At 39.4% G+C, this 61,495-nt stretch overlaps 1 protein-coding gene across 1 annotated transcript; it reads right to left on the bottom strand.

The window, feature by feature from the left end:
• Window positions 1-17,679: 17,679 nt before the first annotated feature.
• LOC113323490 (CDK5RAP3-like protein) lies at window positions 17,680-22,160 on the bottom strand. The gene is made up of 10 exons (XM_026571809.1): window positions 21,980-22,160; window positions 21,718-21,852; window positions 20,748-20,842; window positions 20,491-20,585; window positions 20,246-20,381; window positions 19,981-20,130; window positions 19,251-19,817; window positions 18,699-18,907; window positions 18,361-18,493; window positions 17,680-18,031 (listed from the first exon to the last, which is right to left on the bottom strand). Exons 1-10 carry the CDS (start codon window positions 22,038-22,040, stop codon window positions 17,900-17,902), a joined length of 1,713 nt encoding a protein of 570 aa, XP_026427594.1. The 5' UTR covers window positions 22,041-22,160; the 3' UTR covers window positions 17,680-17,899.
• Window positions 22,161-61,495: the final 39,335 nt, after the last annotated feature.

The raw sequence follows: 61,495 nt of genomic DNA, 5'->3' as shown, positions 1-61,495 counted from the left end.
GCGCGTGTACCAAGCACAAGTCCGTGTCTACTTGAAATTATTTTTTGCAAGTTTTAACTTGATAAATAATTTATTTAAGAGTTTTATTATGGAAAAAAATTCCTTTTTGTGTTTAATTGTTTTACAAGAAACAAAACTCGTTTATAAGAAAAAAAAACCTAACCTAACTTGCAAGTTAATTTTCCTAGCAGGTGCGTCTGTATCTTGGAAGAGTTCCAAACAGACATGTATAGCTCGCTCAACTATGGAGTCGGAGTTATTGCGTTAGATAAAGCAGAGAGGAGGCGAATGGCTAAGAAACTTTTTAGAATATATTCTCTCTGGCATAGGCATGTGCCAGCTATATCTATACATGTTTCGACCCATGCCCATGCGCGTGTACCAAGCACCAAGTCCGTGTCTACTTGAAATTATTTTTTGCAAGTTTTTAACTTGATAAATAATTTATTAAGAGTTTTATTTATGGAAAAAATTCCTTTTTGTGTTTAATTGTTTTACAAGAAACAAAACTCGTTTTATAAGAAAAAACCTAAACCTAACTTGATTTGCAAGTTAATTTTCCTAGCAGGTGCGTCTGTATCTTGGAAGAGTTCCAAACAGACATGTATAGCTCGCTCAACTATGGAGTCGGAGTTTATTGCGTTAGATAAAGCAGGAGAGGAGGCCGAATGGCTAAGAAACTTTTAGAATATATTCCTCTCTGGCATAGGCCTGTGCCAGCTATATCTATACATCTTTCGACCTATGCCCATGCGCGTGTACCAAGCACCAAGTCCGTGTCTACTTGAAATTATTTTTTGAAAGTTTTTAACTTGATAAATAATTTATTTAAGAGTTTTATTTATGGAAAAAATTCCTTTTTTGTGTTTAATTGTTGTTTTACAAGAAACAAAACTCGTTTTATAAGAAAAAACCTAAACCTAACTTGATTTGAAAGTTAATTTTCCTAGCAAGTGCGTCTGTATCTTGGAAGAGTTCCAAACAGACATGTATAGCTCGCTCAACTATGGAGTCGGAGTTTATTGCGTTAGATAAATCAGGAGAGGAGGACGAATGGCTAAGAAACTTTCTAGAATATATTCCTCTCTGGCATAGGCCTGTGCCAGCTATATCTATACATGTTTCGACCTATGCCCATGCGCGTGTACCAAGCACCAAGTCCGTGTCTACTTGAAATTATTTTTTGAAAGTTTTTAACTTGATAAATAATTTATTTAAGAGTTTTATTTATGGAAAAAATTCCTTTTTTGTGTTTAATTGTTGTTTTACAAGAAACAAAACTCGTTTTATAAGAAAAAACCTAAACCTAACTTGATTTGCAGGTTAATTTTCCTAGCAGGTGCGTCTGTATCTTGGAAGAGTTCCAAAAATACATGTATAGCTCGCTCAACTATGGAGTCGGAATTTATTGCGTTAGATAAAGCAGGAGAGGAGGCCGAATGGATAAGAAACTTTTTAGAATATATTCGTCTCTGGCATAGGCCTGTGCCAGCTATATCTATACATGTTTCGACCCATGCCCATGCGCGTGTACCAAGCACCAAGTCCGTGTCTACTTGAAATTATTTTTTGCAAGTTTTTAACTTGATAAATAATTTATTTAAGAGTTTTATTTATGGAAAAAATTCCTTTTTTGTGTTTAATTGTTTTACCTGAAACAAAACTCGTTTTATAAGAAAAAACCTAAACCTAACTTGATTTGCAAGTTAATTTTCCTAGCAGGCGCGTCTGTATCTTGGAAGAGTTCCAAACAGACATGTATAGCTCGCTCAACTATGGAATCGGAGTTTATTGTGTTAGATAAAGCAGGAGAGGAGGCCGAATGGCTAAGAAACTTTTTAGAATATATTCCTCTCTGGCATAGGCCTGTCCCAGCTATATCTATACATGTTTCGACCCATGCCCATGCGCGTGATAAATAATTTATTTAAGAGTTTTATTTATGGAAAAAATTCCTTTTTTGTGTTTAATTGTTTTACAAGAAACAAAACTCGTTTTATAAGAAAAAACCTAAACCTAACTTGATTTGCAAGTTAATTTTCCTAGCAGGTGCTTCTGTATCTTGGAAGAGTTCCAAACAGACATGTATAGCTCGCTCAACTATGGAGTCGGAGTTTATTGCGTTAGGTAAAGCAGGAGAGGAGGCCGAATGGCTAAGAAACTTTTTAGAATATATTCCTCTCCGGCATAGGCCTGTGCCAGCTATATTTATACATGTTTCGACCCATGTCAATGCGCCTGTACCAAGCACCAAGTCCGTTTCTACTTGAAATTATTTTTTGCAAGTTTTTAACTTGATAAATAATTTATTTAAGAGTTTTATTTAGGAAAAAATTCCTTTTTTGTGTTTAATTGTTTTACAAGAAACAAAACTCGTTTTATAAGAAAAAACCTAAACCTAACTTGATTTGCAAGTTAATTTTCCTAGCAGGTGCGTCTGTATCTTGGAAGAGTTCCAAACAGACATGTATAGCTCGCTCAACTATGGAGTCGGAGTTTATTGTGTTAGATAAAGCAGGAGAGGAGGCCGAATGGCTAAGAAACTTTTTAGAATATATTCCTCTTTGGCATAGGCCTGTGCCAGCTATATCTATACATGTTTCGACCCATGCCCATGCACGTGTACCAAGCACCAAGTCCGTGTCTACTTGAAATTATTTTTTGCAAGTTTTTAACTTGATAAACAATTTATTTAAGAGTTTTATTTATGGAAAAAATTTCTGTTTTGTTTTTAATTGTTTTACAAGAAACAAAACTCGTTTTATAAGAAAAAACCTAAACCTAACTTGATTTGCAAGTTAATTTTCCTAGCAGGTGCGTCTGTATCTTGGAAGAGTTCCAAACAGACATGTATAGCTCGCTCAACTATGGAGTCGGAGTTTATTGTGTTAGATAAAGCAGTAGAGGAGGCCGAATGGCTAAGAAACTTTTTAGAATATATTCCTCTTTGGCATAGGCCTGTGCCAGCTATATCTATACATGTTTCGACCCATGCCCATGCGCGTGTACCAAGCACCAAGTCCGTGTCTACTTGAAATTATTTTTTGCAAGTTTTTAACTTGATAAAAAATTTATTTAAGAGTTTTATTTATGGAAAAAATTCCTTTTTTGTGTTTAACTATTTTACAAGAAACAAAACTCGTTTAATAAGAAAAAACCTAAACCTAACTTGATTTGCAAGTTAATTTTCCTAGCAGGTGCGTCTGTATTTTAGAACAGTTCCAAACAGACATGTATAGCTCGCTCAACTATGGAATCGGAGTTTATTGTGTTAGATAAAGCAGGAGAGGAGGCAGAATGGCTAAGAAACTTTTTAGAATATATTCCTCTCTGGCATAGGCCTGTGCCAGCTATATCTATACATGTTTGGACCCATGCCCATGCGCGTGTACCAAGCACCAAGTCCGTGTCTACTTGAAATTATTTTTTGCAAGTTTTTAACTTGATAAATAATTTATTTAAGAGTTTTATTTATTGAAAAAATTCCTTTTTTGTTTTTAATTGTTTTACAAGAAACAAAACTCGTTTTATAAGAAAAAACCTAAACCTAACTTGATTTGCAAGTTAATTTTCCTAGCAGGTGCGTCTGTATCTTGGAAGAGTTCCAAACAGACATGTATAGCTCGCTCAACTATGGAGTCGGAGTTTATTGTGTTAGATAAAGCAGGAGAGGAGGCCGAATGGCTAAGAAACTTTTTAGAATATATTCCTCTTTGGCATAGGCCTGTGCCAGCTATATCTATACATGTTTCGACCCATGCCCATGCACGTGTACCAAGCACCAAGTCCGTGTCTACTTGAAATTATTTTTTGCAAGTTTTTAACTTGATAAACAATTTATTTAAGAGTTTTATTTATGGAAAAAATTTCTGTTTTGTTTTTAATTGTTTTACAAGAAACAAAACTCGTTTTATAAGAAAAAACCTAAACCTAACTTGATTTGCAAGTTAATTTTCCTAGCAGGTGCGTCTGTATCTTGGAAGAGTTCCAAACAGACATGTATAGCTCGCTCAACTATGGAGTCGGAGTTTATTGTGTTAGATAAAGCAGGAGAGGAGGCCGAATGGCTAAGAAACTTTTTAGAATATATTCCTCTTTGGCATAGGCCTGTGCCAGCTATATCTATACATGTTTCGACCCATGCCCATGCGCGTGTACCAAGCACCAAGTCCGTGTCTACTTGAAATTATTTTTTGCAAGTTTTTAACTTGATAAAAAATTTATTTAAGAGTTTTATTTATGGAAAAAATTCCTTTTTTGTGTTTAACTATTTTACAAGAAACAAAACTCGTTTAATAAGAAAAAACCTAAACCTAACTTGATTTGCAAGTTAATTTTCCTAGCAGGTGCGTCTGTATTTTAGAACAGTTCCAAACAGACATGTATAGCTCGCTCAACTATGGAATCGGAGTTTATTGTGTTAGATAAAGCAGGAGAGGAGGCAGAATGGCTAAGAAACTTTTTAGAATATATTCCTCTCTGGCATAGGCCTGTGCCAGCTATATCTATACATGTTTGGACCCATGCCCATGCGCGTGTACCAAGCACCAAGTCCGTGTCTACTTGAAATTATTTTTTGCAAGTTTTTAACTTGATAAATAATTTATTTAAGAGTTTTATTTATGGAAAAAATTCCTTTTTTGTGTTTAATTGTTTTACAAGAAACAAAACTCGTTTTATAAGAAAAAAACTAAACCTAACTTGATTTGCAAGTTAATTTTCCTAGCAGGTGCGTCTGTATCTTGGAAGAGTTCCAAACAGACATGTGTAGCTCGCTCAACTATGGAGTCGGAGTTTATTGCGTTAGATAAAGCAATAGAGGAGGCCGAATGGCTAAGAAACTTTTTAGAATATATTCCTATCTGGCAAAGGCTTGTGCCAGCTATATCTATACATGTTTCGACCCATGCCCATGCGCGTGTACCAAGCACCAAGTCCATGTCTACTTGAAATTATTTTTTGCAAGTTTTTAACTTGATAAACAATTTATTTAAGAGTTTTATTTATGAAAAAAATTTCTGTTTTGTGTTTAATTGTTTTACAAGAAACAAAACTCGTTTTATAAGAAAAAACCTAATCCTAACTTGATTTGCAAGTTAATTTTCCTAGCAGGTGCGTCTGTATCTTGGAAGAGTTCCAAACAGACATGTATAGCTCGCTCAACTATGGAGTCGGAGTTTATTGTATTAGATAAAGCAGGAGAGGAGGCCGAATGGCTAAGAAACTTTTTAGAATATATTCCTCTTTGGCATAGGCCTGTGCCAGCTATATCTATACATGTTTCGACCCATGCCCATGCGCGTGTACCAAGCACCAAGTCCGTGTCTACTTGAAATTATTTTTTGCAATTTTTTAACTTGATAAATAATTTATTTAAGAGTTTTATTTATGGAAAAAATTCCTTTTTTGTGTTTAACTGTTTTACAAGAAACAAAACTCGTTTTATAAGAAAAAACCTAAACCTAACTTGATTTGCAAGTTAATTTTCCTAGCAGGTGCGTCTGTATCTTGGAAGAGTTCCAAACAGACATGTATAGCTCGCTCAACTATGGAGTCGGAGTTTATTGTGTTAGATAAAGCAGGAGAGGAGGCCGAATGGCTAAGAAACTTTTTAGAATATATTCCTCTTTGGCATAGGCCTGTGCCAGCTATATCTATACATGTTTCGACCCATGCCCATGCACGTGTACCAAGCACCAAGTCCGTGTCTACTTGAAATTATTTTTTGCAAGTTTTTAACTTGATAAATAATTTATTTTAGAGTTTTATTTATGGAAAAAATTCCTTTTTTGTTTTACAAGAAACAAAACTCGTTTTATAAGAAAAAACCTAAACCTAACTTGATTTGCAAGTTAATTTTCCTAGCAGGTGTGTCTGTATCTTGGAAGAGTTCCAAACAGACATGTATAGCTCGCTCAACTATGGAGTCGGAGTTTATTGCGTTAGATAAAGAAGGAGAGGAGGCCGAATGGCTAAGAAACTTTTTAGAATATACTCCTCACTGGCATAGGCCTGTGCCAGCTATATCTATACATGTTTCGACCCATGCCCATGCGCATGTACCAAGCACCAAGTCCGTGTCTACTTGAAATTATTTTTTGCAAGTTTTTAACTTGATAAATAATTTATTTAAGAGTTTTATTTATGGAAAAAATTCCTTTTTTGTGTTTAATTGTTTTACAAGAAACAAAACTCGTTTTATAAGAAAAAACCTAAACCTAACTTGATTTGCAAGTTAATTTTCCTTGCAGGTGCGTCTGTATCTTGGAAGAGTTCCAAACAGACATGTATAGCTCGCTCAACTATGGAGTCGGAGTTTATTGCCTTAGATAAAGCAGGAGAGGAGGCCGAATGGCTAAGAAACTTTTTAGAATATATTCCTCTTTGGCATAGGCCTGTGCCAGCTATATCTATACATGTTTCGACCCATGCCCATGCGCGTGTACCAAGCACCAAGTCCGTGTCTACTTGAAATTATTTTTTGCAAGTTTTTAACTTGATAAATAATTTATTTAAGAGTTTTATTTATGGAAAAAATTCCTTTTTTGTGTTTAATTGTTTTACAAGAAACAAAACTCGTTTTATAAGAAAAAAACTAAACCTAACTTGATTTGCAAGTTAATTTTCCTAGCAGGTGCGTCTGTATTTCGGAAGAGTTCCAAACAGACATGTATAGCTCGCTCAACTATGGAGTCGGAGTTTATTGCGTTAGATAAAGCAGGAGAGGAGGCCGAATGGCTAAGAAACTTTTTAGAATATATTCCTCTCTGGCATAGGCATGTGCCAGCTATATCTATACATGTTTCGACCCATGCCCATGCGCGTGTACCAAGCACCAAGTCCGTGTCTACTTGAAATTATTTTTTGCAAGTTTTTAACTTGATAAATAATTATTTAAGAGTTTTATTTATGGAAAAAATTCCTTTTTTGTGTTAATTGTTTTACAAGAAAAAAACTCGTTTTATAAGAAAAAACCTAAACCTAACTTGATTTGCAAGTTAATTTTCCTAGCAGGTGCGTCTGTATCTTGGAAGAGTTCCAAACAGACATGTATAGCTCGCTCAACTATGGAGTCGGAGTTTATTGCGTTAGATAAAGCAGGAGAGGAGGCCGAATGGCTAAGAAACTTTTTAGAATATATTCCTCTTTGGCATAGGCCTGTGCCATCTATATCTATACATGTTTCGACCCATGCCCATGCGCATGTACCAAGCACCAAGTCTGTGTCTACTTGAAATTATTTTCTGCAAGTTTTTAACTTGATAAATAATTTAATTTAGAGTTTTATTTATGGAAAAAATTCCTTTTTTGTGTTCAATTGTTTTACAAGAAACAAAACTCGTTTTATAAGAAAAAACCTAAACCTAACTTGATTTGCAAATTAATTTTCCTAGCAGGTGCGTCTGTATCTTGGAAGAGTTCCAAACAGACATGTATAGCTCGCTCAACTATGGAGTCGGAGTTTATTGCGTTAGATAAAGCAGGAGAGGAGGCCGAATGGCTAAGAAACTTTTTAGAATATATTCCTCTAGGCCTGTGCCAGCTATATATATACATGTTTCGACCCATGCCCATGCGCGTGTACCAAGCACCAAGTCCGTGTCTACTTGAAATTATTTTTTGCAAGTTTTTAACTTGATAAATAATTTATTTAAGAGTTTTATTTATGGAAAAAATTCCTTTTTTTTGTTTAATTGTTTTACAAGAAACAAAACTCGTTTTATAAGAAAAAACCTAAACCTAACTTGATTTGCAAGTTAATTTTCCTAGCAGGTGCGTCTGTATTTTGGAAGAGTTCCAAACAGACATGTATAGCTCGCTCAACTATGGAGTCGGAGTTTATTGCGTTAGATAAAGCAGGAGAGGAGGCCGAATGGCTAAGAAACTTTTTAGAATATATTCCTCTCTGGCATAGGCCTGTGCCAGCTATATCTATACATGTTTCGACGCATGCCCATGCGCATGTACCAAGCACCAAGTCCGTGTCTACTTGAAATTATTTTTTGCAAGTTTTTAACTTGATAAATAATTTAATTAAAAGTTTTATTTATGGAAAAAATTCCTTTTTTGTGTTCAATTGTTTTACAAGAAACAAAACTCATTTTATAAGAAAAAACCTAAACCTAACTTGATTTGCAAATTAATTTTCCTAGCAGGTGCGTCTGTATCTTGGAAGAGTTCCAAACAGACATGTATAGCTCGCTCAACTATGGAGTCGGAGTTTATTACGTTAGATAAAGCAGGAGAGGAGGCCGAATGGCTAAGAAACTTTTTAGAATATATTCCTCTCTGGCATAGGCCTGTGCCAGCTATATCTATACATGTTTCGACCCATGCCCATGCGCGTGTACCAAGCACCAAGTCCGTGTCTACTTGAAATTATTTTTTGCAAGTTTTTAACTTGATAAATAATTTATTTAAGAGTCTTATTTATTGAAAAAATTCATTTTTTGTGTTTAATTGTTTTACAAGAAATAAAACTCGTTTTATAAGAAAAAACCTAAACCTAACTTGATTTGCAAGTTAATTTTCCTAGCAGGTGCGTCTGTATCTTGGAAGAGTTCCAAACAGACATGTATAGCTCGCTCAACTATGGAGTCGGAGTTTATTGCGTTAGATAAAGCAGGAGAGGAGGCCGAATGGCTAAGAAACTTTTTAGAATATATTCCTCTCTGGCATAGGCCTGTGCCAGCTATATCTATACATGTTTCGACCCATGCCCATGCGCGTGTACCAAGCACCAAGTTCGTGTCTACTTGAAATTATTTTTTGCAAGTTTTTAACTTGATAAATAATTTATTTAAGAGTTTTATTTATGGAAAAAATTCCTTTTTTGTGTTTAATTGTTTTACAAGAAACAAAACTCGTTTTATAAGAAAAAACCTAAACCTAACTTGATTTGCAAGTTAATTTTCCTATAAATACAACTCGAAAATCTCTTTTCAAAACACACAAGCAGCGACCATCTCTAGGTCTACTTTTCTTCATCTTCTTGCTTTTATTTTCGTGCGGCGTTTTACTTCCATCCCCGTTGCTGAGTTTAAGAGTGGGTAACTTGTATTGTGCTAATACAAGTTATATCGGGCAGTCTTATCCTGGACACATCTTCGCACGTTGGGGTTTAGCATTACTTTAGAGTATACCCGCGAACTAATGTGTTAAGGACAACTTGTTGAACCTGTGATTCTGCCCTCATCAATTTGTTCGTGGTAGAGTTGTTTGATACGGTTCTTTATATTTATTGTTTGATACATCTGACGTTTCTTCTATTGTTGCAAGACTCCAACAATATTAACACATTAATATTCCTTGGAACAATGGGAAAGAACGACGTTGAAAGACCACAGAAGTTTAATGGAAAGGATTTCAAGAGATGGCAATCCAAGATGTTGTTTTATCTAAGCCATCATGAACTGGATTATGTACTTGTTCAACATGATGAATTGATGAATGTTGAAGCCTTAACTGAGGAGGTGATCGAGTATAACAAGCGGTGTAATTTTCAGGCGAAAAATCATATCATGAATGGTTTGGAAGATACGATGTATGATTTTTACAATGCTAAAGAAAATTTCAGTGCTTATGATTTGTGGACTGCGTTAGAAGCAAAGTATCAAGCAGAGACTGCAGGGAGCAAGAAATTTCTGGTGGCGAAGTTTATGGACTTCAAGATGACGAATGATAAGCCTGTTGATCAATTCCTCGAATTTCAACAGATTATTAATGAGATTCTTGCTGAAGGTATGGTCATTGATGAGACGTTTCAAGTATCTTCGGTAATTAAGAAGTTACCAACTTCCTGGTCTGAGTACAAGAAAAATCTAAGACATGAAACTGGCGAGATCAACATGGTTGAATTAGGGAAGAAGATTCAAGTGGAATAGTTTTTGTGCTCCAAAGATAAGAACGTGTCTTCTGCAAGGGACATGAGTAATAAATCTCATATGACTGAACATAGATCTTCCAAAGCTGGAAAAAGGTGAGAGTAACAATCGTAACTCTAAGCGTGGTCCTTCCAAGAAAGGTATGTTTCGAAAACCAGAGTCCAGCATTACTAAAATTAAGGGTGCTTGTTATGCGTGTGGAGTTACTGGCCATATGGAAGTTCACTGTAGACATTGTACGGACAAGAAGGATAATGCTAACTTGGTTGAAAAGAACAAGGATGAGTTTTCTGCTGTAGTGTCTGAAGTTAATTTGGTGACCAATGTGATGGACTGGTGGGTAGACTCTGGAGCTACCAAGCATGTTTGTGGGAACAGAGACCTGTTCATTTTCTTAGAGTGAAGGACGATGCCTTAGAAGCCTTTAAGATATATAAACGTGAAATTGAAAACCAATTGAATGCTACCATTAAAACTTTTAGGTCTGACCGTGGTGGTGAGTATCTAATTCCTATTGGAGATTTCTGTGAAGAACATGGCATAATACATGAAACTACAGCCCCTTATTCACCTCAATCCAATGGTGTAGCTGAACGTAGGAACCGTACCCTTAAGGATTGATGAATGCCATGTTGATTAGTTCAGGATTACCTTCGAATTTGTGGGGGGAGGCTATCCTCTCAGCCAATTACATCCTGAACAGAGTACCCTTTAAAGGATCAGATAAAACTCCATATGAGTCATGAAAAGGTAAACAACCATCTTATGATTACTTAAAAGTGTGGGGGTGCTTGGCAAAGGTGGACATCCCTCCTCCTAAGACAAATAAGATAGGACCCAAAACCGTTGATTGTGTTTTATAGGGTATCCTGAGCATTCTAGTGCTCATAGGTTTATGGTTGTGAGTTCTGAAATTTCTGACATAGGGTTGAATACTATCATGGAGTCTAGGGATGGTGAGTTCTTTGAGAATGTTTTTCCTATGAAACGTGATTCTCGAAAGAGATGTTTAGATGATCCCCTAGAATTTCCATCATCCAGTCAGTCATTACCTTTAGAGGAAGATGAACCAGAAATAGAACCTAGAAGAGGTAAAAGGGTTAAAACTAAGAAAACCTATCCTGGTTGCATTACATACCTAGCCGAGTCTGATCCTCAGACTTATAAAGAAGCCATGACTTGTCCTGAAGCTCCGTGGTGGAAAGAAGCTTCAATTAGTGAAATGGATTCCGTTCGAGAAAACGGTACTTTTGAACTTGTAGATTTACCTCCAGGGTCTAAGGCCATAGGTTGTAAATGGATTTTCAAGAGAAAACGTAATATAAATGGAACTATTGAAAAATACAAGGCTAGGTTGGTAGCGAAAGGCTATAAACAGATAGAAGGTATAGACTTCTTTGATACATATTCACCAGTAAGTAGAATTAGCTCCATTAGGATGTTAATTGCTATAGCTTCTGTCCATAACCTACAGATACATCAAATGGATGTAAAGAAGCGTTTTTGAATGGTGAATTAGATGAAGAAATTTATATGGAACAACCCGAAGGCTTTGTAGTTAAAGGTTGTGAGAAGAAGGTTTGTAAACTGAAGAAATCTTTGTATGGATTGAAACAAGCACCTAAACAGTGGCATGAGAATTTGATCATGTGATGATTTCTAGTGGTTTTAGAATTAATGAATCTGATAAGTGTGTTTATACTAAACTTGTCAAGGATGCCTGTGGTTGTATGCTTGTATGTTGATGATATGCTTATACTAGGTACAAACATGGATGTTATTAATACCACTAAGAAAATGTTGAATGAGAACTTTGACATGAAAGACTTAGGCCCCGCTGATGTCATATTAGGGATGAAGATAAGAAAAACTTCTAATGACTATAGTCTGAGTCAGTCTCATTATGTTGAATCCATACTTAAGAAGTATAATCAGTTTGGATGTAAACCTGTTTGCACTCCATATGATTCTTCTTGCAAACTCATGAAGAATAAGGGTGTATGTGTTAACCAACTTGAATACTCGAGAGTCATAGGACGTCTGATGTATTTGATGAATTGTACGAGACCAGACATTGCTTATGCTGTGAGTAGGTTAAGCAGGTATACTTGTAATCCAGGGCAGAAACATTGGGATGCACTTAATAGAGTGCTAAAGTACTTGAAGTACACAATGACCTTTTGTTTGAATTACGAAGGGTATCCGGCCGTCCTTGAGGGATTTTGCGATGCGAACTGGATAGCATACTCAGAGGAGTCTAAGTCTACGAGTGGATATGTATTCACTCTAGCAGGTGCGTCTGTATCTTGGAAGAGTCCAAACAGACATGTATAGCTCGCTCAACTATGGAGTCGGAGTTTATTGCGTTAGATAAAGCAGGAGAGGAGGCCGAATGGCTAAGAAACTTTTTAGAATATATTCCTCTCTGGCATAGGCCTGTGCCAGCTATATCTATACATTGTGACAACAAATCTGCAATAGGTAGAGCTAAGAATAGATTCTACAATGGAAAGTCTATACATATGCGTAGAAGACATGATTCTTTGAAATTACTAATCTCCACAGGCGTTATTTCAATAGATTGGACAAGGTCCAAGGAGAATATCGCGGACCCTTTGACGAAAGGTTTGTCCAAGGAGATAGTTATTAAAGCATCGAAGGGGATGGGGCTTAGGCTCAAATAATTAAACTTGCCATGAAGGATACTCAACCTTGCTGACTGGAGATTCCAATAACAAGGTTTCGAATAAGACAACTAATTTATGGTGGGTAAAGGTAAACATTATCAGAGAATTTTATTCTCTGTCCCTTCCCTATGGTGTTGATGTGATAGTGTGACTGCATGTGGAGGATGACTTTTAATTAAGTCTTAATGAGTTCTATAGTTTCAATTTAAGATTGAAGTGGGGTGTAGCAGTATAAACTCTTGATGGAACTCACCTATATGAATGAGGAAGTGGGTCGCTTCCAATGAGAATGGAGCCGATTCTCTAAAGCATTTTGAGAAACAGGATATGTCCAGGGACAAAATGGACAAAACGGCACAAACTTAGCAACACTTGTAAGATATCATGCATGGATGTTAATAGAATTACACCAAACGCTAGCAGTTCAAGACATAGTTCACTGTCTAGCTAGTAGTTCCGGTAACTTCTTTCTAAGCAAGGTTCAAGACCTCATGGACACCTTTGCCTAAATGGTATTTTTCGTACTCTGATTTTTCGTTTTTTACCGAGATTTCATTCATGTGATGGATTGTTGGAGAAAATGAGTTATTTAATAAATGATTTTTTGGTCTTGGTGTGGTTTGATCTCATGACCTAAGGGTCTAAGGATACTCACTCATTTTTTAGTGAATGAAATGGAACCTTTAGTCCCACATTATGGAAAACTAAAGAGGTGCTCGACTATATTACCATGTTCTCATGGATATGTTGTAAAAAAATGTGGGTGGAGCGGGTGGGGCGAAAAATACATGTTTCGACCCATGCCCATGCGCGTGTACCAAGCACCAAGTCCGTGTCTACTTGAAATAATTTTTTGCAAGTTTTTAACTTGATAAATAATTTATTTAAGAGTTTTATTTATGGAAAAAACTCCTTTTTTGTGTTTAATTGTTTTACAAGACACAAAACTCGTTTTATAAGAAAAAACCTAAACCTAACTTGATTTGCAAGTTAATTTTCCTAGCAGGTGCATCTGTATCTTGGAAGAGTTCCAAACAGACATGTATAGCTCGCTCGACTATGGAGTTGGAGTTTATTGCGTTAGATAAAGCAGGAGAGGAGACCGAATGGCTAAGAAACTTTTTAGAATATATTCCTCTCTGGCATAGGCCTGTGCCAGCTATATCTATACATTGTGACAGCAAATCTGCAATAGGTAGAGCTAAGAATAGCTTCTACAATGGAAAGTATATACATATGCGTAGAAGACATGATTCTTTGAAATTACTAATCTCCACAGGCGTTATTTCCATAGATTGGACAAGGTCCAAGGAGAATATCGCGGACCCTTTGACGAAAGGTTTGCCCAAGGAGATAGTTAGTAAAGCATCGAAGGGGATGGGGCTTAGGCTCAAATAATTAAACTTGCCATGAAGGATACTCAACCTTGCTGACTGGAGATTCCAATAACAAGGTTTCGAATGAGACAACTAATTTATGGTGGGTAAAGGTAAACACTATCAGAGAATTTTATTCTTTGCCCCTTCCCTATGGTGTTGATGTGATAGTGTGACTGCATGTGGAGGATGACTTTTAATTAAGTCTTAATGAGTTCTATAGTTTCAATTTAAGATTGAAGTGGGGTGTAGCAGTAAACACTCTTGATGGAACTCACCTATCTGAATGAGGAAGTGGGTCGCTTCCAATGAGAATGGAGCCGATTCTCTAAAGCATTTTGAGAAACAGGATATGTCCAGGGACAAAATGGAAAAAACGGCACAAACTTAGCAACACTTGGAAGATATCATGCATGGATGTTATTATAATTACACCAAACGCTAGCAGTTCAAGACATAGTTCACTGTCTAGCTAGTAATTCGGATAACTTCTTTCTAAGCAAGGTTCAAGACCTCATGGACACCTTTGCCTAAATGGTATTTTCCGTACTCTGATTTTTCGTTTTTACCTAGATTTCATTCATGTGGGGGATTGTTGGAGAAAATGAGTTATTTAATAAATAATTTTTTGGTATTGGTGTGGTTTGATCTCATGACCTAAGGGTCTAAGGATACTCACTCATTTTTTAGTGAATGAAATGGAACCTTTAGTCCCACATTATGGAAAACTAAAGAGGTGCTCGACTATATTACCATGTTCTCATGGATATGTTGTAAAAAAATGTGGGTGGAGCGGGTGGGGCAAAAAATACATGTTTCGACCCATGCCCATGCGCGTGTACCAAGCACCAAGTCCGTGTCTACTTGAAATTATTTTTTGCAAGTTTTTAACTTGATAAATAATTTATTTAAGAGTTTTATTTATGGATAAAATTCCTTTTTTGTGTTTAGTTGTTTTACAAGAAACAAAACTCGTTTTATAAGAAAAAACCTAAACCTAACTTGATTTGCAAGTTAATTTTCCTAGCAGGTGAGTCTGTATCTTGGAAGAGTTCCAAACAGACATGTATAGCTCGCTCAACTATGGAGTCGGAGTTTATTGCGTTAGATAAAGCAGGAGAGGAGGCCGAATGGCTAAGAAACTTTTTAGAATATATTCCTCTCTGGCATAGGCCTGTGTCAGCTATATCTATACATGTTTCGACCCATGCCCATGCGCGTATAACAAGCACCAAGTCCGTGTCTACTTGAAATTATTTTTTGCAAGTTTTTAACTTGATAAATAATTTATTTAAGAGTTTTATTTATGGAAAAAATTCATTTTTTGTGTTTTATTGTTTTACAAGAAACAAAACTCGTTTTATAAGAAAAAACATAAACCTAACTTGATTTGCAAGTTAATTTTCCTAGCAGGTGCGTCTGTATCTTGGAAGAGTTCCAAACAGACATGTATAGCTCGCTCAACTATGAAGTCGGAGTTTATTGCGTTAGATAAAGCAGGAGAGGAGGCCGAATGGCTAAGAAACTTTTTAGAATATATTCCTCTCTGGCATAGGCCTGTGCCAGCTATATCTATACATGTTTCGACCCATGCCCATGCGCGTGTACCAAGCACCAAGTCCGTGTCTACTTGAAATTATTTTTTGCAAGTTTTTAACTTGATAAATAATTTATTTAAGAGTTTTATTTATGGAAAAAGTTCTTTTTTTGTGTTTAATTGTTTTACAAGAAACAAAACTCGTTTTATAAGAAAAAACGTAAATCTAACTTGATTTGCAAGTTAATTTTCCTATAAATACAACTCGAAAATCTCTTTTCAAAACACACAAGCAGCGACCATCTCTAGGTCTACTTTTCTTCATCTTCTTGCTTTTATTTTCGTGCGGCGTTTTACTTCCATCCCCGTTGCTGAGTTTAAGAGTGGGTAACTTGTATTGTGCTAATACAAGTTATATCGGGCAGTCTTATCCTGGACACATCTTCGCACGTTGGGGTTTAGCATTACTTTAGAGTATACCCGCGAACTAATGTGTTAAGGACAACTTGTTGAACCTGTGATTCTGCCCTCATCAATTTGTTCGTGGTAGAGTTGTTTGATACGGTTCTTTATATTTATTGTTTGATACATCTGACGTTTCTTCTATTGTTGCAAGACTCCAACAATATTAACACATTAATATTCCTTGGAACAATGGGAAAGAACGACGTTGAAAGACCACAGAAGTTTAATGGAAAGGATTTCAAGAGATGGCAATCCAAGATGTTGTTTTATCTAAGCCATCATGAACTGGATTATGTACTTGTTCAACATGATGAATTGATGAATGTTGAAGCCTTAACTGAGGAGGTGATCGAGTATAACAAGCGGTGTAATTTTCAGGCGAAAAATCATATCATGAATGGTTTGGAAGATACGATGTATGATTTTTACAATGCTAAAGAAAATTTCAGTGCTTATGATTTGTGGACTGCGTTAGATGCAAAGTATCAAGCGGAGACTGCAGGGAGCAAGAAATTTCTGGTGGCGAAGTTTATGGACTTCAAGATGACGAATGATAAGCCTGTTGTTCATCAATTCCTCGAATTTCAACAGATTATTAATGAGATTCTTGATGAAGGTATGGTCATTGATGAGACGTTTCAAGTATCTGCGGTAATTGAGAAGTTACGAACTTCCTGGTCTGAGTACAAGAAAAAGCTAAGACATGAAATTGGCGAGATCAACATGGTTGAATTATGGAAGAAGATTCAAGTGGAAAAGTTGATGTGCACCAAAGATAATTAAACTTTCCATGAAGGATACTCAACCTTGCTGACTGGAGATTCCAATAACAAGATTTCGAATGAGACAACTAATTTATGGTGGGTAAAGTAAACACTATCAGAGAATTTTATTCTCTGTCCCTTCCCTATGGTGTTGATGTGATAGTGTGACTGCATGTGGAGGATGACTTTTAATTAAGTCTTAATGAGTTCTATAGTTTCAATTTAAGATTGAAGTGGGGTGTAGCAGTAAACACTCTTGATGGAACTCACCTATCTGAATGAGGAAGTGGGTCGCTTCCAATGAGAATGGAGCCGATTCTCTAAAGCATTTTGAGAAACAGGATATGTCCAGGGCCAAAATGGACAAAACGACACAAACTTAGCAGCACTTGGAAGATATCATGCATGGATGTTATTAGAATTACACCAAACGCTAGCAGTTCAAGACATAGTTCACTGTCTAGCTAGTAGTTCCGGTAACTTCTCTCTAAGCAAGGTTCAAGACCTCATGGACACCTTTGCCTAAATGGTATTTTCCGTACTCTGATTTTTCGTTTTTTACCGAGATTTCATTCATGTGGGAATTGTTGGAGAAAATGAGTTATTTAATAAATGATTTTTTGGTCTTGCTGTGGTTTGATCTCATGACCTAAGGGTCTAAGGATACTCACTCATTTTTTAGTGAATGAAATGGAACCTTTAGTCCCACATTGTGGAAAACTAAAGAGGTGCTCCACTATATTACCATGTTCTCATGGATATGTTGTAAAACAATGTGGGTGGAGCGGGTGAGGCGAAAGTCAATGTTAAGGGGAATGTCAAAAACTAGACTAGGCATTCCACCTAACATTGTCTATCCAAAGTCATCTATATATCGGTTTAAGACATTAGGGTTAGAGAATGATTTTAGAGAAAATGGATATGTATCCTAGGTGGATTTTGACATTTATCTCCACACACATGCCATTGGAGAAGGTCTCATAGATTATAGTGACTGAAAAATTAGATTTGCAATGAAAATGGAAATCAAGAAGACCAAAACATCAAACACGCTAGCATCATGACTAAGACACCACAAAGATTGGAGAAGTTGTATCAATTCTCTCTAGAATTTTACTCTGATGACTAGATAAACTACTTCAGATCTATCATATTAGTTCCAGTGGGCGAAGTTTTAACACTACTTTTAAGGAGTAACACTACTAGTCAACATGGTATTAATCTCTCCAATTATGTGGACAGGCCTGCCCTCGAACATAGATGAGAGTGAAGATTCACAGAGCTTCTTCAGCTCCCTTGTTTTCGCCAGTGCTGCTTCCTGCAAATGAAAATAGTGTTTTCAAGTGTTATGTTGTTTTCAAGGATAAACTAGTTGGTAAAATCACATATAATTCGCGAGAACTATGTTCGAAGCCTAAATACAACATTAAGGAAACAACCAATATTCTGATCAAGAAATGTTCAATACTGTAAGAGAGATTTTTATTGCGTAGTAGTTGCATGGTTGAAGTTCAGGTGTTTCACATTCAGGATGCCAAGAATCATTACTTTACGATGCTTACATATTGATATACATGTTTTTCATGCAATTCCATGCACGGCGAGAACCATCTGGAGATTTTAAAAAATTGATGCAAGTAAACTTACTTGTTTTGGCCATGAGGAAGATAATGTATTTTGAAACTCCATGCGTCTTCCCACCAAATCTTTCAAACTCTCTTTCAGCTTAACTTCATGGTGCTTCTTTTCCTCTATGGTAGTAACTAGTCTGTCTAGAAATCTGAAAATTCCACGTTTCAAAATACTGTCAAATACTATCAGATTAAATTATTGACAATTTGAGAGGAAAATTTATGGAACAAAACAACGAATTTCCTACGAAAGAATCTGTAAGTAATCCATTTTTGGCATTATATGCATCTACTTCGCACATATTCTGGACTGACGATTTTTTATTGGTTTTTAAAATTTGTAAATAGTAGCACCTTTTAGAGTTGAGAATCATTATCAAGTCTCTAGTTTTCCGACCCGTAAGTATACCAATGGCAGAGGATGTATCAGACAGCATCGTTTGAACGGCATCGGCAGTGTACTGTTGCAATACAAAGGGAGCAACTGCCTGAACTTGATGTTGCAGAGATGAAGTTTCTTCACTTCGTAACTCCAGCATGCGCTGATTTAAAAATGCTTTGATCTGTCAATACAATGCAAAACTAGATTAATGCCTTTACCAAAAAAGATTAGGTAAAAAGGAAAGGTATCTTGTAAGAATGTGATGAGGCATTCTCATTTACGAACAGCTTCAACACAGATAAATTATTGAATTTCCCTAACATGCAGCATGACTACATTTACAGTTAAGCACGATATTCACTGGACCATACATTGGCTCATCACGTTAATAGCTTATCTTCTTTTATCAGGGATGTTGTATACATAATTAGGGTCTATAAGTACCTCCTTCTGTCGTTTTCTCAGAAATGCACATGTAACACAGTTTATTATCACCAAATTATCTAGTGGAGCCAAAGCAATACCTCAAACAGATCATCAAGAATTTTGTTCCTATACTCCGTATCCAGAAGCTGGCTTCTCTCTTGGTTAATATCCGTGGACTTGACAGATCCACTTGAAAGACCTGACTGAGTTTCTATATCGACGTTCACTACAACTGCTTCTTCATGCATATCAAGTTGAGGATTTTCAACACTAATATCCCAAGATATATCTGGCAAAGAAGAATCTGGAGCATGGCTATCCTCGGGATTATGTGATAGACATTGTTCAAGTCCCATGGAGTTGCCGTCAACAGAATCTTGCAATGCCTCACTGGCATTTACTATTTCATAAGGTCCCAATCCATTTGCCGCTTCTTCAGTTTCTTCTGTAGTTCCTATGTCCCAATCAATCTGAGAGCTGTCAACAGAGATATCCCAATCGATATTATCATTTGGATTATCAGCATCAGACACCAAGTCCCCATCTATGCCACAAGATCCAATAACTTTGAATGGTTCTACTACAGAACCATGGTCCTCAACACTGAGAGATGGAGGATTTTCAACAAGATCCCTCAAATTTGGCAGCACAACCCCTGAAGTTTTCTGCAACAAATACGCATGTATAAACATTCCTTTTTGACAGTTTTACGGTCTTAAATGCACAAAAGCTAGCAGTAAAATTATGAGCATTGTCAGGGTTCACTACTATTCGCACATACAGATTCAACATGCAACAATTGGCTATAACCACATCAATGCAGTTTACCTCAGTCTCTGTGTGAGCATCTCTTACAAAGTTTGAATAATAATCCATGGCTTGCAACACAGAGTCGCCATTTATAACTTCCAAGAACTTGCTGAAAGTGTTTGGAAGTGATTTTGCAGTTTCAACAAGTTCCGGTCTCACGTTTTTCCCCTGCGTAAAGACATAACCATAGTTTTTGAGGCTTCCAACTGATTCCATAGAAAGTCAAAAATTGAGCAATTCAACAATCATAACTGGGATTAACATTCATAGTCAAAATAAGAACCTGCAATCCTAGCTCCTGGCAAGCTTCTACGAATTTTGCTGCAGATAAAGCTGCGGATCGTTTAATAACAGCCTCTTTGCGATCTAACTCTGCTAGTTGTTGCTGGATTTTCTGGACCTGTTTTTTCTGATATGGACTTCATATTTTGGGATTGAATGTTAAGAATATCAGAGACATATCCAGCAGTTATACAACATATCATGTTCGGTAAACATAGGAGCAAATGAGTGAAAAGACTGCCTCACATTTCATAGCTGACGTTTTGAACCATTATTTGTGCAGCCTCCCCGAGGTGAATATGGTCTTTCTCAAAAGCTCGGACAATGGCCTCCCACTCACCCTGTTGGAAGATGATTAACAATATGACAAAAAAATATTGAACGAAATGCTCAGAATAACTCAGATACATAAAGAAGCATGCAAAGATAAAGAGAAGATAGACAATGAGAGTGAATACGATTGTTAATTTAAATGAAGCTATCATGGTATAAGTAGGTCTTACAGCAGAACCTGATAGCCGCCCAAAAATATTCCGGCATTCTGGCGTTGATTTCAGAAGAATGTCATATATTTGTTTTGCTTCTGTGTACCCAATTGCTGAAAAACATGCACATGTTCAGACAAGAAATGGACACATCAAAATCATCCAGCAGAATAAGTATCACTATCAATGTAATTGGTGAAGAGCTACCCGCAAGAAAAAAAAAATATAAAGGATGAAAGTGCCTTTAGAAAGAGTCAACAACTGATAAAACTGCATAACCATTCTACTTCAGGCTTACTAGGGCTATCTTGAGACTGTAAAACAGTAACTGAACACTTTGCGACTTATTTTTACATGCAAATGTCGATGCATCTTGTAAGGTTTGCTTCACATTCTAATATTCTATCAATCCAATTAGTTGCATCGCCAATAAGGACGTTTTTGTCACAGTCCATAAGATTAACCATATAAGAAACAATGCCGCTACTGTTTGTATGTTTGTGAGCATGTCCATCCAGTTTTCTCACCACCATATAATTCATCTTATAGTGAAATCTCACATACTAATAAGAAAAATACTTAAGATATCAGAATCATCTATCATGACCTTCAATCCACCAAAGTCTGATCAACTAATACTATGTTGTCATAGAAGAATAACATTATGGACTCTACCCTTAAACATGAGCAAAATTAGTTTTCCTATTTGCTATGAAACCAGATATACATTTTGTTCTCATATTGATCACTGAAAAGAAAAAGATAACTCATATAAAGTGAGTCCTGTTTTCCTTATTTCCATCTAATGACGCTTACTCTGTTTAGTTCAAATTCCACAATTCCCCCAAATAATTTTTAAGTGTTCAATTTACTTATTCAATAATTTTATTTTTAAACAATTCAATTTCATAAACTAAAATGTGCATGCAAATACTGCTACCCAAAGGACTTCAATAAAAAGAATAATGAAATGCAATGAGTTGACTACCTTCAGGATCTAGGGTTTGGAAATAAGGATCAACATCCTTGGGCAACAACGAGAAAGCAGAAGATATCTTAGCTCTGATTGCCGTCAAACGTTTCCTCCAATCTCCAGGAATTTTCTTCCGATCGGTCAGCCATTCTTTCAGTCCAGATAAAATTAAGTAACACATAATCAGATCAACAATCAAAAGAAAATAAAATGAAACAGTGGACATTGACTTCAGAAAGAATGAAACTAGGGTTTTAGGAGTATTTTAAAATCTTACCTCCGAGACGCGAAAAAGCTATCTCAATTGGAAGGTTACGGATATCTGTCTGATCCTGCATCTTTTTTCTTCCCTTTCACTCTCTCGAAACTCAGGGATGATATGAATACGTATCGGGTATGTAACAGTTGTTTTGTTTCAGCGTTATTCTGACTTCTAACGTACCACACGTGTGTAAATGCTATTGTGGAGTCAATGAGGACGACAAGTGTAAGAAGTTTTAAGTTTTCTTCTTTTCATTTGTTTTCCATATTCTGTTTTGAAGCAGGAAGTGTTTTGTTGCTTCAAAAAAAAAAAAGAAAAAAAAAGAAGGAAGTGTTTTGTTGTTTTTCTAAAGTAAAGGAAGGGATAAAAACCTATTGAAAAGAAACAAAACAAGAAAGGAGACGCCTAGGCGAGTCAAAGGGAGGCACATGTCAACAAAAACACGAAAGACAAAAAATATTTCACACAAGCGAAACCCAAATAGGAGCAAACTACTTATTACGGAGAAAAATCAAAGTCGGGCTAACAAGCTAACACAAGTAGACTAAGACTTTTTTTGCTTGGTTTCTAAGACCTCTAACTAAGCTTTCTTGGCAATTCTCATTCATACTTTCACAACTTAACCTTACAAGTTCCCTATGAGTCCTTCTTAAGGCTTTTTCCTTATGAGAAAGATGATTTGTTGGTCTTTCGAATTCACCATCGGAATAGTCTTCATCCTCTGCGCAGTCTTCGATTAACACTTTTTCTTCCATGTTCTTTGCATGAGGAGGGATAGAAGCTTTAGTTGAACTATATCGAGATTGAAGACTCCCCTCTTCTCACAAATTCCCTCCATCATACTCACCTTGTTGATTGCAAACCTTCTACCGTCGGTGAAGTCACTATACAGATTCCTTTTAGGTGATTGCAGCTTTTTGAGGGGAGAACTCTTTTTTTACGGGAGAACTCTTCTTCCCTTTAACTACGGTTCAATCACCCTCTGAAATGTTTTTCTTCCCATCACCTTTACCAACTGTTCCAACTTTTGCTGCATTAGAATTTGAGGCATTTCTTCCTTTATCATTCCTCGCGTCACTACCCATTGAATCATTCTTCGTAATTTTGGTCACTTGATCATTCCTTGCAGTGCAGCTTGGTCCATGTGCATTAAAACTAAACCTTGCATTATATTTGAAGTCATTGTCTCTTTTGGATTCTTAATGCTTGCAGTTTTGGTTGGACTCTTTGCAGGTGCAGCCAGATGTATCATGCTATAACCCTTTCAGATGAGATTTGCTCAGCAGCTCTAGCAGTGTCTACTTCTTCAGTTGCTGCGTTGGTGGCAGGTAGTTCAATAACTTCCAGCTGAGTTTCTACCATTTCTTTCATCTCAAAACTACCATCTTGATTTGCCACCTTATCATTTGACCCCAAACTTAGCGTTTCTTTTACTGAATTAGTAGTTTTTTCAATTTCTTCCGCTGAAGTAAGAAGTGTTACAACTATACACCATATATAGCAAGTCTATGCATCTCTTATCGACCTATTTCATGACTACTAAAGTGGGTTACTGGGATTAGCAAGGTACCATTTAAGTGATCCGAGATTAGTGTCGGATTTAAAAAAAAAATTGTCCATATAAAACAGTACCCCCTGCTAATCCTGGTAATCCCTTTAGCAATCATGCAAAATTTTGTTGAATTGAATTTGGCTATTTGTTTGTTTTTTTTCTCAATAATGACGATTTTGTATAGATGAAAAGTTCAAAAGTTTACAACCCAAGACTCCAAGGACAAAGGGAGACCAAGAAGCATAATTAAACAAAGAGAATCTTAACACAATTTAGAGCAAAAGGCAACTAAAATTCATGGTGGATCAAAAAATCCATGTTGCCTATTTTCATATAAAAACGGGTAGAAGAAGCTCAATGAAAAGTAAGAATTATTATCTCGCTAATAAGAGCCTCGATTAACTTTTATTGCCCTTCATAAATACGGGAGGTTTGCTCTTTCCATAAGCTCCATGGGATACTTGTAGGAATCCTGATGAAAACCCTAGATACTGTCATAAAATTATTAAAGTTTGAAAAAGGGAAAGAAAGTTGTTCCGTGGAGAATGTATTCTAAGAATCATAACTTGAGGAGGCAAGAAAAGACTTTACATGAAATTAAGCTAAAACCATGCTTTAGATAACGTTTTTTCGTAAAATGGACTCAGTTTTCAAGGAATTATATTTAAAATCAAACTACGGAAACATATTATTTCTATGAAAAGATAGGAAATTCCATAATACAATCAAGCACAACCTAAGTTATAATCAAGCACCGGTATTGGCAAATAAAGTGTTAGAGATACATAATATAGGAAAAGAAAAAAGGAGTTCTCATTATTTCTCGATTGTATTCGTACAAAGCACTGAACATGACCATATATGTATACATATATTTTACAGAGTTGGCAAATATCAAATTCCACTATAATAATATGTAGTGTTACATGGATATGCGTGATGACAGTAAAATCAAGTTCATTAGATAATAATAATGAAGATTATCTCGATTTTTTTTTGACACATCGCGAATGGGTGAATAATGGGACAACCACATGACTATGTTCATGTAACATTCTCCCTTAGATAACCAACACTCTAAGAATGTCACCTTGTTAAAACCTTGTTAGAAAAATTTATTGGGATAAAAGACGAACGAGAAAATAAACAACAATTAAAGTTTTAGAGAGATGATGATAGTCACAAAACAAAATCTTGTCGTCAAAACTACGCCATGAAAACTATTTAGGACTAAACCTGAACGCCTCACAATCATAATAATGCAAGTATCGATGTTGATGTCGCCTCGTTAAAATCCTTGTCTGAAAAACCACGTAAGACACAACCTGTGTAAAGGAAAATGATATAACAGATGTCGCTGGTCCTAAACATACATATATTGTCTAGTTACCGTGACAAGGAAAATCCTACGAGAAAAAATATTGGGGAAGTAGAAAAGTCTAGGGGAAGATTTACGGGACTACTCCCTGAAATTAAAATTTTAAGATAAAAGTTGGTGGTAAAGTTTACTATTTATAGTGCGGGAGGATCGACTGTTAGATTTTCTCCCGGTGCGCCATCAATATTTTACACTTCGCATTCAAAATTTTCAACCATTGCACACCAATTTCGCAAGGATGCTAATGGGGGTACCAAATTACTGGGGGTATACCAACCCAAAAGCAATTGTTGTTTTGTCCTATATGTATTTTAGTACACCCCGGAAAAATTTGATACCCCTATTAGCAATCTTGCAATTTCGTTCGCCTCTTTAGCTTCAGCTATAACAATCAAAGGCTTCTGCTTTTTGCATACATCAATTTTTACCTTTAAAAATGTAATCTGCAAAAGAAATTTATGACAACAATAAAGTGCTCACATTATGTTCTTACATGATATTTCTGGATCATAAAGTATTTCTAGACGTGACATATATGCCTCCTTCTAATCTAAGGTCACAAAGTAAGAGTTAATTTAACAACACAAAAAATATTATGAGTATGAAAAGTAGATATTTTAACCTATACAGACAGATTTTCATGCTAGCATGCTCGCGGACATCACACCGAAAAAATATTTCAATTTTAACGAGATGTCGTAGTTCTGTTTAAGCGCGGATTTTACCGTTAGTAAGGGGATTTCAAGAGGTTTCAAGTGATGATATCATAAATCCATCCGGATTTTTATTTTATATCCCAAAAATATTTATAACACAATAGGATTGTTCACAAACTTCTCCTATTCAGAGTGGTAATTATAATTAAATTGCGAACTTGTGTAATTCACGAGATCAAGTGATTGTCTGATTTAAAAACTAGAATTCTTCAGGGATTCAATTATAATCACAAATCACTTGTCATTAATGGATCCAATATAAGTCCCTCAACGATTACTGTGTTAAAATGCATTCAACATCAGAAGAACAAATTAATTTCAGTGAGACTATCACAAGGGTTTAACAGGTTATCCCCAACTCACTGTCTTAACGATTATATCACTCTCGTCGCGCTGCATCTAAGTACCAACCTCTAATATTCGGATTTATTAATTTTACGGCATAAGTCAGAACCAAACTTTACGTTTTTAGAGAGGTTTTACTCCAAATTTGTTTGAATTATATGTTTACCAATAAATAATCGACAATAGGAAAGCTTACTTGTTATTTGCCCATTAATATGTAAGATCTGTTAGAGCACTGCTCGGTCGAACTCGCAAGCCTTGCTATCTCAAGCTTGTTTGTCAATGTTAGTGATCAAAACTATAAGTCTTGATTTCTAGTCTACTTATAGTGATGTCTCGGACTAGGATAGATTGTGTAGTTGAGCATCAGACTTCACGGTGTTCATCAATTGAAGATGAAGAACTACTAAGGAGAGCTTGTGGAACTTCATCAACAAAAGGTATGTGGAGACTAAAACTCATCTATCACTTGGAAAATCTATTTCTACTTTATCTCCTATATTGAGACAAAAGTAGTATTACTATATAGTTGTCGATTATACAATTTGAGATTTTGAGCTGACTTTAACTCGCTTACATATTTATCGAAATATGTGTTGGTAAGCTTTTGCTTCAATCAAGTTCACCCTATATTCTTGACGAAAGTCAAAAGATGATCATGTAAAAATCGCCGAGTAACATCTTACATGGTTTGTGTGATACAATCATTTGGTGTAGACTTGGAATGTTTCGTTATGATTATTTCAATAACTTCAAAATTTCTTTGATGCTAATAGTGTGTGAAAACGTCTATTGTCATCCTCTAAGAAAGTTTCAATGATTGAAATAGAGTTTAGAATACTTAACCATCATTGGACTATAAACATAGTGTGCATTCTTGCATGTATGTGATCCATGACCGGAACTAAAGTATGCATACCCGTATGCGTTCTTGTAGTTGTGAAATTCCGTGTACCAAGTACACATAACGGTACGCGTACTTGCGTAAGGTATAGGTCTGGGAATATCTGCTGGGTTTTGGAAGTGTACTTAAGTATGCGTACACGTTCGCATACTAGCGAACGCAAACTCAGACCGGCTACTTAGTATGCGTACCCGTATGCATACTTGAGTGGTTAAAGTTCTAAAATCGGTTGGCTCATGAACTAATACATTTATATATGAAGGAATTCATTCTTTGCAAACCGTGACTATAATTTTCATGAATTGATTCGAGTGGATCGAACCGATTTTGCTTCAATTGTGTTCTTGTATACTTCTATGAGAATATAGTAATCGAACAACTCGTTAACTAGTTTCATTTGAGTCATTTGAACTAGTTATGGTTAAGATGAATAAGGTTGATATGAGAGTGTTCATATAGATAACCTTGGTTAACTACTGTTAAGCCAACATGGTGTACACGTTTAGGTACGGTTACTTAAACCTAAATGAGGGTACATTTCATTTGTGTATAACAAGCTAAGTTTGATCTAACGGTTGAAATATATTAGCTTGAATCTAATCAGGTTTTCATCTAACCTTGATTAACTACTGTTAAGCAAATTCCTATTTGCTGATTGCAGATTGAGAGATTGAGATATAAAACTCTTTGATATACTTTTCTCTAGATTTAGTCTGACTGTTTAGTTGATTCTCTTGAAAGTATATTGGAGTTTGTCTATTCAGATTGTCGAACGAAATATTAGATGTGGTTGTTAGACCCCCGCTTTTTCAATTGGTATCAGAGAAGGCAAACACATTTAAGACCTTAGAAGTTTGTGTTTATAGCGATCTGAATATGGACAGATGTGTTATCTCAATAAATGCACCACCAGATCCAGGGATTTTAGAATTCTCTTCTATGAATGATTTAGTTAAATTTGTAGAAGAAATTCTATCCAAACCTCCACCAGGTTTAAAATCCGTAGAAATGTTTACAGGGCTTGAGAAAAGGCTTCAGTGCTTGTCTCTTGATGTTGAGTTTTATCTCCGGAAAGAGCAAGATTCTCTTGATAAGCTAAATCAAGTTATGATGAATAACTCTCATATTGAGGTTGATATTGATCTTCTTCTCAGCAAGGGTAATTCCTCTGTCTCCTGTGTATCAGACATGTTGGAGATTATACAAGAAGTATCCAAATCTCATCTTTCAGTCAGTTTCATCTCTGAACTTGACTCTGTTCATCAGTTAAACCCTGTTACACCCTGTCAAGAAAATTTTACGTACCTCTCTTATAAGGAAGTCGGGATGTCTCCTTATATCAAAAGAGTTTTCATGTGCAGTACTAAACATTATCTGCAGAAAATGGGTCTTATAAGTTGGAAACGAAGAAATCATGAAGACAATTTACTTTGTGTCTTTTCTAAATTCTTTGAAAAACTTGTAAAGACAGTTCTGTGGGTTTCTCTCAATACTAGAAGCTGTAAGAGCTGTTGGAAAGAAACTCTCTCTTGGTGTCATGCTGTGCAATAGAGTCCTTCTCATGTGTTCACAATGAAGTGCTCGTTAAAGGCTTGTTGAGCTTTGCTCCAATTCTCTTTCTCATATTTGTAAAAATATGATGTTTAAAAATCAAACGAGTCATTGTCACACACGTACGGTTCAAGTACTATAGCCTTGTAACCTGTACGTGTATGAACCATGTCCAAAACGTGTTGTGACGGTTCATGTACTACCTTGAGATATATAAAAAAGGAAGAACTCACTCCATTCGTTTCACCTCTTATTCATTGCAGTTCGAGTACGAAAAAGTTTTCCAAGAGTTTGCTAACTCTCAAAGCCTTCTTTTCTTTTTTGTCTCTTTGTTGACGTCGGGAAATCCTTTGACAAAGGTATCCTCAATGCTCTCATTCCAGAGCTTCACCATTAACAACTATTCACGTACTTAGTAAGTTCTTTTTCACTCCTTATTTTTAATGGCGTATAGGAAAAGATTGAATCGTGGTGAGAGTTCGGGTACCCATTCCAGTTCAAGTAGGAGGTTGTTTCACAGTGATGATGAGTTTGTTGATGATGATGTTGGTATAGACGTTCGACAACCTTACTTTGATGCTAGCCGTCTAATTAGTTTTATCAACATCTCTGCCAGGGACAAATATAATAAACTCTCTTGTGGTCACTTTATCATAGAAAGGGTATATGATCAGTCGGTTCAATAACCATAATTTCACACGTTCATGGACCAGTTTGTATGGGGTGATATTCATAAAGGTTTGGGGGAATCACATCTTGAGTTGACCTGTGAATTTTATGCTAATCTGCATTCACCCAACAATATTGACTGCCCTTTCAAGACTCTGGTCAAAGGAACACCGATTGAGGTTAACCGTGGTGTTATAGCTGAATTGTTAGAATTACTTTTACATCATTTATTTGTTGTTCCTCAACCAGAAGGTCAAAGACCAAATAAGAATCAGTTGTCTGAACTGCTCCTAGGAAAGAATGTTCCCTGGGTTGAGAGCAAACTCCCTGTGGATAACATAAGCTTTCATTTGAAGATTTTTGGAAAATTGGTTGTGGCTAACTTAATACCAAGTACTCTCGACAAAAATATTTGGAGCAGAACTCTGGCTGAGCTGGTGTACCATCTTGTTTCTGGTGAAGAGGTTGATTTCTGTAGATTAATTGTTCGTCAAATGATTCACATGGTCTCACAGAAGAAAAATCCTGGTTTTCCATGGCTCATTAGCCGAATTTGTAGTCAATTTAAGATTGTTCAATCTGGACTTGCATTGATACTCCATCTCTTTTAAGTCAGACAGACATTAATAAAATGAAGAAACCTGCCAAACCTGAAGTCACTCGTCTTCGTCAAAGGAATGACTGCTTAGAGAGACAGTTGACTCATGCTGTGACAGTTCGTCCTGACATAGCTGAATCAATATCTAAGATTGTTGAGGATTTTTATCGCAATCTAGATTAGTGTCTTTCTCTTCATTTTGTTCAAGCTCTTTCTTATGATATTTATTTTGAACTTCTTATGCTAATCTTATTAAAACTATTATTTTTAATAGTTGTAGTGAATTTAATGATATTTTAGCCTTGAATGATTTTATCTTTCAATTAAAAGTGCTTAATGTATTAAATTCATGAGAAGTTTAGTTTGTTCAAAAGTTAACTCTATTATATGTCGGTATGAAAGTATTGATAAAAGATAGAATGAACTTTTGATTACAAAAGTTAAGCCTTTTATGTCATTATGCAAATATTGATGGAAGAAAGGATGAACTTTTGTTTACGAAGATTGAGTCTATTATATGTCATTGTGCAAATAGTTATGAAAAATAGAATGAATCTTTGATTATTCTGCAGTATTGGTTTTTCCCTGATCCACATCTTTGTGTATGTACTGTGTTGCTCCGTAAGTTCTCTTATGTTGAGCATGACCAATTGAACTGATCATTTTCCTTGTGGTCAATTCAATTGAGATTTTTGGATACAAATTCATGTCTCATGTGATTTGTTAATGTCCGAAGAAATCCTTCTTTTCTTTTAAAAGTAACGTCGCTCTTGTTGTTCTTTCGGGAATGACATTTTATGGGGGAGAGTTCTTAATTGAACTTGTGCTTAATTGCCAAATCTTCGTGGGAGTGCGGTTGTGGAATATTGTAGGAGTTAACTTGTATCTTTATAAACTCCTTGATGAATACACTAAGTTTCGACTATGTGAAATCATCGAAACAAGTTGGTATGTTGTTCTCTTTTGGTCATGAAGTATCTCTACAAAAATTTCATGAGGATCCCACAGTTTTCGTCCTTTGATAATTTATATTGGAGAAAAGGGGGATAATTAATGTGTAACTCACACTACAAATACATATGGTTTACGGATCATTATGTAAGGGGAGGTGGTTTTCATCGTGAGATGAAGTATTGACTAAGGGGGAGTGATACATATCACCATAGTATTGTTGTCAAAGTTGTGATACAATTGAACTTTGATGTTGTGGAATGATACTATGACACTGTATAACAATGATTGAAAGCAACTGTTTTCTCATTATTATTGCTACGGATCTTCAACACCTATGATGCTGAGTTGAACACATTTGGAATCATTGGAGTACTTCTAAGTGACGAAGATTTCGAGTAATGTTGAAGAACCAAGGAGATCAAGCATTTGGATGAGAAGCTACAAAGTTTATTTATTTTGTAATCCATATGTATTGATAGTTTTGTCACTAAAATTGACAAAGGGGGAGATTGTTAGAGCACTGCTCGGTTGAACTCGCAAGCGTTTCTATCTCAATCTTGTTTTTCAATGTTAGTGATCAAAACTATAAGTCTTGATTTCTAGTCTACCTATAGTGATGTCTCGGACTAGGATAGATTGTGTAGTTAAGCATTAGACTTCACGGCGTTCATCAATTGAAGACGAAGAACTACTAAGCAGAGCTTGTGGAACTTCATCAACAAAAGGTATGTGGAGACTAAAAGTCATCTATCACTTGGAAAGTCTCTTTCTACTCTATCTCCAATATTGAGACAGAAGTCGTATTACTATATAGTTGTCGATTATACACATTTGAGATTTCAAGCTGAGCTTAACTCGCTCACATATTTCTCGAAATATGTGCTAGTAAGCTTTCGCTTCAACCAAGTTCATCTTATATTCTTGATGAAAGTCAAAAGATGATCATGTGAAAATCGCCGAGTAACATCTTACATGGTTTGTGTGATACAATCATTTGGTGTAGACTTTGAATGTTTCGTTATGATTATTTCAATAACTTGAAAATTGCTTTGATGCTAATAGTGTGTGAAAACGTCTATTGTCATCCTCTAATAAAGTTTCAATGATTGAAATAGAGTTTAGAATACTTAACCATCATTGGATTATAAACATAGTGTGCATTCTTGCATGTATGTGATCTGTGACCGGAACTAAAGTATGCATACCCGTATGCGTACTTGTTGTTGTCAAATTTTGTGTACCAAGTACACATCCGGTACGCGTACTTGCGTAAGTATAGGTCCGGGAATTTCTGCTGGGTTTTGGAAATGTACTTAAGTATGCGTATTCGTTCGCATTCCGGCGAACCCAAACTCAGACCGGCTACTTAGGTATGCGTACCTGTATGCATACTTGAGTGGTTAAAGTTCTAAAATTGGTAGGCTCATGAACTAATACATTTATATATTAAGAAATGCATTCTTTGCAAACTGTGACTATAATGTTCATGAATTGATTCGAGTGAATCAAACCGATTTTGCTTCAATTGTGTTCTTGTATACTTTAAGGAGAATATATAAATTGAACAACTCGTTAACTAGTTTCATTTGAGTCATTTGAACTAGTTATGGTTAAGATGAATAAGGTTGATATGAGAGTGTTCATACAGCTAACCTTGGTTAACTACTGTTGATCCAACATGGTATACACGTTTATGTACGGTTTGAAAAGGCGAGGGTACCTAAATATACCTTAAGCTAAAAAAATTCCTACCTATAAGTCCTTTCTACAAAAGTGATTGTCTATGGACTAAGTCGCAACTAATCCGTTCACACTTCGTGCGATCGTCTATGGATACGAGATCGAGACAATACAACAACGAAGTATGTTTTCTTGATAAAAAGGTTCGGACTTAACCAAATACAATAGGATTGCTTATCAGGTAAATAGGAATTAACGTTTGTGTAATTTAATTTAATTATAATAAAACAATTATAATGCGGAAATATAAAGTAAATGACACAACAAGATTTTGTTAACGAGGAAACCGCAAATGCATAAAAACCCCGGGACCTTGTCTAGAATTGAATACTCTCAGGATTAAGCCGCTACACAAAATTAAACCAACTTCGTATAGTTGAGACCAAGCAACTAAACCTATAGTTCACCTAGTTCCGTCTGTATTCCCATGCCTCCAACTTATGAATAAGTCACGTACTTGGAACAATTCCTTTGGTTCGTATTCTAAACAGTAAAGGAACAACAAATCTGTTTGGTATCAACTCTATTCAACCAAGTGATGTGAGTCGGACAAAGGCTCTTTTGTTTATATTAACATAAACTCCTCCGTCAAGTTCTTAGATCTATCTTATGTTCAACTACCAAAGGTAATTGTTAAGATTTTGCAATCAATACTTTTAATCACAAAGAATTGTATGGATGTCGATATACACAACTATTCAATCCATTCTACCACAAGAATAAACCAATTATAGTTAGATCCTCTTATACCGAAACAAGTATTGTGCACACCAAAGATTATGAACCCCAAATCAGAAATCTTCAATATCTTCTTTGTCTTCAAATCTTCTTAGATCTTCGATAAACACCTGCACACAACAACTTGAATATCTTGTGATCAATCACGCACATATCGGAGTCTGTTAACAATGGATTATCACAAGATCGTCTTTAGAACTAACAACAGTCTAAAAATCCATGTCGAAACTTCGATCTAGTTTGAGTGAATCTTATATCAGAAGAGAAGATTCTCAAGCATAAACAACCTAGGTGCAATTGAAGTTCAACCACCGTTAGTCAATCAAATCAATCGAAAACACAAGATAAATCGCAATTATATAGTTTCCCACCAACGGTACTCGTAGAGCTTCTCAAACCCAAAGAAGACTTTAAACTGAGTGGTTGTAAGAGATTTCGCCTAATTAGGTTACTCTCCTATCCGAATAGGCGGCTACACCAGTAACAACACAACCGAGGAAGTTTGCTGTCACGAAGGATTAGTTTGCTAGAAATGCAAACTTCAAGTATTTATAGGCAACGAAGTTTGGACACCAAGGAATTTCCAAACTCAAAAATATTCTCAAAGATATTCAATATATTCCAAATTCTGTTTCAAAAATTCCTGGAAATGCTCTGTCCAAAATAATGACCGAAAATGTTTTTGGAAAATATCAACTAGTAAATGCACATTACTAATTCTCATTTTACTAAAATAAAATTAACAAACTTAATTAAAAGATTCTTAACTTATTTATATTTCGATCCTGGTGTTTGAGGGTGAAAACGGTTTCTGCTGATTTCCGTAATTTCGGGCGTGTGGGTGAGAAACGAGTCTAAACCCTAAACAATGTACTGCAAGGGAGTACTTTAGATTCGAGAGATCAATCTGTACAAATCCGGCCTAAACCAAGAAATGGTCGTTCCAGACTTGCTTCGGTCACAAAGAGGAGGAGAACGGTTGGTTTTGGGGAGGGAAGCGAAGAGAGTGTTGAGACCAGAATAGTTGATTATAGAAGAGTAGTTGTTTTGTGACTTGTATCAGAAAGTGGGAAGCTAACAGATGGGAAGGCTAGCAAACGTTTTATGAGTGTTGTATGCTCCTCACCAGAACTTCTTGTTCGGTGGAAATAGGTAATGCCTATTTATACAAGTCGAAGTGAAACGTACTCTGGTCTCATTAAGATATGGAAAACGGGTGAGTAAATGGGAGGAGGTTGTAACCGGTAACGCTTGGAATTTATGTTCCATAAAAGAAAACGTTTCACCATTACTCCCTGTATTTACTAACCGCCTCATCCTTATGACACTTTCTTATAACGAGTGTAGTGTACGCCGCATGCTATAAACCGCCAAACCAATACCCAATGAGCATCCCCCAGTTTGTGACATGTGTTGATGTCTCGAGTGTTTTCATGGAAAACATGTAGCATGTTGTTGTTGTCTGGCAAGTTGAGCTTCGGAGACTTGTCGGCTCGGTAGTGACCTTCAACGGTCGAGATTTTGCATCTTAAGAGGAAGGTAACTGTTGATTATTGCAACTTTTCGTTTGGTAGCTAGTGGCATGAAAGTATGATCATTATGGATTTAATATGGCCCAGTTTAGGAGCAGCCAAAACTTAGGGTTTTGGATTTGTTTAGGCGCGACCAAACTAGGGCCAAAGGTTGCCATGCGTTAGCTGGTAACCTTGGACGGCTAAGATTTGCATCTTAGATGAAAAACTGGCCGTTGATTTTTACAGGCCTTCGTTTTGGTAGCCGTATAGGGAAGGCCGGCATGGTATGGCGCGGCAAGGTGATTGGCATGCCATTGGCACATGTGGCATGGCATGCCTTGGCGCGGTTTGTCGTGGCCAAAACTATGGTTTTGGGCCAAAGGTTACCATGCGTTGTTTGGCGACCTTGGACGGCTAGGATTTGCATCTAGGATGGAAGGGTGGCCGTTGATCGTCGCACGCCTTCGTTTTGGTAGCCGCATAGGGAAGGTCGGCATGGTGTGGCGCGGCAAGGTGGTTGGCATGCCATTGGCACATGTGGCATGACATGCCTTGGCGCGGTTTGGTGTGGCCAAAACTAGGGTTTTGGGCCAAAGGTTACCATGCGTTGTTTGGCGACTTTGGACGGCTAGGATTTGTATCCAGGATGAAAGGGTGGTTGTTGATCGTCGCACTCATTCGTTTTAGTAGCCGCATGGGGAAGGCCGACATGGTGGGGCCAAGGACAATGGCGCGTATGGCTTGGCATAGTGGGGCCAAGGGTTTGGTACAGACGGCTTGGCATGGTAGGGCCAAGGAAAGGTGCGGTCGGCTTGGCATGGCGGGGCCAAGGATTTGGCATGCCATTGAAGCATAGTGCGGCTAGCATGGTTGGGGCCAAGGCAAAGCGCGGTTGGCTTGGCATGGTGGGGCCAAGGGTTTGGCATGCCATTGGCGCATGGTGAGGCTAGCATGGTTGGGGCCAAGTCAAGGTGCGGTTGGCTTGGCATGGTGGGCAAGGGTTTGGCATCCATTGGCGCATGGTGCATCTAGCATGGTTGGCATGACTTGGCACGAAGATGTGGCTGGCATGGTTTGCCATTGGCACAGTGGTGCGGCTGGCATGGTTGGCATGCCTTGGCGTGGAGATGTGGCTGGCATGGTTTGCCATTGGCAAAGTGGTGCGGCTGGCATGGTTGGCATGCCTTGGCGCGGAGATGTGGCTGGCATGGTTGGCATGCCTTGGTGCGGAGATGTGGCTAGCATGGCTTGTCATTGGAACAGTGGTGCGGCTGGCATGGTTGGCATGCCTTGGTGCGGAGATGTGGCTGGCATGGTTTGTCATTGGCACAGTGGTGCGGCTGGCATGGTTGGCATGCCCTGGCGCGGTAGCATGAGAATTAGGGTTTGGCATAGATGGTGTCGGTCAATGTTAAGGGTTCTGTCGTGGAACATGACATATAAAAAAAAAGGTACCCTGGTAATTCTTACGTAGGCATGCTGATCGATTTAATAAATGTGCTAATGGTCATAGTGACATCATGTCAGTTGTACGGTTTTACGATTTTAACCCTAAGCTAAAAACCACGATCAACATTAAGTCCCCTGCTTAGCTCGGAACAGGAGCATTGTTGCGAGGTATGCAAAAGATGGTGACGGGCAAGGACAAAAATCGAAACGACAAGTCGTGGAAAGATGGTCAAGAAGGTCCGACTAACCTTTTCCGAGAGGTAAGGAGAGTCCATGATCCTCGTGTTTGGCGGCCTCGCGTAGATTCTATTCGTGGTGTAGACCGTGAAGTGGTGAGATGAAGATCGTCGACTTAGTTTGGCTATGCATCACCTTGGCTGGGTTAGGGAACATCATGACGCTGTCTTAGCGAGTTGTCGGTGTTGGTGCGGCAAGTCATGGCGCGGACGGCTTGGCATGGCGCGGTCCTGGTGAGGCAAGCATGGCGGACGACTTGGCGTGGTGGGGCCAAGGAAATGGCACAGACGGTCTTGGCATGGTGATTGGTCTTCGCGGGCCCGGTTGCCTCTTTTCCTTACTTGACTCAAATAGGAAGTCCTTTCCTTACTCAAACCCCCAAGTATCACGCCTATAAAAGGAGGGCCGACCTCTCCTTTTACTTCACACCTATTTTTTTTTTATTATGGACGTGTGGTAACAGTAAAGTGGACGAGCGAATCCCAAGTATGTCTTCCAATACTTCCTCTTTAACTTGTTTTTCTTGTTTTTTTTTTGTGTTAGTGCAAACTATAGTTGTAGGCGTACCTTTTCGTGAACTTGTAGAAATGTTGTCCTTCTGCGTTGGTATGAATCCTAGCCTTAGAAATGCTTTGCACGAACTTGTAGTAACATTTAGGCGTGAATACCATGGTGATGTTGGCCGCCTCAACTACCGTGCAAAGTAGACATGCATGAGCTGGTAATTGTCATTCCTTCCCGCGAAAACCTAGCTTCTAGGGTTTACTCCTTTCTCCTGGTGTGACCGTGTGTATGGTTCCCGTGGTAGGGTGCGCCTCCTCGGCCGGGCGCAAATTTCCCGCTGCAGAGTACGGTCTTGGCATGAGGAGGTGATGCAGGGTCTGTCAGTCCCCATTTCTTTGCCTATGCGCATTATGATTTTGAAACAAATTGGCTTGCGTCCAGGATGGATCTCCTGTGTCTGATAAAATAATTTCCATGCACTTTACGTAATAATTTCTCTTCGAATTGTTCCATTGCAGTTATTTCGAGGTGGAAGTAGCGTGACAGAATTTTCGTTAGGATGTCATTTGAGAAAAGTTCTGTCGTACCGCAAGATGTTGGCAATTCCAAGCCAAACATAGATGATGAGTTTTTTACAACATCCGCCACGATTAGGAGAAATCATCCCAAGTATGTGTCGATTCTTCTGACTGGTCCGGAAAGTGAAGGAAAGGCCCGGTCGGTTCGTCCAGGAGGTGTAATAAGGTTTTGTCTTCAGAGGAAAGAGTATCATGATTCTCCTATTGAATTTAAAATATCTTTGAGTCTGTTGCGCCCCTTTGATAAATGGATGAGATTCATGATGAGCCAGGAATGTGTAAAATCCAGTTTGGCCAACGCGCAGATCATTGATGTTGTCGTGGCTTTCGCAGTGCTTCAAATTAGGAAAGATATTCCAGGCTTGGTTGATTTTATTTCCAGATGGTTTCCAGACACTCACACGGCCATATGCAGGTGGGGTGAAATGACTATCTCCTTAGAGAGCATGGTCGTGTTGCTGAACCTTCCTGTAATAGGAAACCTCGATGTCAAATTGTCTGCAGATGAAGAAGAAACGCGCGCCGCTCTGGTTGCGAAATCAAAAGGATTCGTGCATAAAGAAAACGAGATGATGTGCTTCTATGGATGGTGGGTGTCTCAGTGGTTTCCAAATAGGTTGGAGCCGAATCATAAGAATAGTACTCAAAGGTGTCATTCTCCCTATTGGCGGCTTGTTTCTTTGTTCTATGTACACACACTTGGCTCAGCTGGTCGCGGACATGTGCGCTTTAAATGGTTACATGAAAGTGGATTCGTATATCCATGTCGCCTTTCTCCAAGCGTGGATGTGGGAGCACTTCGAAAGGTATGCTCCAAAACCGTTGGTCGTACTTCCCGAGTCTTGGGGTGGCTTTAGGATATTGCGTTGGTCGAATAGGCGCCCAAAGATTGGTTCGAACCTGGTTGGATTCCTTGACAACTCGAACATGGTCAATTTCGACCATGGGCTCCGGTGCATACGTCCATAACTCAGATCATTATCTTTGCTCCTGCTCCGAGCATGTCTTTGTCTTCTGATAAAGAGGATATGAGTGTTGGAGAGATGGTGTTCATGCAAAACTGCACTCCCGGTTATGTGTCGTCTTTATTTCGAGGATCTTGCAAAGCAGTCTCTTACAATATCTATAGGGTGGCTCGGCATATGGGTTTTGACCAAGGGGTCCCACTTGTTCGTCAGCCGGTTGTTCCAGAAGTCTCGTTGCCAACTGTTCTCGATGCTACTGTTCTTGTGTCGGGTAAAAGTCTCCCTTTCCTGCTTGCGGAATGAAATCCATCAACAACCTCTAAATATAATATATTTTGGCTTGATGAGTTTCTCGTTTTCCATGGATTCGTGAATGATGTGGTAGAAAATCGTCGCGTTAAGCCTTCTCCTGCGGTTTTAGCGGAGCATCCACTGCTTAGGGATATTTCTTCGCCCAAGCGGAAATTAATTAGCCCGAATGCAGATAGTCCCCAAGTGAAGGAGCGAAGATCTAAAATCCGTGCAGATGGTTCCCAGTCAATTTCGACAGCCATACCGACTTTCAGTTCGTCCAATACGGGGTACGTGTGATTTTCCTCTTGAATTTAGTTGGATCTTGTATATCCTTGTTTCTTTCCTGAGTATCCGTGTTTGTATCTTGCCTAGGGTCTCAGCAGTGTGAAAGACTTTACCAAACTTGCAAGTAGTCAGAAAACATCGCTTCTCGAGACGGAGGGTGGCTGTGCTGAGCCTATCCGTGGCGATGGGGAACCCGAGAAGGATGAAAGCTTAGAGTTCAGTGATGGCGAGAGTAGTTCTTCCGACAGTAGTGATGAATCTTCCTCTAGCCAGTTTGAAAGCGAATCAGTGAGTCTCCCGCATGTTTTTTTGTTCTTTCTCTTTGGAAAATATCTAATCCGAGATGTCATAGGGGGAAACCGTTTCTGAAGATGGCCCTGAGACGGAAACCGGTGGTGATACAGCTTTGTCTCCAATTGTGGCAGCCGTACCAGGCTACCTTGAAATGGATGTTTATCGAGATGAAAACGTCGTTATGACTCAGACAATGGAGGGTACTCCAGTGGCCGCAGGTGTAATTGTCGTTAGGAATCCCTTGCCGGTTGCTGATGTAGACACGGAGGCCACTTTCAACCCTCCATACCTGGTTCCTTATCCGGATCATGTGTTGATCGTGGGATTCAGCGTGCCAGCCAAACATGCGGCGTTATACACCAAGATATGTGAAAGCTCCGGACATATCGCCACGACCAAGAAGGTTACTAGTCGATTTGCGTTGGTTAAGCGTGTGGAGGAAGCTTTGTCTTCGATTGACGACATGTGCAACGTGACCGGTAATACTGTTACTAAGGATGTAATCTCGAGCTGGAGGTTCCATCGTGACATGTGTGTAAACTTCGAGTTCAATGTTCCTTGGTTCATTGACGGTTTCTCTGAGGTTGAAAAGTTCTTGGTCGAAACAATCGAAGGTCCTTCTATGGATATGGTGAAGAAGCAGGAAGCGGAAGTCGAAAAATTGTCCAGGAAGCTGAATTTGAAGAGGGCGGCTCTTCAAAGCACGAAGGAGGCTCTTGCTAATAAGAGCAAGCCATTATTGAAAAACTTTCCTTGAATGTAATTTTGTCTTCTGAACTTCTTATTTTTAGGTTTTTTTTTTTTGAAAGGCAAATGAAACGCCTAGTTTATGGTTTTGATTTCCTGGATTTTTGGGTTGATAGACAAATGTTACCTTAAGGGTTTTGGATTATTCTTTTGGAATGAATTTTTTTGGAATGGATTGTTTTGGGAATGATGTTGTCTTGATTATGATTGCAAGTGAGGCAAACATCCCAGGAAAACTATGAAACCGTGAGCGTTGCGTGTCGGTAGATGACATGGGGTGAAACATAACATGGCTACCGGTTTTATCATTCCCGTGAAAACTTGAAATAACAAACCATGTATTTTGTCTAGGTAAGACTTACTCGGTTTTTCAGGTCTCCTGATGAAAATGGAATCTTATGGGTGTAAGACCGAGTTTTACGGGAGGCACCACCGTGATTGTGGAAAGTCCCCAGTCGTCTCATCTAATAATCGAGTCGTCGATCCCTGGTTGGATCGTTCGCTTTTAACCTCTAGGCAATCCCCGTGTCAAGACTGATAATCGGATCGTCTGGTAACTGAGTCGTCGATCCCTGAGCGGATTGCCTGCTTCTACCGCCTTGATGTCTGGGTCGAAGCATGAGATCGATGGCCGAAAATTGACATTGTAACCGAAAGATCAATCTCCCACTGTGGTCGCCAATTGTTTGCGGGTGAAAACGGTTTCTCCTGATTTCGATAATTTCGGGCGTGTGGGTGAGAAACGAGTCTAAACCCTAAAAAATGTAATGCAAGGGAGTACTTTAGATTCGAGAGATCAATCTGTACAAATCCGTCCCAAACCAAGAAATGGTCGTTCCATACTTGCTTCGGTCACAAAGAGGAGGAGAAGGGTTGGCTTTTGGGAGGGAAGCGAAGAGAGTGTTGAGACCAGAATAGTTGATTCTGGAAGAGTAGTTGTTTTGTGACTTGTATCAGAAAGTGGGAAGCTAACAGATGGGAAGGCTAGCAAACATTTTCTGAGTGTTGTATGCTCCTCACCAGAACTTGTTGTTCGATGGAAATAGGTAATGCCTATTTATACAAGTCGAAGTGAAACGTACTCTGGTCTCATTAAGATATGGAAGACGGATGAGTAAATGGGAGGAGGTGGTAACCGGTAATGCTTGGAATTGATGTTCCATAAAAGAAAGCGTTTCACCATTACTCCCTGTATTTACTAACCTCCTCATCCTTATGACATTTTCTTATAACGAACGTAGTGTACGCCGCACGCTGTAAACCGCCAAACCAATACCCAATGAGCATCCCCCAGTTTGTGACATGTGTTGATCTCTTGAGTGTTTTCGTGAAAAACATATAGCATGTTGTTGTTGTCTGGCAAGTTGAGATTGGGAGATTTGCAGGCTCGGTGGTGACCTTCAACGGTCGAGATTTTGCATCTTAATAGGAAGGTAGCCGTTGATTATTGCAACCTTTCGTTTGGTAGCCAGTGGCATGAAAGTATGATCAGTATGGATTTAATGTGGCCCAGTTTAGGCGCGGCCAAAAGTTAGGGTTTTGGCTTTGTTTAGGCGCGACAAAACTAGGGCCAAAGGTTGCCATGCGTTAGCTGGTAACCTTGGACGGCTAAGATCTGCATCTTAGATGAAAAAGTGGATGTTGATTGTTGCAGGCCTTCGTTTTGGTAGCCGTATAGGGAAGTCCGACATGGTATGGCGCGGAAAGGTGATTGGCATGCCATTGGCACATGTGGCATGGCATGCCTTGGCGCGGTTTGGCGTGGCCAAAACTAGGGTTTTGGGCCAAAGGTTACCATTCGCTGTTTGGCGACCTTGGACGGCTAGGATTTGCATCTAGGATGGAAGGGTGGCCGTTGATCGTCGCACGCCTTCTTTTTCGTAGCCGCATAGGGAAGGCCGGCATGGTGTGGTGCGCAAGGTGGTTGGCATGCCATTGGCACATGTGGCATGGCATGCCTTGGCGCGGGTTGGCGTGGCCAAAACTAGGGATTTGGGTCAAAGGTTACCATGCGTTGTTTGGCGACCTTGGACGGCTAGGATTTGCATCCAGCATGGAAGGGTGGCCGTTGATCGTCGCACTTCTCGTTTTGGTAGCCGCATGAGGAAGGCCGGCATGGTGGGGTCAAGGCTAATGGCGTGGATGGCTTGGCATAGTGGGGCCAAGGGTTTGGTACGAAAGGCTTGGCATGGTGGGGTCAAGGCAAGGTGCGGTTGGCTTGGCATGGCGGCCAAGGGTTTGGCATGCCATTGGCGCATGGTGCGGCTAGCATGGTTGGGGCCAGGGCAAGGCGCGCTTGGCTTGGCATGGTGGGGCCAAGGGTTTGGCATGCCATTGGCGCATGGTGCGGCTAGCATGGTTGGGGCCAAGGCAAGGTGCGGTTGGCTTGGTATGGTGGGGCCAAGGGTTTGGCATGCCATTGGCGCATGGTGAGGCTAGCATGGTTGGCATGCCTTGGCGCGGAGATGTGGCTGGCATGGTTTTCCATTGGCACAGTGGTGGGACTAGCATGGTTGGCATGTCTTGGCGTGAAGATGTGGTTGCATGGTTTTCCATTGGCACAGTGGTGCGGCTGGCATGGTTGGCATTCCTTGGCGTGGAGATGTGGCTGGCACGGTTTTCCATTGGCACAGTGGTGCCGCTGGCATGGTTGGCATGCCTTGGCGCGGAGATGTGGCTGGCATGGTTTGCCATTGGCACAGTGGTGCGGCTGGCATGGTTGGTGTGCCTTGGCGCGGAGATGTGGCTGGAATGGTTTTCCATTGGCACGGTGGTGCGGCTGGCATGGTTGGCATGCCTTGGCGTGGTAGCATGAGAATTAAGGTTTGGCATAGATGATGTTGGTCAATGTTAAGGGTTCTGCCGTGGAACATGACACATAAAAAAAAGTACCTGGTAATTCTTACGTAGGCATGCTGACGATTCAATAAATGTGTTAATGGTCATAGTGACGTCATGTCAGTTGTACGGTTTTACGATTTTAACCCTAAGCTAAAAAACACCATCAACACTTGGTATTTTCTTCTTGTAGCTATTAAGGAATAACTTTGAACAATAAAAGATAAACATTATTGTACGTGTTCAAAGTATGTCGGCATCCTTATTTTGTAAGTCCTCTTTCATACTTACAACCTTGAAACCGATATTCCACACTTCCAAACAAGTTTAGAATTGGTTCATCTGACTTTCAAGAACTATGTGATTGATCAAGAACACTCAATCACAAATCATGGGTTTAACGGTTCTACCAAAACAAGTTTTGGTTCTACCTCCATGTGAGTATTGTGCATAGTCACACTAGCTTTCCAAAATTCGGTTGACTAGGTACTAGTATCGGTTCCCCATATATATATAGTATCTAACTTATATGTGTTGCACATATCCATAGGATTGGTTCCCCTTTGCCTAAAAACGTGGTTCACATGTCCATAGGATCGGTTGTTCTGCTACAAACTTGCTGCACCTCATACAAGGATTGGTTCCCCTTTGTGATGTGTTGCACCTCTTCATAAGATCAGTTCCCCTTTATCCAGATTCGGTTCAACAAATCATAAACTCGATCATTCCATCTCATGTGGTTACTTAAGATTGGTTTCAATAATAAAAGTCATACAAATACACAAGTCAGGCATTTGTGAATAGTTTTACCAAGAACACAAACAATTGGTGAGCGGTTATACTAAAGCACACATATTGAATGTTCACAAGATATGCAATGAATAACAATCCCAATAACGCCTGACGATTTCCTTTTCGACTCATAAACAAGTTTATGAACTTACTTCCTTAAAACACATGTAAAAACATTGTTTCCTAGGATGAAATCATGACCTCATACCCATACATAATCACGATAGCATTTAAACGATTATGTCGATGTCTTATCTACAAAGTTTAATGGTTAAGCAATAAACTTCATATTGTATTCCTTAATACTATGTCTATCTAGAGTGTTCATGCTTCGCAGTTTCATTTTCAATATGCACGACTTGAAAGATACGTTAGGGAATGAAACAGTTCAAGTCAAATATCACTAACCTCAAGTGGAGGATGATGTTGTCGTTGTAGCTTCTTACTATTTCAAGTCTTTGCAACGCTTGTAATATTTCATATCCTAATTTTTACAAGCTAACCTATACGAAGTTAACTCTAGTACATAATCAAGCGACTCTTAAAATGTGCTTTGATTCACTAAAATATGACAACCAAACTTGAAATACCAACGCTTGGTGGGTTCAACCGAGCTATGCTCTAACACGGTTACTTAAACCTAAACGAGGGTACATTTCATTTGTGTATAACAATCTAATTTCGATCTAACGGGTGAAAGATATTAGCTTTAATCTAATCAGGTTTTCATCTAACGGTGAATATTGAATGCTTTGATACCAAGGTAACTTAGATTGCAAACCCTGATTTGAAAACTATATAAAGGAGAACTCTAGCAACTGGGAAACTGAATCCCCACACCTCCTGCGTGATACTAGTTGCATAAGATAGAGTCGATTCTACTTTAACCTTAGTTTTTTCACGAAACTCTGTAGGTTAACGACTTAAAGACTTCATTGGGATTGTGAATCCATACCCAACTATTTTCACCGTAGTTGCATGTTCTGATTTTGTCATATTCTATCGTATTGAGTACTATGATCTCTAAGATTTGCTCGAGATTGATTCTCTGATAGGTAAGATAAAAAGTAGTCACAAACATCTTCGTCTCATCATTTGTGATTCCACAATATCTTATTTCGCTATACGATTAAGATTATTGTGAGGTGATTGATAATACTAGGTTGTTCTTCGGGAATATAAGTCTGGTTTATTAATTGGCTCCCGTGCACCTTGATTTATCAAAAGACGGAATAAAACTCGTAGGTATTTCTGTGGGAGACAGATTTATCTATTCCAATAGACTTTTTTGTGTGAGACATATTAGTCTATCAAGTCTTCGACTTTGGGTCGTAATAACCCTTGGTTGTGGGTGAGATCAGCTAAGGGAATCAAGTGAGTAGTATCCTGCTGGGATCAGAGACCTGAGGAGCACGACTGTACCTTGAATCCGTGCGATTGATTAGGGTTCAACTACATTCCAGTCTGAAGTTCATTGGTAGTAGACTAGTGTATGTATCGGCTTGATACAGTGTGGTGTTCAAAGCTGGACTAGGTCCTGGGGTTTTTCTGCATTTGCGGTTTTCTTCGTTAACAAAATTATGGTGTCTGTGTTATTTCTTTTCCGCATTATATTTTGTTATATAATAGAAATATCGTAGGTTGTGCGTTGAATCGATCAATTGGGAAATACAACCTTTGGTTGTTGATTGAAATTGATCGATTCCTTGATGTAGATGGTGGATTTTCGACAAAGGCTAAAATCGTAAAACCATAATTGTATATACTCCTGATCCAACAATCAGATGAGTATTGAGGCTCATGTCTCTCATCGAAGCATGAAAGCTCATGCCGCAAGAACCTCTGACTGAGAATATTGTCTCTCAGAGCATATGTAGATGTGCAGTCTCTCAGATGAGGCAACAACATATCTCATAAATACTGAGCAATTTCAATAATTACTTCTATATAGAATTGAACGATTGGACGGCTCCTTGACAACTTGCCTGCTAGTATAGAGCAATAACGTCTTCAGGACGCAACAAGGTTTTCCCTGACTATATAAAGGAAATATGACGCTTCAACAAGCTCATATTACTCAATTCTAGATAATTAATACTTCAGTACAGCATGCCTGCTAGTATAGAGCCATCAATTAATTATTTCTAATCCTTAAATTCATTAACTGAATATTCGGAAATATTCTACGTTCTTCATAATATTTCATTACTTCAATTCGTGGTTCTTCCCAGCAAAATTCCATGGGTTAGTAATAAATATTTAACGTACGGGCATCTGAGCCGCTATCGAGTAAGCTCCGACCAAAATGGTGCAAGTGTATTCAATAATAATGCACTAACGAGCACCAGAATGCATGAACGAGCATTCTAAAATACGAAGGAACGATGAACCTATGCAAAATAGGAAGAAAAATAATAATTAACTAAGGCGCTAGCGAACTGGCCCACCGGCCGGCCAGTCACGCCCTGGCCAGTCCTACGCCTAATTCTTTATTTTATCATATTTTATTATTTTTCCTTGATCTCATGAAAATCCATTCATTTGAACAAATATCCTTCGTTTTAAGGAAACTCCTCAATTTCATGATGTTTCCTCTGTATCAAGGAAATAATAAAAATTAGGAAAGATGTCGCGGGACCGTGCTTACTAATCGACCGGTCATGCCCTAGTTGTGGCCGGTCCCACACCTTGCATTCCTTATTATTTTATTATTATTATTTCCTTCATCCCATGAAATTCCTTTGTTTCATGATATTTCCTTCACATCAAGGAAAACATATAAAATTAGGGAAGACTCAAGGGACCGAGCCACTAACCGGCCGACCATGCCCTGGCCATGGCCGGTCCCCCGCGCTCCTTATTTTATTATTATTATTATTATGGTTTCCTTCATCTCATGGAAACTCTTTCACTTCAAGGAAACACCTTGGTTTCAACAAACTCCTTGATTTCATAATATTTCTTAAAATCATGAAAATAATATAAAATTAGAAAAGGTGACATGGGACTGGGCTTATTGGCGGACCGGTCATGCCTTAGCCATAGCCGGTCCCACACTTCATGATTCCTTAATTTATTATTATTATTTCCTTCATCTTATGAAGTTTCCTCAGTTTCAGCAAAAACCTTGATTTCTTCATATTTTCTCAAAATATTGCTCAAACGCGCATTAGAAAATATTAAAATTCTCAGGACTGAGACACGAACACTTTGGTGACATGAGCATATTAACTTGACCGACCAAGGTTGGATTTTTGGCTTGCAAGAGATCGGTCCCACACATTTCATTATTTGACCTAATTTGTTCAAATTAGGTTCAAACTCTTCCAAACAATTTGGAATTTCATAAAACGATGGTCAGTCGGTCCCATGACCAACCAAGGTCGGTTTCATGACCCCTTGGCCGGTCCCTCATCTCTTCATAATTAGTTTTTATCACCTAAGGCTCAGAGAAGCATTATTTTAATAAATGATTAAACCAGCATTTAATCATCCTTTCACCGACTGGTCTTCAAGAGACTTTGGTATTTGCTCACTCGAGCACCTGGGCGCTACATGTCCGGTCCATCATCCCATGTAGCCGGTCCCTCCTTCACTTTGTGGTTGATTTTCAATAAATCATCAATTGATTAACAATTGATAAAAATTAGGGTTTCGAATCCAAAACTCTGCAAAACATAATTCTGAGCAGATTCAAACACTAATATTTTACGATGATCCCGTGATCAACATTTTAATTATCATACTCGATTCAGTTGCCAGTATTTTAAATTAATATTTTATTTGGTCCCACTACCAATAATTCATCAAACGAGCAACATTTGCTCAGATGAGAAATATTTGTTCAGACTAAGGAATATTGATTCAACTATCAATATTCAACAATTCAACAAATGAGCAACATTCGCTCACCTTAACTATCAACACTTTATTCAACAATTATACATCTGTCTAAACATACATGTTCAATTCACGAGTCCTAGAACATTTCCAAATCATGTTCAACTCAGCAATACAAAGACTCATCGTCTCATCAATTCAGCAACTGACTAAATAAAATCACGAGAAATCAATCGTGTTACATGGGGGATATCAATTAGGGTTTTGGTCTGGCGGTGTACAACACGTGTTCATACACGATGAGAATGTGAGCAAGTCGTGCAAGCAGTTAGAGGAGTTAGCAAAGTAGTGGGTAGGAAATCAACCAAGTCTTCGCACGATGAGCAACTGGTTTTAACACGATTTCCACGTCCCCACTCTTTGACTCCATCAAATGTCACACTTCATGGGATCAAGGTGTCTACAATTCTTGCAATATAAATAAGTCTCTGAATCATGATTGAAACAACAGACAATCTCTGGTCGAACAGACAACAAGAGATTAAGAACTCAATGTCTGAGCAATTACTCTCAATAGAGCAACATTCAATCAATCAGAACGTATCTTATTTCTTCACGCAGAATACACAAGACACCTACAATCTTTGATCACCATTGATCTCACACATTTCTTAGCTTACCTCCTACAGATTGACCCATCCTCTCTTGTGACCGAACTGACTCTGGAACGGCCATTGTCTTGGTTTAGGCCGGAGTCCTACAGATTGATATCTAGAACTTAAAGAACTCCCTTCTTGCAGTGCATCTGTGTGAGGTTGAGCAGTTTGATCGGTTCAAGGAGTCTCCTCTGCACGGTCGTCTCCCCAATTCTGTAAAAACCAGCAAATCGTTTTGCCCCATGTACAGATTGGAGACCACAGTGGGAGATCATTCTCTCGGTTGCAATCTTAGTTTTCACAAAGATGGTCGGTCTTAGGTCTACTTCAGAAACTCCAGATTCTCACCAGAGTCTTTCAAACGGCAACGCTCCTCATGCTCGTTCGAACGACTCTGGTAACGTTCATCATTCTTACTTCACTACTCCTTTTCTCTCTATTGATGCATTCGGTGGAGAGATCCCGTCGTTGGCAGAATTGGCACGGAGGCAAGGAGTTTTGGCCGGAAACATCAATCGGTTGAAAGAAGTGATCGATAACCTCTTCACTTGTATGGTGGAATTGACAAGGATTTGGGGAGCAGAATTGGTGGAACGTCCAAATTCTACTGATGATCCTCAAATCAACAGTTTCACTACTTACGATAAGCTGGTGGACCAGGAAGTTACACACCTGATTAAAAATTTATGTGAACTCATGCACTTCTCTCGAGATCTGCGTACGAACACGTTCGTTGCCCTCAAACAAATATCATCAGACGTGCAACTAATTCCATCATGTCTAGTAGTTGAAGAAACATCCATGATGTCTGATCATTCAATCAAAAACATTACCTTCGGCGAAGAAGACCGCATGGGAGATGAAGAGCATAATCGATCCATGTGCGTGACTGGTTTTATCAAACACTCTGAATTCAAGAGAGATCTTGTTGTATACGGGAGCCTCTACAAATATTATTACTATGAAGACTCTCAAAGCGTCCAAGTTCCCACAGAGTAAAATTTTTCGCCATCCCATCCTGATGACCGGTTTTGAAGGAAGCCAGTTCCATACATATGGATATGCATATATAGACTTGAAAGTAAGGCCTATTCAATCAAAGGTCAAATTTAACGTGATCGAACAAGAGCCCGATTATCACATGATACTCGAATGACCGTGGCTCCATGACAACAAAGTGGTTCCCTCGACATATCAATGTATGAAGGCTCTGCTCAACAACAAAATTGTTTGTATTACGGCTTCATCATCTCCTTATGCTCCGGTCTATGACGCTGAATTCCTTGAGTCTCAAAAAGACATTCCTGAACCTCCAAGAAAGATCTACAGTACTCCACTACCAGGCTGAAAATCCATTGAAGAAGCTGCTAACGCACCATTGTCATCTTCATATGCTAAACTTAGCAAGTCACCTGCTACAGCGTTGCAAGGATCGTGTCTCAACACTAGGATCAAATTTTATAGTCAGTCATGATGCGGAGGGGAGGACCATATACCGTAGACGCAAAGAATATCAATTAACGGGGGAGACCGACGAAAAGTCTCCCCGCCTCGAAGAATCATGTCAAATCGAAGAACCACCTGACGAAGAGATTCAAGATGCTCCACGTCAATTGCAAGATGACACTGATTCCACTACTGATGATCTTGAAATAATCAACATCGGTACGGAGGACGATCCTAGGCCAATCTTAATTAGTTCAGCACTATCACCAGAAGAGCGGACGGAACTGATAAGTCTGTTGAAAGAGTATCAAGATATCTTTGCTTGTACATATGAAGAAATGCCTGGTCTAGACAAAAAATTAGTCACTCATCATATGTATATCACTCCTGGCTCCAAAGCTGTCAAACAACCCCCCAGGCAGTTCAGACACGAAGTCGAGGAAAAAATCAAAGTTGAGATTCAGAAATTATTGGCAACAGGATTCATCAAACCCATTCAACATCCAACATGGCTGGCGAATATTGTCCCAGTCAAGAAGAAGAATGGTCAAATCAGATGTTGTGTTGATTTCAGGAATCTGAATAAATATTGCCCGAAGAATGATTTTCCTTTACCCAACATTGATATGCTCGTCGATGCAACCAGCGGTCACGGTATGTTCTCATTCATGGATGGCTACAATGGATACAACCAAATCAAGATGTACGAACATGATGCCAGCAAGACTGCATTCCGGATTCCCATCGGAAACTTTCACTACATGGTGATGCCTTTTGGTCTGAAGAATGCAGGAGCCATTTATCAAAGCACCATGACTGCAATATTCCATGACATGATGCACAAGCAAGTGGAAGACTATGTAGATGATGTGGTGGTAAAGTCGAAGACTCGAGCATCCCACCTGGAAGTTCCGAAACAAGTTTTTGAAAGATGCATAGAATACAAACTAAAGATGAATCCTCTGAAATGTGCTTTTGGTGTCTCTTCCGGAAATTTTATAGGATTCCTGGTCACTGCAGAAGGAATCAAGGTCGATCCAGACAAGACAAAATCGATTACACAGCTTCCAGTGACGTTGCTATCGGAGTGCTTCTTGCTCAAGAAGAAGAAGAAGGCATCAAAAGTACGATATATTATTTCACCCGTACGATGAGAGACGCTCAACTCCGATACCCAAAATCTGAAAGAGCATGTCTAGCATTGGTGCATGCAATCCAGAAAGTCAGGCACTATTTGCTATCCAACAGAGTCGTGCTCGTTTCCAAAGCCCACCCTATAAAGTTTTTTCTATCAAAGCCATCCTTGATAGGGAGACCAGCAAAGTGGCTATTTCAAATATCATAGTTTGACATAGCTTGTGTACCTCCTAAAGAAATCAAAGGCCAAGCACTTGCAGACTTGCTTGCTAGTTTTCCAGGAGAAGATGCAACAATGTTACATGAAAATGTGCCTGGCGAGTTTCCAAAGGTCTTAGTTGTCAAAGAAGAGACGTGGATTTTATACTTTGACGGATCTGCCACCCCTATCAATGACACCGGAGGAGCGGGCGTAGTGCTAGTATCTCCATCTGACGAAGTCTTCGCACACTCGTTCAAGTTGGATTTTCATTGCACCAACAATTCAGCAGAATATGAAGCTTTCTTACTAGGTTTGTCCCTGGCCAAGCATGCAGGAGCAACACACCTTGAGATAAGTGGATATTTAAAACTACTAGTAAATCAAATGAATGGAGCATACTCTCTCACAGAAATCACGCTCGCCACATTCAGAACTGAGGCGCAGCAGATATTAACTCATTTTGCTGATGCAACAATAGTCCATACTGGACGAACTAACAACAGGCATGTTAACTGCCAAGCAACTCTCGCTTCCAAGCTACAATTCGAAGGAGCAGAAAAAACAATTACAATACTGTTTGTGGGTGAAAACTGTTTCTGCCGGTTTTGGTAAATTTGTGTGTGGGTGAGAAACGAGTCTAGACCCTAAACAATGTACTGCACGGGAGTACTTTTGATTCGAGAGATCAATCTGTACAATCCTGGCCTAAACCAAGAAATGGCCGTTCCAGGCTTGCTTCGGTCACAAAGTGAAGGAGAAAGGTTGGTCTTAGGGAGGGAAGCGAAGAAAGTGTTGAGACCAGAATAGTTGATTCTGAAGGTGTGGTTGTTTACGACTTGTATCAGAAAGTAGAACTGGCTAGCAGAATGGAAAGCTAGCAGATGATTTCTGGATACTGTGTTGTTCTCTGACCAAAAATTGTTGTCTGGTGGTAAATAGGTGAAACCTATTTATATAAGTCGTAATAAAACGTACCCTGGTCTCGTAATAAGTGGAAACGATTGAGTGGTGCAAGAATAACGTGTAACGTCAGGAATTATGCTTCCATAATGAAGGAGGTGGATCCGTTTACACCATTACTTCTTGCCATTACTAACCGCCCCGCTTTATGACACTTTCTTGTAACGGGTGTATTGCACGCCGCACGCTGTAAACAGACAGACCAATAACCTGATGAGTATCCCCCAATTTGTGACATGTTTGACGTCTCGAGTGTTTTCGTGGAAAACATGTAGAACTTTTCTACGTGTGTCAAGTTAAAATCAAGAGACTTTTCGCAGGAAAATAACATGTGTTGCTATTAGGTTCGTCTTGGATGGTCGCCTAAAAGTTGCCACAAGTCTGCCAGTTTGGTGGAAAACTTGGATGGCAGAGATTGAATCTCACGAGGAAGGGTAGTCGTTGATTATGGATACCTTCTATTGGCGCCTAATAATGACACAGTGGAGTTTTGGTGAATGCCAGTGGCAATGCGGCATGGCTGGCATGGCTCGTGCATGCCACTGGCACGGTGGTGCAAGTGGCGCCTGACATAGCCATGGCAACTAGACTTAGGCGGCTGGTCGCCTAAAACTTGCCACAAGCCTGCCAGCTCGGTGGCGAACTTGGATGGCTGAGATTGCATCCCATGAGGAAGGGTAGCCGCTGATTATGGCTACCTTCTGTTGGCGCCTGATAATGGTACAGTGGCGCTTTTAGCGCATGCCAGTGGCATTGCGGCATGGCTGGCATAGTTTGCGCATTCTAGTGGTGCGGTGGTGCAAGTGGTTCCTGGCGTAGCCGTGGCCACTATACTTAGGTGGCTGGTCGCCTAAAAGTTGCCACAAGGCTATCAGTTCGGTGGAAAACCTGGATGACTGAGATTGCATCTCATGAGGAAGGGTAGCCGTTGATTATGGCTACCTTCTGTTGGCACCTAATAATGGCGCAATGGCATATTTAGTGCATGCCAGCGGCATTGCGGCATGGCTGGCATGGTTCGTGCATGCCAGTGGCACAGTAGGGTGGCTGGCATAGTTTGTGCATGCCAGCAACACGATGGTGCAAGTGGCGCAGCCATGGACACTAAATTTTTGGCACATTGGTGTTAGACTCAAACGTGGTGTGGAAACATCAGTTTCAATGGCCACATCAATCCCAATGTTCTGTGGAACATTGTTGGCGTAGCAACTTTGCCTAAATTAGGGTTTGGCATGTCGAAACCCTAATTAGCGCATAAGGCATGCAACATGCGGCATGTGGCCATGGATGGCTGAGATGATTGGCCCAAATTCAATATAAAACATTTAAGTTGGCTAGCCAAGTTGGATGGCCGAGATGATTCACATAAATTTGTGTTAACTCATGAAATTTCGTAATCAGAAAATTCAGATGTGGGACCCTCACTAAAATCGTTGTAGAATTCTCGTATGAACTCGGATTTTGACGGTCCGCACCTCCATTCTGATCAGAAAAGAATTTCCTATCCCCTTTCTCGGGAATATTTAGGTTTTGAGATCTTTTAGGAGATGAAAACTTCCCGACAGTAAAACTCAGGAGGGATTCTGTCAGTTTTCAGCCATGACCTAGCTCGCCTTTTATGTTGTATCTCTTAGCTCGTTACTCCGATTGATTTGAATTTCCAGTATGTTATGCTAGACATCCGTACGAAACTTTTGACATGTAGCTCATACTAAAATTGTTTATCAAACGTTCCCAGTTGTTTGTACAATCTTTGGGAAGCCAATTTGGCATGGTGACCACTTGACGCAATTCCACCTCTTTTAATATTGTGGCAGGTTTAGAGAAACCTGACTGGTAAATAAAAAGAGGGGGACGGCCAAGTACGATTTTGGCCACACTTCTGGTGCGCGTGGATGGTTTAATGCAACCTGATTGGTCGATGGGGAATAGGGCCAGCAAGTATGGGCCCAGCCACAACTCATGGGAGTGTGGCAGGTTTAAAGCGACCTGATTGGTCGACAAAGGAGTAAGGGACAGTTGGGTAGCATGGGGCGGGGACAAGTGGCACCGGCTGGCCTATGGCATGGCCATGTTTCCTCTCATTGTTGCTCTTACTCCGCGGCTCCTTTATTCTTTGCTTTCTGATTTTGGGTAGGACTTTGCACCTACTAATCCATGGCGGATCAATTGGTTAGTATGGGATTGTTTGCTAAATGCACCAGTCTGGATAAATTTCATGTGAACATATTGTGTTGCTCAATAAATATGCCAGTGGAGAGGTTGAACACTCATCACTTTACATGGCTCTGTTTCTTTGCGGTGTGACAACACATTAAATGTGAGGTTTTACAATTTTAACCATGAACTAAAAACCAACATCAATATTAAGTCCCCTGCTTAGCACGTAACAGTGGCATTGTTGCGGGGTAAGCATGAGATAGTGACATATGAGGATAAAAATCGAAAGGGAAGACATTAAGAGATTGCAAGAAAAATTCGACTAACCTTTGGCAGGAGGCATGAGTAGTATATGATCCTTGTGTTGGCATACTTCTGTCTTGGCCACAGGATGTTGATGCCATGTAGTGTTGGTGCAGCGAGCCTTGAACACAAAGATGAGTGTTGAGGTGGTGGAGCTGTCAGCACTATAATGTATTGAGGCAGTATGCATGACAGCACAGTTGTGAGTGTTGAGGAATTTGTATGTCTCAACACTAAAAGGAGGATGTGTTGAGGCAGTATGTCTGACAACAGAGTAGTGAGTGTTGAGGATTTTACAAGACTCAACACTAATCTGAATATCAATATTCCACGGAGTATGTGTCACAATCATGGCGGTCACACACAAGATAACAGTATAGCCCTCGTTGTATAGGAGTATCTGAGCAGTAGAAGATACCTTCGTAGATCTACTTTATCTTCTCCCAAGGAGAAGCTCTTCAACGGTCAAGATGGATAAAGTAAAACCTAAACATAGGGGGAAGCAACTACCAAAGGACAGACGTAGATGACATATCTAATCAGCATTAAATGCCCTAAACTCTTATCTACACGCATAATCCAAGCACGTGGAAAGAGAGAAGGTGGCAGAAAAATATTGGATAAGGACAGCGGTGGACGAAGGTACAATCTGTAATAAGGCTGGGAAGTTCCCGAAGGAACGTGTGTTAGCTGAGGTGTCAAGGCTCAAATGGAGAATACATACGGTGGACGAAGGTACCACTCATACGGAAGGTGTATCAAGAAACTATGGATCTATAGACAACGAAGATATACCTGGAGACGAAGGTACCACTTATATGGATCTTAATATAAGCAATCACTCATTATCCCGTGGACGTAGACTACAAAGTCGAACCACGTAATCTCTTGTGTCAAATGAAAACTTAGCTTTACTTGCTTTATTCGTTAATCTTTGTTATTACTTTGATACATGCATCATTTATTTACTTAGCATCATCAGTTCAACAGAGGTATCCATATTGCTTAATATACGATTCTCTGAGCTGTATACATTACGTAGACTATGGGAAAATTAGTAGTCACAGTTTGGCGCTAGAAGGTTTTCGCTCAACAGTTTGAGTTTTTTCGATCCTTTTGTTTTTCAGCATAATACATCTTCTTCAACGAAGAAATATGAGTGTAACAAGGGTGGATATCAGTTGCTAGTGACTCGTCTATGCAAAAGTTACGTAAGTTTTTTCGAGTTCATAGCCTCCAAAGACTTGCAACTTTCAGATCTGCATTTTCTTACCAAAGATTTTTCACAAAACGCCAAAATCTTTGTTTTGTACTAAAATGGCGTTTCTTCACGCAATCTCCTTTAGATCTGAGCACCTACACATACTAGGGAATCTCAGTGAGCACGTAAGGAGAAAGAACGTTTTCAAGGCATTTAACACATCTTCCTTTGTATGATTTCACACCCTTTTTAATTGTTTCCAATATTTAAGGTTGTTTTTTACAAGGTTGTCATAAAACATTAAATACCCATCTTGTCAGTCATCACTCAAGTACTTTTCTGAAAAAAAACTGCTCAGCTGCCTTCAGTGTCAGAGCGTTCATTTCTATTTTTCACGAAGGCACCCAAGTAGAAAAAATTTCTGTCTTTTTTGTGTCCGCAGGGTAACAAAAGTCCGAATATATGCATAAACCAAACGACATACCAACAAACTCCCGGTCGGCTGTCATAAGAGGTAGATCTCAGAACCCATCCCGAACCAAAGAAATGAAGCTGAGGACGGACAGAGTGAGATAGCAAGAAAAACAACTGCTACAAAACCACCTACCCCTACTGAGGGGATGGGGCAAATATCAGGAGCGCAACCACTTTACGACATGCCCTTACCAGAACAACACAAAGTCACAAATCCACCTACGGCCGACAAAGGGTTACCCAGAACCTCAGCCCCCACGGGACGAGGATTGGGAAGCCTAACTCCAATACAACTTTACCCTGACGATCCAATAATAGAAAATGGCATGGATGACTCTGAGGAGCCAGACGACAACACTCCTCAGGGTGGCGGAAATCACGAAGAAGAGAAAATAGCAGCAAAGGTAGCAGCTTTGGAGTTACGAAATAAGGAGAATGGGGACGCAATGCATGCAATGGAACAGGAGAACCAGAACCTCAAAGACATGATGAAGGTACAGATTGAAGGTTCCCAAACTCACCCCCTCTAAGGAAGGAAGAAAACAGAGCCATATCAGGAAGACGCGGGATGAACCCTAACCATGTAAGGGATAACCCACCAAGAAGAACAACTCATGATCAAGACGAAACAAATCGAAGTTACAAGCCATCTCAATCTTATTACGATGATACATTATCCAGAGATGCTCACAATGTGAACATGGTCATGGAACAAATGCAGAAGATGTGTAAGGAGATACGAGGACTGAAGACAGGACACGCAGGAGCAAGGCTGGAAGAAGTACTCCAAGAAGCGACAACATCTCCGTTGTCTTACAGCATTTTAAGGGAGCCTATCAATGCAAAATTCCTGGTACCTACGTTCCAAGCGTACAATGGTACCTCGGATCCCGTAGCTCACCTACGTTACTATACTCGTGTTCTTTCCCAATGGGAAAGAGATGAGATAGTACTTTGTAGGTACTTCCCGGCAAGCTTAACAGGATCAGCATTGGCATGGTATGACAACTTACCAGCAAATTCAATTGACTTTTTTGAGCAATTGTCTACGGTGTTCTTGGAGACGTACATGTACAACAAGTCAACAAAGGCGGGGTTAGATAGTCTATTTGCATTATCCATCGGACCCAGGGAAACATTGATGAAATATACGAGTAGATGGCAAAAGACCTGCCAAGCAATCAGAAAAGTCAACCCGGAAATTAGCATCAATTGCTATCAGTACGGACTTGACAGGACCTCATCCATCTTCGTGGAACTTCACAACAAAGCTCTAGATTACGAAGGGGAGCTTTGGGTCGTCCAAGACCGGTACATCAGACTTGAGGAAATACAGAAGGACAATCTCAGGGCCCAGTCAAAAGCAACGGCGGCTACGCAGCGCACAAATTCTCTGGAACCAATTCCGGAGGTAACCAAGAGGCAAAGTGAGGCTGAGGACAGAACCAGCTCCCGCGACAAACGATCAAAATACGGATATGGCAAAGGCAGGAGTAAAGGAAGAGAAGACTACGTAGATAAGATCTACACAAAGCTGAACACCACGTTCTCTCACATATTAAGCAAGGAAGGGGAAAAACCAGGGTTCCCTTATCCTAATACTAGGGGAAAGCAGCCTGACAAAACGAAGAATGCTAAGGAGTGATGTGAATATCACCGGTACTACGGGCATACAATGGACACATGTTACCACCTAAGGAAAACAATTCAAAGATTCATCGACGAAGGAAATTAACGGAGTATGTGCAGATCCAACCTGCTGACACTGAGATAGCCCCCAAGAAAAGGGTAAAGCTACCTCAAGACGGAAAATACATCAACATGATTACCTTCTCTTACGGAGGGCAGGAAGAGCTGCTCAAGACACCCTCGGGCTAGCAAGGAACAGAAGAAAGATGGAAACACACGAAGTGTTCAAACTAAATGGACCACCAACTACCACTTGGGAGAAATGGATGGCTACGTCATTAACGTTCTCAATAAAAGACGTAAACCAGGAAGTGGAGATGCACAATGATCCATTGGTGATCACCCTACCAACCCACGGGTAGAATGTTACAAAGGTTCTCATCGATAGGGGCAGCTCACTAAACGTCTTATTCTATGAACCATACCTGCGTATGGGGATAACAGCTGAGAAAATGGACTCATCCACTTGCACAATCTATGGTTTCAACGGAGCGGCTTCGAGACCAAGAGGAGAAATTTTTTTACAGGTACGAGCAGGACCTTTGGTGACAAACATCATATTCTGCCTGGTAGACTAATCTTCGCCATACAACGTCATTATGGGACGATTATGGGTGCACCTTTTACGAGGAACAACTTCAATATATCATCAGTACCTTCGTTTCCCTACACCCATGGGTGAAATGTTGATCAAAGGGGACCAGCAGGATGCAAGGCTATGCAACTTAGCGGAGGTCAGACTTAACGTAGAAAAAGCTTCTCCACAACAACACGAAAGGAAAAAACGAAAAACAAACAACAAGGAGATAAAAGACGGAGCCTTCTTGGTTCCCGAAGCATCCTCGGTACCAGAATCCAGCACACCTGCAACACCGGGGCAAACGTCTCCGCCAAATGACAATTACAGAAAAGCGTTCCTCAGCGACCACAGAAGAAAAACCTGTCACCGATAGAACCTACCAAGAACATCAACATTGGAACGGAGGCAGAACCAAAGCTGATCAGTATTGGTACATTACTAAAAGATGCCGAGGAAACGCAGTTACAAAAGTTACTAAGCGAGTACACAGATGTCTTCACGTGGTCAATGGAAGACATGCTAGGGATTGACCCAAATCTGGTCTCGCACCACCTTCGGCTCAAACCAGAATTCGCACCATCCAAGCAACGTATCTTCAAGGTGGCGGATATCTATCATGACGCAGTAGAAAAGGAATTGCAAAATCTCCTAGTAGCAGGATTCATACTAGAAGTTAAGTATCCCACTTGGATATCTAACATGGTGATAGTACCCAAGAAGAACGGAGGCGTACGAATATGCATCGACTTCAGCAATCTTAACAAAGCATGTCCAAAGGATAGCTACCCGCTACCCAATATTGACCAACTGGTCAACGCAACCGAAGGTCACCAGAGGTTATCCTTTATGGATGGTTACTCAGGTTATAACCAAATCACCCTTGCAGAAGAAGACTATGAGCATACTGCGTTCTTTACCCCACGAGGGTTGTATTGTTATACAAGGATGCCTTTTGGACTAAAGAACGCGGGGGCAACATACCAGTGATTGGTTGACAAAATCTTTAAACCATGGATAAGAAAGATACTGGAGGTCTACGTAGATGACATGCTTGTCAAAAGCAAGGAAGCAAAAAATCACCTATCAGACCTAAAAGAGATATTTGAAGCTATGAGAAAATTTCACATGAAAGTTAATCCGGAAAAATGTGCATTCGGAGTTACCTCAGGAAAATTCCTAGGGTACTTGGTGACAAAGCGAGGAATAGAAGTGGATCCCGAGAGAGTCATAGAGGTGATGGAAATGCCATCACCACGAACAGTGAAGGAAGTGCAAAAGCTAAATGGAATCCTAGCATCCATGAGAAGATTCATAGCAAGATCGTCGGACAAGTGCAAAGCATTTTTCGACACATTAAGGAAAAGAAACAGATTCATATGGACAAGTGCGAGCAAGCGTTCCAGAAAATCAAAGAATACTTGGTTTCGGTACCCATTCTACAGAAACGGTAGCCAGGTGAAATACTTACTTTATACTTAGCAGCAACAAGCTACGCTGTGAGCGCAATATTGATACGATACCAGGGGAAAGGAGAAAAACCCATCTACTACATCAGCAAAACACTCAGCGCAGCGGAGTGTAATTATACAAACGTGGAGCAACTTATATACGCCTTATTAATTGCAACTCAAAAACTAAGGATATACTTTGACGCACATATCGTACGAGTTTTTACAAAGGCTCAGATTAGTCAGATCCTTGATAGCACGGAGAAAATAGGGAGAGTAGCGAAATGGAATGCTATGATTAAGCAATTCCACATAATCTTTGAAACCAGGAAAGCTGAGAAGTCACAAATCTTGGCAGACTTCTTAGCATACCTGCCTCTCAGCGATGAAGCAGAGATAGACGATATTCCAGGAATGAAGGAAGACAAGCAGGAACCGAAGACTTGCTGGAACCTCAGAATTCACGAAGATGGAAAATATTCGTAGACGGATCCTCAAATGGCGAAGGCGCATGCATAGGGATCGTAATCATGACTCCTACAGGAGATCGACTGACTAATATATGCATTCATATTGGAATTCGAGCAATATACAAACAATATTGCCGAGTACGAAGAGGTTATACATGGTCTACGCTTGGAAAGGGAGCTAGGGTAGTCAGACGTTCGGTTAACTAGTGACTCTCAGTTATCTCAGTTAGTCATTAGACAGATTGAACTCAAGTACCAGACTTTGGATACGGTGCTATCTTCGTATCTTAAGTTAGCCCAAGATCACGCGTCCGAGATCAACAATGTAACATTCAGGCATGTATACCGAAAGGATAACTGACATGCGGATGCCCTAGCATTCATATCTTCCATGTTGAAAGATAAAAAAACCACGACAGTACAAATTGGAAGGGTATATGAACCTTCGATAGAAGGGCCGATCTCAGGAACGAAGGAGGCCTTAGCCATCCAAACACGAGCCATGAGAGAAGCAGAAGAAACACAACAGGAAAAGAAGAGTCAGACAAGGAAGCTGAGGAACCTGACGAGGATGAATCCATGATAGAAGAAGACATTGGAAATGAAGCAGAAGACGATCGGAGGATCCCGATTCACAATTACCTAGACAAGGGTACATTACCAGCGGACATTTAAGAATCCAGGAAGATCGAATCAAAGGCATTAATGTATAGCCTACGTGATGGAATACTGTATAGAAGGTCATTTCTAGGGCCTCTGTTGCGGTGCCTCTCACAAACGTAACGAAAAAGAATACTTCATGACATACACAGCGGAGATGATGGAAACCATAGCGGGAGAAGATCCTAGGCATTCAAAGCCAAAATGCAAGGGTACTACTGGCTGAGCATGGACGAGGACGCGAAAAACGTGGCTAAGATATGTGAAAGGTGCCAGCACTTCGCCAAGAAGATCAAAGCACCAGCTACGGATCTTAACTTGGTTATCAGCCCTTGGCCGTTTTCCAAATGGGGGTTTGATATTGTTGGACCTCTAATAGAAGGAAAAACTAAAAGGAAATATCTTATTATGGCTACAGACTACTTTACCAAATGGGTGGAGGCAAAGCCTTTGGCAAGGATTAGATACACAGACGTCTTTAAATTCTTGTTCGAGCAAATTATATGCAGGTTCGGAATACCAGCGGCCATAGTCTCAGACAATGGCAAGCAGTTGCAAGGAAAGAACATTGATATGTTGTTCGATACTTTCAACATTCAGAAGAACAAGTTAACTCCTATATATCCCAAGAGAAATGGACAAGCGGAGGCAACCACCAAAACC

Source organism: Papaver somniferum, chromosome 11, assembly GCF_003573695.1.
Source record: "Papaver somniferum cultivar HN1 chromosome 11, ASM357369v1, whole genome shotgun sequence".
Taxonomy (NCBI): Eukaryota; Viridiplantae; Streptophyta; class Magnoliopsida; order Ranunculales; family Papaveraceae; genus Papaver; species Papaver somniferum.
This window is presented reverse-complemented; position numbering and strand designations above follow the sequence as displayed.

Bases quoted from the DNA above. Each gene is read 5' to 3' on its own strand.
- LOC113323490 (XM_026571809.1), bottom strand. From the start codon at position 22,040: ATGCAGGATCAGACAGATATCCGTAACCTTCCAATTGAGATAGCTTTT. The intron at 20,843-21,717 runs GTAGTCAACTCA...CATGTTTTTCAG, and splicing joins CCAAACCCTAGATCCTGAAG to CAATTGGGTACACAGAAGCA. The intron at 20,131-20,245 runs GTTCTTATTTTG...GTCTTTACGCAG, and splicing joins GCCAGGAGCTAGGATTGCAG to GGGAAAAACGTGAGACCGGA.